This window comes from Sorghum bicolor, chromosome 6 (genome assembly GCF_000003195.3).
Source record: "Sorghum bicolor cultivar BTx623 chromosome 6, Sorghum_bicolor_NCBIv3, whole genome shotgun sequence".
Lineage (NCBI taxonomy): Eukaryota > Viridiplantae > Streptophyta > Magnoliopsida > Poales > Poaceae > Sorghum > Sorghum bicolor.
In genome coordinates this window covers 3072896-3144984 of record NC_012875.2, presented here as the reverse complement: position 1 = coordinate 3144984, position 72089 = coordinate 3072896, and the positions used below count along the sequence as shown (strand labels likewise).

The following is a 72089-nucleotide window of genomic DNA, read 5'->3' as shown; positions in this document are numbered from 1 at the left end:
GTTGCTTCTCATTGCCTTGCCTCTTGAGAGTTGCTTGAGCCTTCTTCTCAAGCTTGGTTGGACACTTCGAGGCAAAGTGTCCATCATTCTTGCACTCAAAGCATTTGATGTGGGAGAGGTCTTTTGATGATCTTGATTGTCTACCTCCCCTTCTTGTCTTCTTCTTCATCATCCCCATGTCACCACCATCTACATGGTAGATCTTGACTTGAGCTTGGGGCTTCTTTTCTTGCTCAACTTGTGGATTTTGTTGAGGCTTTGCTTGTTGCTTCACCAATTGCTTGGTTGGGCACATTGAGGTGAGATGACCCCAAGTGCGGCACTTGAAGCACTTGACATGCTTGAGCCTCTCTTCTTCTTTCATCTTCTTGAGCTTCTCTTTGTTTGGGCAAGCATTAGCAAGATGTCCCACTTCATGGCACCGATAGCACATGAAATGAGAGAGCTTTTCTCTCTCTTGCTTTCTTTTGCCCTTTGTCATCTTCTTCTTGAAGCCAAGGCCACACTTGTCACCATAGTTTCTTTGAGTCTTCAATATATGTTCAAAGGTGTAACACCTCTCTAACTTGTTGCTCAAATTCTTCACTTTATTTTTGAGCTCATTGTTCTCCTTCAAAAGGTTAGTTTCACAAGACATAGAAGTAGAACAAGCATCTATATGTGAAGAACATGGCATAGATAATAAATCATGGCAAGAGGTGGATACATGCTTCTTGCCTACATCACAAGGGTTAGTAATCATATGTGATTGATCATTTGACCCAAATGATGAGCTCTCACTAGTTTTAGTTTCTTCATTAAAAAGCCTCTTAGTGAGAAAAGCATGATGTTTTACCAAGTTATCATGAGCAACACAAAGTTCCTCATGAACCAATTTTAGCTCCTCATGTGAACAAGTAGTAACATAAAGTAGATGCTTTTGTTGTTCACATGTGGTCTTTAGAAATGATTTTTCATTTTTAAATTTATTTGTTTTTGCTAACTCATTTCTTAAAGCTTTTGAGAGTTTGCATACAAGCTCAAATTTTGGACCATCACAATCAATAATCACATCACCAATAGATACCTTAGTGTCACCATGTGGCATGAAGCAATATGGTGATGTAGTAGATGAGCTGGTGGAAGCATCACTCTCATAGCCATCACCTTCATCATCAAGTGTGCATGGAGTAGCATCATCATTTGCATCACTTGTGGCATCATCATCGTCCTTGTCAAGTGATCTTGTAGAATGATCATCATCTTCTTCACTTGACCATGAGGTGGAGCAATCCTCCACAGCCACCATGTTGTGGTCATGCTCAACATCCTCATTTGTGTCCACCTTTGGCACATCATCTTCTTTGGATATTGCCCCATATTTCTCATTGAGAAATACCCAAATCTCATGGGCGGACTTCATATCCATGATCTCACCAAATATATTATCTTTCATAGATGAGTAGAAGATGTTAGTAGCTTGGCAATCAAGATGTAGGCATTTCTTTTGCGCTTGAGTTGCAACCTTTTTATCAATTGCACAAGAAAAGCTCACATCTACGATCCACCACATTTGAGGAGAAATAAACTTAAAATTGCATTGCATCCAATTTCTCCACCGTGCAAAGTGTGTGCCATCAAAAATGTGTGGACACTCAACATCTAGCCCATAAGCCGCCATCCTCTCGGGTCGGTGAAGACCACAAATGAGAGACCTAGCTCCAATACCACTTGAAGGGTCGAGATGGCGGACTAGAGGGGGGGTGAATAGTCCTTTCTAAAATTTACTACGCCGGCTAACCGAAATAAATGCGGAATTAAAACTATCGGTCTAGCCAAGACTACACCCCTCTATCTAAGTTCTCTAGCACCTTGAAAAGATCGTAAACAAGCAAGCAAGGTGCTACCTTAGCAAGAGCTCACCTAAACAATTCTAGGAGCAAGGACACACAAACCTATGCAACTAGTACTTTGCAAACCGGGAGAGCTCCTACACAAACTAGTGAGGCAAAGCGCACAAAGCCTAAGCTCACTAGCAAGCTCAAAAACAAGGCAACCAATGCCAAATTAGAGAGCACAAATTACTTAGCTACACAAACAAAGCAATGTGACTAACAAGGTTACACAAACCAAATTAGTCACGCAAGGGAACTACTTCTAGCTACACAAGCAAGAAGGTAACTAGCAAGCTACACAAGCTAACTAATTACAAGAGCAACTACACAAGCACAAATATAAGAATGTAAATACAAGCTTGTGTTAGGGACTTGCAAACCAACGGGAAGAACAATGTTGACACGATGATTTTCTCCCGAGGTTCACTTGGTTGCCACCAAGCTACGTCCCCGTTGAGACAAGCTCCAAGGTTGCCGCCGGTCCTCTTGCTAGTAGTGACCCGCAAGTCACACTCTCCCACGTGGAGTGCTTACCACAAGCTCTAGCACTTGACCCGGCCGGACCACTTGTCGCTCTTCACGTCTCGCTCAACTAGAGTTGCTCTTCGCGATCCCCGCGGGGTGAGCACCGTACCCCTCACAATCTCTTCTCCGGAGCACCGCACAATCTCCTTGCGTGCTTCGACGGAGTCACAAGCCACCAAGCCGTCTAGGAGGTGGCAACCTCCAAGAGTAACAAGCACCACCGGCTTGCAACACGAACACCTAGTGCCACTCGATGCAATCTCTCGATGCAACGCACTAGAATCGCTCACTCACACAATCGGATGAACACTATCAAGCATATGTGAGTTAGAGGCTTCACTAGCACTCCCCAAGCATGGACACTAAGTCCCAAGGGTGCTCATCACTTGCCAAGGCCGGCCACAACTTCTATTTATAGCCCCAAGGGCTAAACTAGCCGTTACCCTTCACTGCGCAAAAGTCGACCACACTGGACGCGTCCTAGTTCACACTAGACGCGTCCGGTATTAACCAGACCAGCGTCAGGTGCTCTTGACCGTTAGAAAACTAGCCGTTACCTCTGACACTGACAGGGCACCGGACTCTAGCTTTTGAAATACCGGACGCGTCCGGTGTCACACCGGACTCATACCCAGAGAGCTCTGTAGGAGGAGTTTGCACCGGACGCTAACTCGGACGCGTCCTAGTTCACACCGGACGCAAACTCAGAGAGTTTCACCGAGAAAGCGACCTCACCGGACGGAGCACACCGGACTCTACGCGAAAACTGTTTCCGCGTCCGGTGCCTCAACTCGGACGCGTCCGACCTTATACCGGACGCGTCCGGCTTGACAACACTGCGCGAAACGAACTCCAACTCCTTCCCTTGCTTCCATGTGCCAACACCAAAGTGTCACAACACTTGTGTAAGTGTGTTAGCATTTTCACAAACATTTTTACAAGGGAGTTAGCCTCTCAACTTGCCACGCCACTCGATTCTAACACGTATGCAAAGTTAGATCGTTCAAGTGGCACTAGATGACCGATATGCAAACAAGTTTGCCCCTCTTGATAGTACGGCCATCTATCCTAAATCCGGTCATAAACTTCTCTACATACCTATGACCGGTGAAATGGAAATGCCCTAGGTTATACCTTTGCCTTGCGCTTTCCATTTCATCTTCTCCAATGTTGATGCAACACATGCACCAACCAATCACCAAATGATATGATCCACTTCATATCATCACGTGACCGTATTGGTTCATCGATCTTGACCTCACTTGCTCTTCACCGTTGCCTCGGTCCATCGGCGCCAAGTCTTGCTCAAGCTTCACCGTCACACGCGGTCCCTCGCTTCAAAGCCTCCGACTTGCCCTTCACTCTTGCAACCGGTCCATCAAGCCAAGCCTCATCTTGATCTTCTCCACCTTGGTCACATGACTCCATGTCATGTCTCATATGCAATGAGCTCCTTCATCATCACATCATCACCTGTGGACTAATCTCCTATGTATCTCACATAAACACTATTAGTCCACCTAAGTTGTCACTCAATTACCAAAACCAAACAAGGACCTTTCACCCGCGCAGGTGCTGCTGCCATGGCGCCTGCAGCAGCGGAGGCAGAGGCAGAGTCGGCGGCAGATCTTGGTGAGTCCGCTGTGCTCGCTTCTGTTATTCCCTCTGGCTTAATCTGTGGTTGCCCATGCTGCTGCGCTTGCAATCCGCTAATGGCTTCTTAATCTGTGGTTGCCCATGCTCTGCGCTTGCAATCCGCTAATGGCCTCGTTGCTTAGTGAATCTACTAGGTGTCTGGAGTATATATAGTAAAAAAAAGGCCCGCTTTCTCTTTCGAATCCGTTGTTTTTTATGCTCTTGCTCTTTGTCGCTCACTTGGATTCTAGTTTTGGTGCTATGTATTGATAGATATACATAGTAAAAAGCAATGTATGTGCTTACTTATCCATGATTCCTATTTACAGTTCTGTAGCCTCTTCAACAACTATGCTAATGCAGAAGCAGAACAGGTTGACTGAACAGGCATGCCGGTGCCATGGTCACCCTATTCACGTTGTATGTATTTGAAATGATGCATATTGTTTTTTGCTTGGCCTTCCAATCTCTGTAAGAAATACTGAACGGCCTCCTAATGTTTTACTGTTCTTTCCAATTCAGGGTGTTCAACACCTCGGACGTCTCTGTTCTTTGCTTCTGTTTTATAACCATGGAAGCTGTAGGACCTTAGTTTGTCGATTTCTAAGGCTGCAAATAAGCATACTAAATTATTTCTCATGTTAGTTACTACCACGGTCCCATAGATTCAATGTTTGTCGAATAAAAGTGCTATAGATACATTAATTAGATACTCAGATATCTTTCCCAAACAAGCTGACGCATACCAGCTCTTTCTTTGACATTGTCAGACTACAATTTAAAAAATTAGCAATACAGTTTTTGTGCTTTCAATTTAGAGTCTACTAAACCACCAACTAAAATAATAAAAAGCAAAAGCTACAGCTGCATTTCTGTCATATATGGTGTCACTATCTGCAACTTGGATAAGTGCTCCAGCTGCATCAGCTCGAGTGCTTGATAGCATGGTGTGTGCAGAACAGCTGGACCCCCTGGCTTTCTATGTTCATGTCCTACAACACTATCCTAGGTCATGTTAAAATTGAGGTGAGTTTTCACGAGAGTTCACCAATTTATCTGACTGCCACCTATTTGCTATTTGCCTTGCGTGGCAGTAACAGTTGAGTTTTGTGTGAACCTAAATTTGTCAGTCTATACAAAGGTGGGTTAAGCAATGTTGCTCATCTATCTTTTATCTTTTACATTACAATTTCCTTTTATGTAGTAATTTGTCACTTAAATTTGATGCCTCTGTGGTTTCACATATTTAGAGAGGGATGGAGCCATGGGATGAGAGGAGGTAGCTTTGGGGCAGAGCAATAGCAAATGCTTCAGATTTTCAGGCCATGTGATGTACTCTGAATATCTTTTACATTATAGTGTCCTTTAATGTGACAGTCCTTGCTATAGGTTCATGTGATTTTAGTGTGCTGACATTTATATAGTCAAATTGTTGAAAATATAGAGTTTCGTATTTTCTTTACAATACTTCTATTCATAACATCGGTATGTGATGCCTCTCTGTTTGCCTCATGCAGTTAATTGTCTTAGGTAAACTCTTAGAATTTAGTTTACCATTATGTTGTGTGCCACTGCCTGCAATTCTGGGAGTAAATTTGCAATGACCCGTTTATTCTGATAAGTTATATTTGTAGGTTGCAAACATTTTAAAATAGCTCTGTTCATTGAGTTTGCAGCTCTCTACTTCTGTGATTTTAGTGTTTTATTGTCTAGCATTTGTATTTCTATTTTCAGGGATTGAGAGGAGCAACGACGTGTGGAGAGGAGCAGAGCATCTTGGCAAATTCATTTGTTGGGACCTAGAGTAGCTAATGTGATATGAAGTTTAATTTGTATGAAACTCATGACTTTGTGTTTGATGTGATTTTGGATGAAAACATGACTTACTATTTGTATCGGTGTGCTGGAATAAGTGCAGTATAATTTGATGTCTTCTCGTGAGCTAGAATAGTAATTGTTAAAATGAGGATGAAAATTGGTATTTATTTGCTTTATACAAATGCTAGAATTTCATGGCCAGAACCAATGTTGGGCTGGGCTGAAATAACTAGAGCGCCCTTTGCCACCTGCCAGTAAAGGCAGTCGGCAAAGAATTCTTTGCCACCTGCCAATAAAGGCAGTTGGCAAAGAATCCTTTGCCACCTGCCAACAAAGACAGTCGGCAAAGAATCTCATAACGGCGTACGTTCCCTTTGCCGACTGCCATACTGGCAGGTGGCAAAGGCTTTGCCGACTGCTTTCCTCTTGGCAGGTGGCAAAGGTTTCTTTGCCGATGAATTCTTTGCCACGTGTTCTTTGCCGACTGCCACGTGTAAAGCAGTCGGCAAAGCCTTTGCCACCTGTTTTAGAGCCTTTGCCGACTGCTTTTGGCAGTCGGCAAAGAACGAAATTCCAGTAGTGCAGAGACAAAGAACGAACATCATGGAATACATGGCTAAATTTAGAGAGCCATTTGCCTAGTCTCTTGGAGATGGTTTTTTTAATACTAGCTATATTTAGATTTACAAAATGATTTGCATAGTTTCTTGGAGATACTCTTATCTTGTTCATTTTCAACCCAAGTGTAATCTATCTAATCTAGTCTATTCCATTCTAGTCTATCTAGTCTAGTCTAGACTATAAAAGAGCAAACAAAATTGAAAAGTATGTATCCCTCACCTTGAATCCTTTTACCCACTTAAGTTTTTCACCATAGATTTTACATCTAATAATTGATTACTATTCACCTGATGGGTGGACACACACACGGAGAATTACCCGTGTGTGCCAAAAAAAAGCACACCACACGCGGAGAACAAATTCTTCTATCTTACTTTGTATGGTACCCTCACGCACCACTTTTCTCTCTCCTGTCCATGACCAGACTCTGATTTCAAGACGTATTAGTGCAGGTGACACAATCATATTGTATTATATAAATCTTTAAGGCAAAAGTTGCCTAGGTGACCATGCAATCAGTTATACGTTTATTACAAAATATAAGGATTTGTTTGCTAGTTATAATACACTAGCAAGCATGTTCGTGCGTTGCAATAGAACATAAAGTTTGTGTCATATGTTCTAATGTGTCTTAGCATCAAACTCTATATGCTAGCTAAACACATGTTATTCCAAATAGTATGAGTCTGGTCGTGAGTTTGAGTCATGACGGGACGTTAAAATGATCATGATTTATATAGTGGTTGGTTACACCTCCTAAATTTTTATTGTCTCATCGGATGTTGGGACATATGCATGAAGTATTAAATATAAATTATTTATGAAACTAAATACACAAATTGAGACTAATTTATGAGACAAATTTATCAAGTCTAATTTAGTCATGATCCAATAATATGGCACTATAGTAAACATGTGTTGATGATGGATTAATTAGGCTTAATAAATTCGTCTCATGGATTACAAAGAACTTCTGTAATTTATTTTTTACTACTATCCAAATACCTCATGCGACATCATATCCAAACATCTCCTAAACTTTAGTCCATGTATTCAAACACCATATTACTTTTAGTAAAGCCGGTTACAACTTATGCTTGGGGAAGTGGAGGGATAGACAGGCTAAGGGCACGTACAACTGTGTCCAGAAAATTTTATAAAAAAGTTCCTCTCGAGCGGTTGACAGCATAGAGTCGTCGTCTCATGAGACGCCGGCTTCGGCCCGTGCTCCGAGGAATGAACAACGCACTAACGGATCTCATGTGGGTGATATTTGCTAGCATCTTGTCCTCTTCTAAAGAATACATAAATTTACTAAAACTTATAAAATTCATATAAAATCAAATTTAAATCCAAAAATTATGATTCAAATTTTGTTAGATTCCCTCTGGCCAGAACTACAAAACATGTTATATCTTGAAGATTCTCTGTATATCTTATTTTGTGGAATCGTTAAAAAACTATTTTTTCAATAAAAATTTAAAAATTACAGTAACATACTCGTATTAGTATTACGACACTATGGGGAAAAATATTCATGATTAATTATTTTGTCAAAATTACTAGTCTAACAATATTGTATTAAGTATATTCAACTTAATTATGCTTGATATGTTTTGTATTAAGTAGCAATACACTGGTATACAAGGATCATATTCATATTTAATCATGACTACATACAAGCATTAAACAACTTATAGATGGTTAAATAGACAACCCATTGTACAAGCTGTCTATTTAGCTGTCTGTGCGTGAGTTTTAAAAACTTACAGACAACCTGCTGTCTGTGGGTTGTACATGCCCTGAGAGTGAAAGGACGGGAATTTGGAGGAGAAGCTCATGCATTGAACAAGACATACAACTTATGGCGTGACCATTTAGACCTTTCCATACAATTATGAGCTAGCTATACCTTTGTTTGATTTAATCAAACTTAGTCTAACCATATATCAATTATTACGCAATAAATGAATAATTCTCATAAAAAATTGATAGGAGATAACTCATCTTAAATATTTGGCTATTATTTACATCTGTTGTGAGGTTAAAAAAATGAAAAGAGTGCCATTTTTATGCCATTAATAATTTCATGCATAGGCTAAGGATAATTTCTTGCATTTATTGTATAAATCTTAAGGAAGAAGTCATCTAGGTGACCACGCAATAATTAAGTTATATATGTTTATTCCAAATGTATGGATCTGTTTATATAATACACTAGCAAGCATGCTAGTGTGTTGCAATGAAACATAAAGTTTCACTACCGGAGACGGAGTTTTTTTCGATGGCCCTCAAGGTTGCCGATGGCCGAGGAATCTGCCATCGGCAAAAAACAAGGTTTGCCAATGGCAAAGTGGAGCCATCGGAAAAACTATTATTGCCGATGGCCGGGCCATCGGCGAAAAAAGCCCATCGGCAACCGTCCAGTTTGCCGGTGGCCCGGCCATCGGCGACTAAAAGCCATCGGCCAAGAAATTTTTTGCCGATGGCCAGGCCATCGGCAGACCTCCCCCATCGGCAAAACCCTAAACCTCCCCCATCGGCCCAGCGAAAGCGCCCTCCACCACGTACAGCTCTTCGGACGGGCCCGAGAAGTACACCAGCCCGAGAGTGCACGAGAAGCTCACCAAGTACGCCGACGCAGCTCGAGCGGCCCATGGCGACGACTACGACGTCACCACAGAGCCCATAGACCCTAAGCTCGTGATGAGGTTGGGAGGAGGGAAGCAACACGGGCGGTTCTATATGGCCCACAGCGCCATTGATCTGTCCTCTGTCCCGACGCTGACCCAGATCCGCAAGGAAGACCAGCGTAGGGGCGGCGCACCGCGGGTCCCCATAGCGCCTCGGGAGCATAGCAGTGCGCAGCAGATCGCGGGTCTTCCGGTAAGTGGAGTTTCATTCGTCGTTCGACCGTTTCACAAATAATGTACCTTGCCTTCAAATACAATCCACCATGCTCGTGTAATATTGCAGGCCCAGGTCCAGGAGGTGGTAGCCAACCAGAAGATGATGGCGCTTGCCTATCAGCAGCACGCGGCCTCAGTTGCGCAGCATTACGAGCAGGCGTGGTCGCAGATGTCCCAGCACATGCGTGCCATGGGAATGAGTGAGCCTCCAGCCGCTTTCTTCGCTCCACCTCCAGTACCTCTACTGCCACCTTTTCTTGCACCTCGTCCGTGAGTCCCTACATTGCCTACTGCTTTAGCTTGTGATGCCAGTCCGCAGGTACTAATTCCATCACTTGGTCTTTGTGCAGACACACTCGGCGGGTTCGAACCCAACTCCAGGTGCTAGCCCTCCGGCGAGTGCTTCTCCACAGGTTCCTCCTCCACACCCCGGTTTGGGTCCTTACCAGAGCCTCCTCCAGAGCGGGCAGCCGTTCGGCCCGACACCTCCACCGACGCAGGGGTACTCGTGGCCGCCGCAGGGGCAGCCCGGGCCGTCTCAGTTCCCCACGCAGCCGGGGTACTCGTGGCCGCCGCAGCCGCAGCCCGGGCTGTCGCAGTTACCTCAGTAGCTCGGCCACTGGCAGTACTCGTGGCAGCAGCAGCAGATGCAGAATCCGCAGCCGCACGGGGGTTGGCCTCAGTGGGAGGATGCTTCTGGGGGCTCGGGGACCCAAGGGGACGGCGCCACGAGCTAGGTAGCTTCTACTCCTTATTTTGGACCTTGTTGTGCCACATCGGACATGTTTGGCCGACGTTGAACTTGTATGGATGCATTTGGACATGTTGGACTTGTATGGATGCACTTCTGATATGGACTTCTATGCATGGATATGGATTTGATGCTATATTATGTTTGAAATGGCGTATTATTGCGAATATATGTGATGAATGTTGTATATATTGCTTCTGATATCATGCTTGTGTTTAAATGTGCTGAAAATGGAAGAAAACAGAGAAAAAAAGGAAAAAAAAATTCCTCAGGTTTGCCGTTGGTTAACCATCGGCAAACCTGTGGAAATTGGCCCAGCGCGGCCCAGGTATGCCGATGGCCGTGGCCAACGGCAAAAAAATTCGTGAAATGATTTTTAAAAAACAAAATACAAAAAATGCCAACGGCCTTGGCTATCGGAAAACAGGACTATTTGCCGATGGCCACGTGGAGTCAGCCATCGGCAAACCCGCCGTCAGCCTGACGGCGGGCCGGATGACATGGAGGGTTTGCCGATGGGGGTAGCGGCCATCGGCAACCCTTTTGCCGATGGCTTCTGCTTTAGCCATCGGCAAACATGTGTTTTCCGATGAGAATTTTGCCGATGGGAGGTTGCCGATGGCCACGTCACTTTGCCATCGGCAACCTTTTTTCCGTTGGCTAAGTTCTTTTTGCCGATGGCTTTGCATCCGGTAGTGTTTGTGCATATGTTCTAATACGTCTCAACATCAAACTCTATATCGTTGCTAAACTCATGCTATTCTAACGTACTATATGAGCTCGGTCGTGAGTTCGAGTCATGGATGGGACCTTAAATTAATCATGACATGTATATCTACTAATTCATCATGTACTACTTTTATAAAACCGGTCACAGCTCATGTTTGGGAAAGTGGAGGAGTAGATAGGTTGTATGAGAGCGAAGGACGGAAATTTTGAGGAGAAGCTCGTGCATTGTACAAGGCATCAACTTATTTGCGTGATCATAGTCCTTCCCATACCAATTATGAGCTAACTATATCTTGTTTGATTTAATGTCTAACCTTATCTCAATTAAATTAAATAAACTACAAAACCCATAATAAGTGCTAAGCACAATAAATGATTGTTTCCATATGAAAAATTGATCGGAGATAACTCAATTTAAATATGTGGCTATTATTTACATCTATTGCGAGGTTAAGAAAAGTGAAAAGTGTCTCACATACTAAGTGAGCAAAGTTTTTTCTTTTTTTTTTGTGAATACTAAGTGAGCAAAGTTGCGACACGTATTTGCTCAGCTAATCGGACCATGAAATGAACGATGTTAGTGAACGTTTTGCAGCTCCAAATTATAGACAACACAGGATATATATAGTCTACCTCTATGGACCTCAGATGAGTGGGCGTGAGTAACGGATGGACGAGAAAGTGACGAACCAAGATGAATAGAGATGATGTATAGAACAGATGTGAGAGAGTGTGGACCGTGGAACGGGAGGGAGCAATTTTCTTTTCGTAAGGTTAAATATTTAGTAATATAAATATTTTTATTTTTATTAACTAGATTAAAATTTAAGATAATTTGATCGAGAACAACTCTGATGAAAATTAGGCCCATTTGATTGCCCAGCTAGCTGCAGGATCAAAACTACTCTAATAAAATCCCAAGAAGTTAGAACTTAGTAGAGAAAATCTGGTCCAAAGTCTGAATGGATACGAAAGAACACCATTCCAACACCTTTGTGTAGGAGAGGGCTACTGGATTATGGATGGGGTGGGGTTGACTCATGCATCTGAAATTATGCCTGAACTACACTGTCAAAATAATCCCTCATGTTCAGTATGAGATATCCTCATAGCCATGTATAATGTTAAAGTGTAATTCACCTAACCATATAATATAAGTATGAAAAATACATTGCATCTTTTGCATTGTGACAAAGTGGCAAATTATCCGCTAAGAACCAAGACAGATAAATAGACAGCCTTGCTCATACAACAGATGGTTCTAAGTTTGTCAACGTTTCAAATAAAAGAAGATTCACAGTAGCACAACTTTACAAGTAAGAAATTGCAGAGCCAAGTTACTTGAGTGCCCTTCATCAATAGGATTAAACCCTAAACCCTAGACCCTAGCTATTTCCCATTTCTCCTTCCATTGGCTCTCAGCAAGATCAAGGACAAAGAATTCATGGTCACATTTCAGATTTTTCTAGTTTCCTCTGCCCTCTTACTGCACATGATACTTGTCACATCTTGTATTGTGCAGGACGTGCTCTAGCGCATCGTATCAGTGAGCATCTCAATCAGCCTGTTTGATTAAGCTTATCAGCCGAATCTGCTAGTCATTCAGTAATATTTTTCTCTCACAAGTCAATAGTACTTTATGCCATAACTTATCAGCCAAATGAACAAGAGCGCACCTAACATGTAGCCTAGTAAGGATGAATACCCTCATCTACCAACCTCAAAAAGTAGCTGCAGCTTGCAGACCTCCTCTGCTCTACTCAGTGGCGGATCCAGAAACGGACCAAGGGGGGGCTAAAGAACAAGGCGAACAAAAAATTTTGCTCGGTAGACACAGTATACTAGTAGATATAACCTAGATTGATAATGTAATATGGATTCAAAGTAGTTAAAGTCAAAGATACATAGAATTAAGGATAGAAAGTACCAAATACAAGGAGTCTTCCAGCTTAAGAATTGACACCACTTGAACCAATACGACTTGAACTGCCACACTCAATGCTACATAATTTGCAAATGTCATACACTTCTTCAATAATCAAGATAACAAGTAAAAAGAAAAGTATTAAAACAATACGCACCTTTGGACCTTGCGTGGCAAGTTTATCTTACGATTTCTTATGCCCTGAAAGCGCTCTAAAATTTTGTCATCTTCAATAGATACAAACAAATCCCGCTCAATATAACATATCATGCTATCATTCATCCAATCATCATTCATCTTATTCCTCCTATCGGTCTTGATAATATTCATAGCAGAGAAGGCTCTTTCAACAGTTGCTGTTGCCACGGGCAATATCAATGCAAGCTCAAATTGAGAAGCAATAAAAGCAATAGGCTGCATTCTTTGCAGGACTGTACTCTAACCAATCAAATTGAGAAAACCATGATTTAACAAAACCTCTGGTTTGAGTTTTACCCCTGTTCTTTCATACTCACAATTTGGTTGATATGGACCCATCTGTATGTATGCTCTCCTAGCATCATCCCTAATATCTGGATGAAATTCATCAATTGGCTTTCTAAGACCTGGATCAGCAACTATATCATTCATATCAAGCTCAATACGGGGTCTTTTTTGCTCAACTCGACTCTCTTTACTGGAATCATCTTTCTTAGAAAAATATTTTTCCATTCTATAAATTCAAACCAATCAATAAATCAGTAATGGCTTGAATCTAAATCTAGTCAGTACAGTAATGAAAAAAATAGAGGGATCTTCTCACCTTGTTGCACAATCCCTATCCCTAGCCCCTAGGGCTGGCTGCGGTGCGGGCTGCGGCTCTGGCGACTGGCGGCTGGCCGTGCTGCCCGTGCACCGCGCGCCCGCGCAGCCACGCTGGTGGGCGCCCCGCGCCTGGCCTGGCCGCTGGCTGGCCGGCTGCAGCTGGCCGCTGGCCTCCCTCGACCCGGCGGGCGGCGCAGTGGAGAGTGGAGCAGGCGAGCAGCGTCTGGGGTCGGGCGCTCAGCGCTCTGGCGGCGGCGGCCGGTGGAGAGAGGAGGGCCGGAGGGGGCGAGCGTCGCCGCGTCGGGGTCGGGCGCTCTGGCGGTGGCGGCGGCGGCAGAGCGGGTGAGCGTTGCGTGCGGGCGAGTCGCGAGCGTCGCGTCGGGGTCGAGTGAGCGTCGGGCGGCCGTGCGTGTGGAGGCGTCGAGTTTTTTTTTAGTCACCAATTTTTGGGCCGGCTCTGCTCCCAGCGATTTCGGCCCACGAGGGGGGCTGCAGCCCCCCCAGCCCACCCCCCCCCCCCCCGTCCGTCCGCCACTGGCTCTACTCTTGTTGCAAGATAGCCCATGGATCATAAAGCTGCTCCTGAGTGGAAACCACGTTTTTCCATCCCATCCCCAACCTCAACTACTTCCCCGTCAAGGCGTCAACCGTTCCTATAGCGATGAACATGTAACACTCTCGTGTTAAGCGAACTAAAACATGGCATGTCATCATGAGCATGGCATAGTTTATTGCTAAGTAAACCCTGATGCATCAACTTAAAATAAGTTTATTTTGGATGAATGTGTTTAGGAATTTAAAGTGTGTTTATTTTATGTATGGATGCTTGTTTTGGAGTTTAAAAACCTTGGGTGAAAGTTTTTCCGAAAGGCTTAGGGGGGGAACCCTAGTTTTCAAAACCCTAGATTTACCCCCTTTTATGCAATTCAAAAACCAAGCAAAATTTGAAGTTGAGTTCAAAAGAAAAGTTGTAGATCTTGTTAATATGTACAACTTTGGTGTTTTGAGTTTTTGAAGATTTAGTACAAAATCCAAAGTAATTTTGAAAATACAGATTTCCGGAAAGTGTCCCCTTTTCAAACTTAAATCTCCAATTCAAAATCTGTTTGGAATTTTGAAAAATGGTCAACATGAAAGTTGTAGGGCTTGAAAAGTTGAACCACTTTCATGATGGGAGTTTTTCAAGTTGTTATACAAAATCAAAAGTAATTTTGGAAATTCTGTTTTGCCCCGATTCAAAAATTTGGAATTTCTTTGATTTGAGTTTGAATTTCAAAACTGTTTGGCCAATTTAGCTAACTTCCACTCAGATTTGGCTCTGGCCACCAAAAGATGTTTTGTAGCTCACAAAATTTTGTACAACTTTTATTTTGATGAAATTTTGACTTCTATTCAAAGTTTGGTTGCATTTCACAAAAAGACAGAGAGTACTTTGGGAAAAAGGGGGGGATAAGCTTTGGCTCCTGTTCATGGCGGTGGACAGCCGAGAGTTGATCGGTGAATGCCAGCGCATGGCCACCGTTTTACCTCGTCCACGCGCGTGTTCACGTCCGTGACGATGTGGAGCACCTGCTGGCAACCAGGAGCGCGACGTGCCCTTCTCTCCTGCGAGCACCGACCTCTTTTCCGCCACCGGAGCACCGAGGAGCAGCACCTCGTCCCCATCCAAATTGGCCGTGCTCGATCCTCCTCGCATCAAATTGAGCTGTCCACGATGTTCGCCACCTCCTTGCGAACCCAGAGCACCACCAAGTCCACTCCATAAACCTCTCAATCGCCGAGACGTCACCATCTTCTCCATCTCCGGCCAGAACCGCCGCCGAGAAGCTCCCTCCATGGCCACGTGATTCTAGTAAGTGGCACGTGTTCCTCGCGGTTGTTTCCAGTTTCTCTTCCGCTCCTTCAGCTCATGCGTTCACTCTTTCGTCTCGGACGCGGGCAGGATCGCCGGAACGAAGTCGTGGAGCTCAGAGCGTCCGTCGGCAACACCGCCTCCGTCGCCAGCAACTGCAGCTGCTACCCCGAGCCTTGCAGCGTGAGCACCACCCTCCCCAACCCCTGTGGAAGCTCGCTAGGCTGTCAGCTTGCGCTCTATCGGGTCCTGATGGCCGGCCGATGGTCGGTCATGGCGGTCGTCCGCCGGTGACGCGATTGGGATAGACAGAGAGCGGTAGAGCGCGAGCAAGTGGTAGGAATCGATCCGCGGAAGTGAGACGGAGCTGACGCGCACGCGCGCGGAGGCCGAGGACCTCGCTATCGGCCGCCGGAGTCGCGGCCGAGCCGCCGCGCGTGAACGGGACGGAGCTGACAGGTGGGGTCTGCCTGTCAGCGTCCCGCGTGAGGGAGAGGGCGCGGGCGTGCGCAGCACGAGTTCGGGCCGGCCTGTGGGCCTTTTTGGCTGGGCCTCGCCCAGTTTCGAATTGTTTTTCTTTTTCCTTTTTGTTTAAAAATGGTTGATGTTTGAATTTCTGCCATACTTTGTTTGGTGATCCAAAAAAAAATGATGAAAATTTTTGTATAGGCTCCCTGAAATATTTAGAACCCAATAAAAATATTAGATTCCATTTTCTGGTAGTTTGCATGTATATGAAAATTGCCCCTGTTTATTAATGAATAAACCTTCCATGAATTTTAACAATTTATAGATATATCCAAAAATCATGAAATTTAATATGTGAACTTGTGTTAATATTATCTAGCTTCAGAAATTATTTCAGTTATTTTTGATTAAGTATGCTCTGTTTCTTAATAAAGCTATTTAAATGCTTATAAAAGAAATAGAAATAATTAATCCCTTTAGGATTTGGGTGATATTTTAGATTGTTTGACAACCAGTGGTCACTTAGCATAACATGCTCCCTGGTTATGATTTATTTTATATATATGATCTTTATTGTTTGATAGATACCCAATATTGCTTAATGAAAATAATAAAACTTGTTTAGAAATAATCTATGTTTTTGGGTAGCTAAGTTAGTTGTTTCTATACCGTGAAGGTAAATTGTACTCGAGGTAGTCATGTTTATTGTTGTCATCTAAGAACATGTAAACTGTCTTTACCATGCCATGAGTATATCATAATCATGCATATGCACTTTTACGTATAGAATACGCTCCGGAAGAATCTGATCCCCAGTGGGTTTCTTCCGAGTTTGTGGATCCTTCGAGTGTTGTTGAGTTGCCGAACTTCCCTTCCGGTCAAGGCAAGCCCCGGACATTAAACCCTATCCTTGTATTTTCATAAAGTTATTTATATCACTTGAGTTAATATGATGCATTAGGTGAATAGGAATTGAGTGAATCCTATTTGCTGCATTATCTACCTTGATGATTCCATATTAACCTTGATACTTGTTTTATGAAAATGATTAGTATGCTTAGCCCTGCTTATTAGATAAGTTTTCAAATGAGAAAGTTTGAAGGGTTGTTGTGGCATACTTTTGTAGTCGATAATGTTAAACTTGAGACCGGTCGGTGGATTTGCTTTAAGAATGGAGTCTTAAAGTAGTGTCTCCAACTGTGTCGATTAAGGACCGTACCGTTGATTGGCCTGTTGTGATTGAGACCTTTGAGTACAGCCCACATGCGCTGGTAAATCTTACCTATAGCTATTCCGATACTTGAGAACGGCTAACCGCGTACTGGGAGTGGAGAGATGGCGAGAGTAGCGTGTACCCACCTTACGGATCTAAGATGACCGGGAAACATCTAGATTGGCTGTAGGATGGTGGTGTACTATACTCTCGGGTGACGCTGGACCCGTTCTTGTATGGGAGGATCTATAGAAAAGGTTGACATATGCAAGATTAAGTTCTACATATGTCGTGTGGTACTGAATCCCCAGCTGGGTTTAATCGATTCGAATCGCCGTGTTTCCTCGGATATGGAGCCTCAATCCTCGTACCATCATCGTAGTAATAAGTGAATCTTTGGTATAAGAAAGAGGTGATTTGTTTATGAAAGTTGGATAATGATCTTGGCTAGTTATAAGTGTTAATCTTGAGTTAAAACTTGAAAGTAGGCTTTACTCTTAGTAAGCTTTTATGCAAAAGAAATACTTGATCTTGATAAAGCTTTACCTTGAATCCCTTATAGCCTGCATACCTGAGTCTCCACCTCTTTATTAGTCGGTTAAGTCTTGTTGAGTACTTTTGTACTCAGGGTTTATTAACCCCTGTTGCAGGTGAACCCTTTGATAATCCTTTTGATGGTCATGGTTACTTTACTCTTGTGGAGGAGAGTTATGATGATGATGAATCTGATGAGTGACTTTGGGCAAGTAAAATTTGTTGTGTGATCTATGGTTTATGTAATATAAAGTTCCGAAGCTTTTATGTATCGAATACTTATGGTTTGTAAACTATGAACTTAAGTTTCAATCTACGTTATGTAACCTTTCCGCTTTTACTGTGATTTCTCTTATCTATGAAATGTTGTAATACTGTGATGCTTGATGAGGGAATTCCTGAAAAGAATGTTACGTGGATGATTCGGGTTTCCCGAGGACACCCGACAAACTTCTTGAGTCATTTGGAACTCGTGCACGTCGATCAGAAGTCTTTGGGACAATGATGTGTGCATGTGGGCCATTTAATTCAGGAGGTTCTGCCACAGCTGGTATCAGAGCAGGTTTCCCTTAGAAAGTATAGCAGTATTCGATTTTGAAAACTTCAAAAGCTTTTGAGTCAAACTAAATTTCAAATTAGTTTGGGTCCAAATTGCTTCTAAGCTTGTCGTATGCTTCTAACTTGTCTCAATTCATTCTTTAGACTTATCCTTCTCTCTAAATGGATATGTTCTTAGTATAATTATGGTGATATTTATATACAAGGAACGATGCTTATAATATTATAATATTGCCCTAATTTTGAAAAGAAAGTTTATGCACTTTTATGTTAAGTGACTAAATTAAAGCTAATTAATTGTTTGATGTATGCTTTGTTCGTAAGTACGTTTCATGCATCATTATTGAAAACATGTAATTGACTTTCCTCCTTAAAGTTGTTAATAATTAGAGGTAATATGTTTATCTAATTGTAAAACTCTATCCTTTAACCTTGGAACATATATAGTTCTAATATTCAAAATAAAAATATTTTGGCAGATGGCTCGTACCCGCCTAACCGCTCGCAAGTCCACCGGAGGTCGTGTCCCAAGGCACCAGTTGGCATCAAGGGATCCGCCACCCTCCGACAGCAGCACAGCAGCACTGACAACTCCAGCGATGGAAACGGGAGTGACACCAGCGGAGGTCCTCCTTCGCCAAGGACCTACAGGCTTATGAAGAATGATATGCGCCTGATGCTCACTGACAACATCAACATGGAAGTTCAGCTGTACCATATGGCGGGGTATGTGGTCAATCTTGAGGCCTATACCAACATCCTCCATGAGGAAGTGCACCAGCTGCAGGATGCCCTCAATCCACCTGAGGCTCCTGAAGCAGCAGAGGAAGGACCAGTTGTCATCCAAGTGGATAGTGATACTTCTGAGGATGAAGCAGAAGAACCAGGAACCCCCACTCCAGATGAGGATGTTACCACCAGTGAGTCGGATATGGATGACGACTAGGTGTTGAGAAGGCAAGAAGTATGACCTAGTGTGATCTTCTGACTTTGTAACTTAGTTAGTCAGAAAACCTCTAGTATGGGAAGTGTGTAAGATAGTGGTTTCGGTAGTCCTGCCCAGGAGCGGACTTGTATGATAAATAAGATGAACGTGTTTGTGCTATGTAAGTCATGATGTATGATGTTTAAGTAAGTATGTTAATCGAAGTGTGATGTGTTTTTAAACAGATGTCTGCTAACAACCATGGAGCTAGTTCTTCCCAGGGTGGGGATGATTTTCCTAATGCACCACCAGTTCCACCCTCTTTGGCTGATGCAATTGCAGCATTGGTCAATGCAACAACTCTGTTAGCACAAAACCAGAATGTTGGTCAGCGTGGCCGTGGTCGCAATAACCGAGAAGAAACCACATATGTTGACTTCACAGATACTCGTCCCCCAGTTTTCACAAAAGCTGATGAGCCTCTTGAAGCTGAGGATTGGCTTCGCACTATGGAGCAAAAGTTCAGTCTCATCAACTGTACTGAAACCCAGAAGCCAGTTTTCGCCGCTCAGCAGCTGAGAGGAGCAGCAGGAGTTTGGTGGGAAAACTTACTGGCTGTTCAACCAGCCCGCCACCGAATCACTTGGGGAGAATTCAAGGAAGCCTTCAGGGCTCATTACATTCCCAAGGGAGTTATGAAAATAAAGCTCGAAGAGTTCTTAGCTCTCTGTCAGGGGGATGAAACAGTCATGCAGTATATTGGAAAGTTTAATCATCTGTCCCAATATGCAATTGAGCAAGTCAACACTGATGAAAAGAAGAAGGAATGTTTCATGAGAGGCTTGAATACAAAGCTCCAGCTAATGATGGCATCATGTGGCAATATATCTTATCATGAGGCAGTGAACATTGCTATCTCTAGTGAAGAAAAGAACCGCAAACATAAGGAGGCTAAGAAGAAGAAGGGTTTTGTCTCAGGGTCTAGATCATCTGGCGGCAACAAGAAGCGTCAGAGGCTTGTATATCATCCAGCTCAGCAGTTCCGCCCATCTTATCGTCCTTCTTATCAGCCGCCTCAGCAGCAGAATATGCAGAGGAATTTTGCAAGGCCGACAATGCCATTCAATGTTCAGCGTCAGCCGAATGCTCCTGCCATTCGTCCGCCAGTGCCACAAGCTGCCAGCAACCCTTGTTACAATTGTGGGAAGAGTGGACATTTTGCTCGTGAATGTCCATATCCAAGGCAAAATGTTCCAAATGTCAATGCACCAAGACCAGTTGGAAATCAGCAAGCAAATCAAAACAAAGGTAATGCCCAGAATCAGCAGAAGGGTAAGGGTACTCAGAAAACAGGAAGGGTTTTCCATACTCAAGTTGAAGCTATACCTGAGGGAGAACCGGTGATGCTTGGTATGTTCCCTGTTGCCCAACACTCAGCGCTTACACTTTTTGATTCTGGTGCATCACATACTTTCATGAATAGAGCATTTGCGGAAAAGCATAATATACCTATTGGTGCAACCAAAGATGAGTTCTTTATACAGTCACCTGGGGGTCGACTATGCACTAAGGAGATGGTACATCAGGTACCAATAGACTTGGGTGGATATATATTTCCAACATCCATGATAGTGTTAAAAGATCCAAGTATAGATGTGATCTTGGGTATGAACTGGATGAGTCAGAGAGGTGCAGTTATAGACACCTTAAATAGAACCATCTATGTCAACTTACCTAATAGCAAGTCTCAACTTCTTATCCATCTTCCTACCCTTAAGAGAGCAGTTGAGCAAGTATGTGCTATCTCTGTCAAGGAAATCAAGGACATTCCAGTGGTCTGTGAGTTTCCTGATGTGTTCCCAGAGGATTTACCTGGTCTGCCACCTGATCGTGATGTGGAGTTTGAAATAGAGCTCAAGCCAGGGACAGCACCAATATCCAGAAGAGCTTATAGAATGCCACCAAAAGAATTAGCAGAACTAAAAACTCAGTTGCAAGAATTGATGGATAAAGGTTTCATTCGACCTAGTTCATCACCATGGGGTTGTCCGGCAATCTTTGTGAAGAAAAAGGACAATACCTTGAGGTTATGTGTGGACTATCGTCCTTTGAATGAAGTAACAATCAAAAATAAGTATCCTTTGCCCCGTATTGACCTTCTCTTTGATCAACTAACTGGTGCTAAGGTATTTTCAAAGATAGACTTGAGATCTGGGTATCATCAAATTAAGATCAAGCCAAAAGATGTTCCGAAAACAGCATTCACTACCCGATATGGTCTGTATGAATATCTGGTCATGTCTTTTGGTCTGACAAATGCCCCAGCACATTTTATGTACTTGATGAATTCAGTGTTTATGCCAGAGTTAGATAAATTCATGGTGGTATTCATTGATGACATTCTCATCTATTCTAAAACTAAAGAAGAACATGAAGAGCATCTCAGGATAGTGTTGACTCGCCTGAGAGAACATCAGTTATATGCTAAGTTTAGCAAGTGTGAATTCTGGATAGATGAAGTTCAATTTTTGGGTCATGTCCTGTCAGCTGAAGGTGTTGCAGTAGATCCAAGCAAAGTTCAGGAAGTTCTTGACTGGAAGTCACCAACTTCAGAACATCAAGTTCGGAGTTTCTTAGGATTAGCGGGGTATTATCGCAGGTTTATCCCTGACTTCTCCAAGATCTCTAAACCAATGACAACACTGCTGAAGAATGATACCAAGTTTGTGTGGTCATCCGAGTGTGAAGAAGCTTTTCGGACTTTGAAAAAGTTGTTGACCACTGCACCAGTGCTAGCTCAACCTGATATTGAAAAATCTTTTGATGTGTATTGTGATGCTTCAGGCAAAGGCATTGGGTGTGTACTAATGCAAGAAGGCAGAGTCATTGCATATGCTTCACGACAACTTAAGTGTCATGAAGAGCATTATCCAACCCATGATCTAGAGTTGGCAGCTGTAGTCCATGCTCTGAAGATCTGGCGACATTATCTATTGGGCAATACTTGTCACATATATACTGATCATAAGAGTTTGAAATACATCTTTACTCAGTCAGAGTTGAATATGCGCCAGAGAAGATGGTTAGAACTGATAAAAGATTATGATATTGAGGTACATTATCACCCAGGCAAAGCCAATGTGGTGGCAGATGCACTCAGTCGAAAGAGTCATTGCAATTGTCTGGAAGTCAAGCCTATAGACCTTACCTTATGTTATGAATTTGAAAAGTTAGGTCTTGAGATGATTCCACAAGGGAGTTTGACAAATATGACAGTTCAGTCATCTATCAAAGATCAGATTATTACAGCCCAGCAAGAAAATAAGGGTATAATCTTTTTGAAAAGAAAGGTTCAGTCTGAACCAAATTCTAAGTTCAGAATAGATGAAGCTGGAGTGATTTGGTTCAAGGATCGTTTAGTAGTTCCAAAAGTCCCTGAACTCAGAAAACAAATTCTTGATGAAGCTCATGCAACAAGACTTTCAATCCATCCAGGTAGTAATAAGATGTATCATGATCTAAAACAAAGATTCTGGTGGACTAAGATGAAGCTTGAAATTGCTAGTTATGTGGCTAGATGCGATACTTGTCAAAAAGTGAAAGCAGTTCATCTTAGGTCTGCTGGAGAATTGCAACCGTTGCCAATTCCATCTTGGAAATGGAATGACATTAGTATGGACTTCATAGTAGGTTTACCCAGAACATCGAGAGGGTTTGATTCCATATGGGTCATTGTTGATCGCCTAACCAAATCGGCCCATTTCATTCCAGTAAGAAAGGATTATCGAGCTTCTGACTATGCTAAGATATACTTTAACAGAATTGTGAGTCTACATGGTGTTCCAAAGACTATTGTATCTGATAGAGGGACACAATTTGTGAATGCTTTCTGGAAGCATCTGCATAAGTCCTTGGGTACCAAACTTCTGCATAGTACAGCTTATCATCCACAGACTGGAGGTCAGACTGAAAGAGTCAATCAGATCTTAGAAGATATGTTAAGATCTTGTGTGCTTAGTTATTCAGAGAAGTGGCACGAATGTTTGCCTTTAGCAGAATTCTCTTATAATAATAGTTATCAAGAGAGCATTAAGATGGCACCATTTGAAGCTCTATATGGCAGAAGGTGCAGAACACCCTTGAATTGGTCAGAACTTGGAGAACATAGTCTCTTCGGGGTTGACTTAGTCAAAGAAACCAAAGAAAAAGTCAGGCTCATTCGAGAGAACATGAAGATAGCACAGTCCAGGCAAAAGAGTTATGCTGATAAGAGACGTCGATCTCTTACCTTTGAGGCTGGTGATTATGTATACCTCAAAGTGTCACCTATGAAAGGAGTAACTCGTTTTGGAGTAAAAGGAAAGTTGGCACCTCGATATATAGGTCCATATCAAATCCTTGAAAGATGTGGAAAGGTGGCATATCGTCTAGATTTACCACCACAGTTGTTATCAGTACACAATGTGTTCCATGTCTCTCAATTAAAGAAATGTCTTCGAGTGCCTGATCATATCATTCATGTTGAAGAAATTGAGTTAAAGCCTGATCTAACATATTCAGAGTATCCTATCAAGATTTTGGATCAAAAAGATCGAGTCACTCGTAGAAGAACTATCAAATACTACAAGGTGCAATGGAATCAACATACCGAAGATGAAGCCACGTGGGAATCCGAAGAGTTTCTCCTAGAAAGTTTTCCTGAGTTTCTTTCTTCTGTCCTATCCTTGTAATCTGTAGTGTAATGATCTACCCCTGTTTTTTTTATAAATGTTGGTTTTGAAAGTGCTTGGCAAACTTCCTTTTCCAGTAGTTAGACTTTAAGGTAAATCTCGGGACGAGATTTCTTTAAGGGGGAAAGAGCTGTAACACTCTCGTGTTAAGCGAACTAAAACATGGCATGTCATCATGAGCATGGCATAGTTTATTGCTAAGTAAACCCTGATGCATCAACTTAAAATAAGTTTATTTTGGATGAATGTGTTTAGGAATTTAAAGTGTGTTTATTTTATGTATGGATGCTTGTTTTGGAGTTTAAAAACCTTGGGTGAAAGTTTTTCCGAAAGGCTTAGGGGGGGAACCCTAGTTTTCAAAACCCTAGATTTACCCCCTTTTATGCAATTCAAAAACCAAGCAAAATTTGAAGTTGAGTTCAAAACAAAAGTTGTAGATCTTGTTAATATGTACAACTTTGGTGTTTTGAGTTTTTGAAGATTTAGTAAAAAAATCCAAAGTAATTTTGAAAATACAGATTTCCGGAAAGTGTCCCCTTTTCAAACTTAAATCTCCAATTCAAAATCTGTTTGGAATTTTGAAAAATGGTCAACATGAAAGTTGTAGGGATTGAAAAGTTGAACCACTTTCATGATGGGAGTTTTTCAAGTTGTTATACAAAATCAAAAGTAATTTTGGAAATTCTGTTTTGCCCCGATTCAAAAATTTGGAATTTCTTTGATTTGAGTTTGAATTTCAAAACTGTTTGGCCAATTTAGCTAACTTCCACTCAGATTTGGCTCTGGCCACCAAAAGATGTTTTGTAGCTCACAAAATTTTGTACAACTTTTATTTTGATGAAATTTTGACTTCTATTCAAAGTTTGGTTGCATTTCATAAAAAGACAGAGAGTACTTTGGGAAAAAGGGGGGGATAAGCTTTGGCTCCTGTTCATGGCGGTGGACAGCCGAGAGTTGATCGGTGAATGCCAGCGCATGGCCACCGTTTTACCTCGTCCACGCGCGTGTTCACGTCCGTGACGATGTGGAGCACCTGCTGGCAACCAGGAGCGCGACGTGCCCTTCTCTCCTGCGAGCACCGACCTCTTTTCCGCCACCGGAGCACCGAGGAGCAGCACCTCGTCCCCATCCAAATTGGCCGTGCTTGATCCTCCTCGCATCAAATTGAGCTGTCCACGATGTTCGCCACCTCCTTGCGAACCCAGAGCACCACCAAGTCCACTCCATAAACCTCTCAATCGCCGACGTCACCATCTTCTCCATCTCCGGCCAGAACCGCCGCCGAGAAGCTCCCTCCATGGCCACGTGATTCTAGTAAGTGGCACGTGTTCCTCGCGGTTGTTTCCAGTTTCTCTTCCGCTCCTTCAGCTCATGCGTTCACTCTTTCGTCTCGGACGCGGGCAGGATCGCCGGAACGAAGTCGTGGAGCTCAGAGCGTCCGTCGGCAACACCGCCTCCGTCGCCAGCAACTTCAGCTGCTACCCCGAGCCTTGCAGCGTGAGCACCACCCTCCCCAACCCCTGTGGAAGCTCGCTAGGCTGTCAGCTTGCGCTCTATCGGGTCCTGATGGCCGGCCGATGGTCGGTCATGGCGGTCGTCCGCCGGTGACGCGATTGGGATAGACAGAGAGCGGTAGAGCGCGAGCAAGTGGTAGGAATCGATCCGCGGAAGTGAGACGGAGCTGACGCGCACGCGCGCGGAGGCCGAGGACCTCGCTATCGGCCGCCGGAGTCGCGGCCGAGCCGCCGCGCGTGAACGGGACGGAGCTGACAGGTGGGGTCTGCCTGTCAGCGTCCCGCGTGAGGGAGAGGGCGCGGGCGTGCGCAGCACGAGTTCGGGCCGGCCTGTGGGCCTTTTTGGCTGGGCCTCGCCCAGTTTCGAATTGTTTTTCTTTTTCCTTTTTGTTTAAAAATGGTTGATGTTTGAATTTCTGTCATACTTTGTTTGGTGATCCAAAAAAAAATGATGAAAATTTTTGTATAGGCTCCCTGAAATATTTAGAACCCAATAAAAATATTAGATTCCATTTTCTGGTAGTTTGCATGTATATGAAAATTGCCCCTGTTTATTAATGAATAAACCTTCCATGAATTTTAACAATTTATAGATATATCCAAAAATCATGAAATTTAATATGTGAACTTGTGTTAATATTATCTAGCTTCAGAAATTATTTCAGTTATTTTTGATTAAGTATGCTCTGTTTCTTAATAAAGCTATTTAAATGCTTATAAAAGAAATAGAAATAATTAATCCCTTTAGGATTTGGGTGATATTTTAGATTGTTTGACAACCAGTGGTCACTTAGCATAACATGCTCCCTGGTTATGATTTATTTTATATATATGATCTTTATTGTTTGATAGATACCCAATATTGCTTAATGAAAATAATAAAACTTGTTTAGAAATAATCTATGTTTTTGGGTAGCTAAGTTAGTTGTTTCTATACCGTGAAGGTAAATTGTACTCGAGGTAGTCATGTTTATTGTTGTCATCTAAGAACATGTAAACTGTCTTTACCATGCCATGAGTATATCATAATCATGCATATGCACTTTTACGTATAGAATACGCTCCGGAAGAATCTGATCCCCAGTGGGTTTCTTCCGAGTTTGTGGATCCTTCGAGTGTTGTTGAGTTGCCGAACTTCCCTTCCGGTCAAGGCAAGCCCCGGACATTAAACCCTATCCTTGTATTTTCATAAAGTTATTTATATCACTTGAGTTAATATGATGCATTAGGTGAATAGGAATTGAGTGAATCCTATTTGCTGCATTATCTACCTTGATGATTCCATATTAACCTTGATACTTGTTTTATGAAAATGATTAGTATGCTTAGCCCTGCTTATTAGATAAGTTTTCAAATGAGAAAGTTTGAAGGGTTGTTGTGGCATACTTTTGTAGTCGATAATGTTAAACTTGAGACCGGTCGGTGGATTTGCTTTAAGAATGGAGTCTTAAAGTAGTGTCTCCAACTGTGTCGATTAAGGACCGTACCGTTGATTGGCCTGTTGTGATTGAGACCTTTGAGTACAGCCCACATGCGCTGGTAAATCTTACCTATAGCTATTCCGATACTTGAGAACGGCTAACCGCGTACTGGGAGTGGAGAGATGGCGAGAGTAGCGTGTACCCACCTTACGGATCTAAGATGACCGGGAAACATCTAGATTGGCTGTAGGATGGTGGTGTACTGTACTCTCGGGTGACGCTGGACCCGTTCTTGTATGGGAGGATCTATAGAAAAGGTTGACATATGCAAGATTAAGTTCTACATATGTCGTGTGGTACTGAATCCCCAGCTGGGTTTAATCGATTCGAATCGCCGTGTTTCCTCGGATATGGAGCCTCAATCCTCGTACCATCATCGTAGTAATAAGTGAATCTTTGGTATAAGAAAGAGGTGATTTGTTTATGAAAGTTGGATAATGATCTTGGCTAGTTATAAGTGTTAATCTTGAGTTAAAACTTGAAAGTAGGCTTTACTCTTAGTAAGCTTTTATGCAAAAGAAATACTTGATCTTGATAAAGCTTTACCTTGAATCCCTTATAGCCTGCATACTTGAGTCTCCACCTCTTTATTAGTCGGTTAAGTCTTGTTGAGTACTTTTGTACTCAGGGTTTATTAACCTCTGTTGCAGGTGAACCCTTTGATAATCCTTTTGATGGTCATGGTTACTTTACTCTTGTGGAGGAGAGTTATGATGATGATGAATCTGATGAGTGACTTCGGGCAAGTAAAATTTGTTGTGTGATCTATGGTTTATGTAATATAAAGTTCCGAAGCTTTTATGTATCGAATACTTATGGTTTGTAAACTATGAACTTAAGTTTCAATCTACGTTATGTAACCTTTCCGCTTTTACTCTGATTTCTCTTATCTATGAAATGTTGTAATACTGTGATGCTTGATGAGGGAATTCCTGAAAAGAATGTTACGTGGATGATTCGGGTTTCCCGAGGACACCCGACAGACTTCTTGAGTCATTTGGAACTCGTGCACGTCGATCAGAAGTCTTTGGGACAATGATGTGTGCATGTGGGCCATTTAATTCAGGAGGTTCTGCCACAGAACATTTCCAGAATCATGTTGTAGGAGTGCTAATTAGGGCCGTGTTTAGTTTCTGAAGGAAAAAATTTTATGATACTGTAGCACTTTCGTTTGTTTGTGGTAATTATTGTCTAATCATGGACTAACTAGTCTCAAAAGATTCGTCTCGTAAATTTCGACCAAACTGTGCAATTAGTTTTTATTTTCGTCTATATTCAATACTCCATGCATGCGTCTAAAAATTCGATGTGACGGGGAATCTTGAAAAATTTTGTGTTTTTGGGTGGAAGTAAACAAGACCTATGCAAACATGAGCCGTCATCCATCCTTGAAATAAGCTGTAACGTGCTTTGTTCGCCTATTTCAGCTTACAACGTATAAGCAGAGTGCTGTAGCTACACATCAGGGCATCAGGCTTCTTCCCATGGGTTGGCATCACTCAGTCCAGTAGTCAACCTCGATGCAGTTCCTGTCTTCTGGCAGTGATGTATTGAATCACCTGAACAACGTTTGGATTCAAATGCCATACGATCGAGATGTTCTCTTAGACCAGCTCTAGCAGTAGCCCCAAATCAGGGTCCCATTCTTAATTTGGGTGCTTCCCTCTATTTTTATTGGCCCTTTATTTTGTATTTGTTCGAGCAGAAGCCTCTAAATTAAAGGCTCCAAATTTTCTGAAAAGACACTGCCTATTAGGACGCACCTGTCATCTTCAATCTCTCACCATCTGAGCTATCCCAATACGCACACGAGAGCGGCACGCTGGATTCAGGAAAAAGCCGGAGTCCGGGGGCTGGAGTCGGGAAAGGCTGTGGGAGGGAGGGGAAGGAGCCGGTGCTGGAGCGGGGCAGAGCTGATGGCCGTGCGGCTCTACTGCGACACCACCTCCGCTGCGAGGCCGCACGGACTCCCGGCGATGGGGTGGGCGGAGCCGCGCAGGTCTGTTGGCCCGCCGCGTCCTATTCGAACGAGGGAACCACCGGAGCTCGCCGCTAGAGGAGAGAGGCAAGGGTAGGGGGCACGCTGGAGTAGACGGGGGCACACTGCAAGCAGGGGAAAAGGGCGTGCCAGAAGAGAGGGGGCTCGCCGGAGGGGACAGGTCTGAGGCGAAGGCCAAGGCTGCGCGTCGTCCTGTCTCCGCCAGAGATCTCACCGGGAGGGTTCTCGTCAAAGAGCAGCATGCAGGCGGAGAGCGTGTCGTGCAGGGGGAGAGCACCACACAGTTTACGTACGGTCGCAGGGAGGAATCGCTGGATGGGGGTTGAGATGTTGGGCCAACAAGAATTGGGTCTGTGGGGGAGGTTTGGGTGCCCACCCTAATTTGGGGCTCTAGTAGAGGCCTGCTAGAGTAGCAATTTTTTATTTGAGCATCTATATTTAGCTATTGGGGCTCAAATAGGGGCCCTGTTGGAGTTGCTCTTAAGGAATATAAATCGGTAGCACATGTGGAAGGAAAATATTTTAGCACACCTAGAAAGGTACTCCCTTCATAAAAGAACATGTTATTTTTACAAAAAAGTAAATAAAGCATGTTATTAAACTATCTTTAAATTTATCTAAAAAAATCTAGACAGGAGTCGGCAAAGTTGCAATGGTTTTGTTTCCCCCCTCCTTTTTTTTTCAAATGCTATCTTTCTAAGTTGTGGAGTACTAATCACAGGAACACTGATATATATATATATCTAAATATGAAATATGCATGCCTTGCAATCATGCTTCTCGAGATATATAAAAAACCATAACAAGTTGAGAACAAATATTTTATTACTCCTAGAAAGATACAAGAGTTATGGCTTGTTTGGTGCCCTTAGCCGCTAATAGGTCACTAATAGTTAGCTCGCTAATAGGTCACAGCAATATTAGTTGCTATTAATTAACTAATTTGATCTAACTAGTGAAATAGTTATTACTTGGATATTTAGCTAACAGTTAGCTCTTGGATCCAAACTGGGCCTTAAACTAGTCACTCAACCACACCTCAACCAAACATTGCTGAGCTTTGAAATTGTGGGGTTTGGTGGGTGGGGGGTGGGGCTTGGCTTGGGACTAGTTTGTTATAACTCCACACTTGAGGAAGACAGGTACTTAGGCCTTCAACAGCGTAGTCTTGCTTCAATTCAAATTTCAAGAGAGAGTAGAAGCGTCACTTTTCATACTGCAACTATCAGTGCCGAATCTAGGAATTTGAGTACTGCAAGTTGAGGAATCTGTGCCTGCTATGTAATGAGAAATAATTTATTCACTACAAGATGTTTTTCTCGTGGTGGTGCAACTAGGCCACTTAAAGTTAGACCTTTTACAATGGTTGGGATCACTTCCAATCGTCTCCCATCATTTTCGTTAAAAACATGTTTTTCTTGATTTAATTCGTAGAAGGGTAATAACGTTATTGTGCAAGGTTCTCTCAAACCCCAACCCCTATCATCAGCGGCGATGGCTCCTAACACGCACTGGTGGGCACCAGCGGGTGAAACCCTAAGAAGATTTAAAAAAAACTTAAGAAGAAGATTTTTTTCTAACTAACTATAGTACTTGAATCATACATCTGCTACTCAAAATATTATTTTTACAATTATGAATTTACCCTTACCCTTCATTTAAAAAAGAAATAGAAAAAAGAAATTATCACTCCTCTATTTAGGGTCCTAATCCTCATAATTTCGTAGACGATGGGAGGCAAAGTCACGTCTATGGCCCACCGACCATAGACACACCTATCGCCTCTCATTGATTTTTATGTTCTGAGTCCACTGAGCATAGACACACCAATCCTTCTCATCGTCTCTTTTTATTACCTATGGGTCCAGCTAAGGAAGTGTTTGGTTGGGGATATTAAAATTTAACAAGTACTGTAGTATTTTCGTTTTATTTGACAATTAGTATCTAATCATGGACTAGTTAGGTGTTGGCAAATCTTAATGCACACCGGCTAGAGTAAGATGTGACAAGTATCTAGAAATGGTGGCGTCTAACCAGTACTGCTTAAATGCAAGCCTAAGCTGTTACTAAGATAGGGTGTGAGGCTACCCTGAGCAACAGCTCTAGAAATGCTAAGCAACGCTAAACTCTAGCGGCGATGCAAGACGTACCAAGGGTAACTCTACAAGTGCACAGGTACCGTTGCAGCACTTCGACCGTGGTGAGTATCCATGGTGTCGTAATTTATAGTTTGCTCACGGGAAGCTGACTAAGACTCTCTAATAAATATATGGATGGATAATCGTGGTTTGTGTCTACTCAATCTAAGTTCACTAGTGCTAATAGGGGGGTAAGAATAGCAAGATAGAATAATAGATAAGTCGGATAAAGGTAATAGATAAGTCAGAGCTAGGTAAGTAAAGATAACTGGTAGTGAGCTAGCTAGGTGGGAGGACAACGAGTGAGTAAGGACTCCTATGTATCTAACTCTACTTCTGTGTTCTAATCCTGATCAATGTAAATGACTCAACTAGACTAGTATCCAAACAATCTTGTGTGGTGGAAGTCGACTGCAATAGGAGGACGAAACTCCTATCCAAGTGGACCTTTATCTTATGGGCGCCTACAGACCGTACCCGATGTGAATAGAACCTACTGGGAAGCAGAGGCCTGTCACGCTTCGCCGCCGCCCGCTAACACGTTTGATACGGTGGCATCCACTAATAAGCGCTAGCCTAAGCACCTCACTTACACTAGTCTTATAACTTCAACTATCACGTAAATAGCCAAAGCCCCAAATGGTAGTGGAACACACACAAGGTGTTGAAGACACTAATCTAACTAAGGCAGCTACACTAATAAGACTAAGACACAACACACTACAAGTATAGAAATGCACTAAGCAATACTCAAAGTAAAGACTTGAAGTAATACTTAGTAAAGTAAAGAAAGATTGTATTAATATAAAGAATGTAATACAAGAGAAAAGGTACAAGAGCTATACCAGACTCTCCAAAAGAAAGCTCCGGAGACCCGAGCTTCGCTCGACTCGACTCTAACTCCCACTCTAGACTAGACTACACTACACTTGATCTCCAAAGTGGGATTTGGAAATGAAATGATAGATGGAAGATGTCTCATGGGAGATGGAGGACCCCTCCTTATATAGGGGTGAGAGAGGGGGTGCCACGTTAGCGATCCGCGTGCTCCTTCCTTCTCCACCATTGGATGCACCGACCTCCCAACCACCTTAGATGGACGGTTGAAGCATTGCCACACATGAGGAAGGTCGGTGGGAGTGAACCGACTCTAGATGGGGCCCACATGTAGGTCGGTCGACCTGCCCTTTGGCTGACTGTGAGTCCCAGTGACCTTCTGGAAGGTCCTTAGGTCGGTGGGAGGTTGGGCCAGGTGGCATCACCCAATTGGTCGGTCGGCCGATCGACCTTTGGGGCCCCTGGCCCACCTCTGGACTCCTGGTGGTGTCCCCACTTGTCATGTGAAGTGTTGTCCAAAATTGAGTCTAGTTGCACACTTGCTTGCTTCCTTGTGGGCCCAAGGATCCATGTGCTAAGTGTTTGAATCGTTGAGGGCAAGCACACTTGGATCTAAGGGTTGGGATTGACTCCTTGGAGTATGCCATGGCTCATGCCATGGAGGGGAGCCCCTGGTGGGCCCAAACCCCGGTCGGTCGACCTAGGTTATGGGGCCCACAGAGCTCATTTCCTTCTTCCCTGCATTGAACAAGCTAAGAGTACAAGTGGAACTTTATTAGTGATAAATATGTTCATGCGATGCTTATCTTCCTTCAATCGAGGACTGTTGACGGGCTTTTGAGGATATAGAACTTGGTCTTATTTCCTGTCAACATTAGGCTCAAAAGGTTCATCTTGCAAATTATTCTCTAGCTATGTTTTTAGTTTCGTAAATAGTCTATATTTAATTTAATTTAAACATTCAAGCATATGTCCAAATATTTGATGTGATAGACGGTAAAGTTTAGCACCTCCAACTAAACAGGGCCTAAGAGGAGTTAAAGCTACTCACTGCACCTAGAAACTCAACAAAGCATCACTATGAGCCGGCAGGCATGAACATTATCAAGTACCACTCATGGTGTGGGTGGCCTAGCTAAGTTTCAATATGATGACTTGTATAAATTTTGATCTGAGATTTGATATGAAACAGCGGCAAAACAAGCACAGTTGTACACATGAGATCAGTTGATCTAAGGCACCAGATCATATAGAAGGATAGATAAGTAGATGCCATACGAGGACTCAGTCAATTTGTCAAGTGAGCGAGGAACAATAGCTTGGCCAAACTGAGGGTCTCAGTGAACCGGGTCACCTTATAGGTCCGGTGATGATCGGTAACTTGGCCAAGCCAAAGGCTTCGATGAACAGGGTCATCATATTGTGTGTCGACTGAAAGAGGGAGACAACCTATCTTCCTATCATCCAGTGAAGAAAACAAAGACTTGTCTTGCCAAAAAAAGATGAACAAAGACTTACCCAAGTAGCTAGAGGGCCTCAGAGCATCACAAAATTGATTTTGGGAGACTTCTTTCCATTTAGAGATGTGGTTCCAAACCATCAATGTGTGAAAAATGTTGATATATGTATATTGTATAGATAAGGATCGTCTCTAAAAATGATTTTTAGAGACAGACCATGTAACAACACTGGCTGTGTAAATATGGTCAAAGGAACATATAGCCATGACTAACCCTAGGAAACTACCTCTCTACCTTCTCTCTCCAAACCCGCACATATCTATTCCACCCACCTCTCTTCAGCAACAGTGAAGGGACAACAAATCTGATTAAGAGACATCTCCCACCATGCTCCTCAAAATTCACTTCTTTCTCTCTCCCTAGTCACCGATTATCCCAAATGAATCATTCACTCAAACTCCACTAATGCCACCCCAACACTTCTCTCAGCCACCACCCCAATGCTCATCAATCTCCGCCTCACTATTCCCTTTAGCCACCGCCTACTACTCATCTCGATCCCTCCCTCTCCTATATAGTGGAGGCACAGGATCAAGTAGCCATGTCTGAATCCGCCAAAGAGGGCACATGGGGTTCAAGGCTCATTTTGTTGACCTCCCTAACCCTGCTGAGATGCCACTAGCTACATTGGTATGGTGTAGTTGTCCCAATTAGCAACTACGTACTGCCCTAAGACATGGGCCTGTCTACCTCTCTATAGTAGAGGTAACACATCTCGTTCCCTCTACCCCTCACTTTCTCTCATAATTGAGTACCTCATGCTCTTGTAATTTTAGGCCACATCGGCGGATCTATAGAGGGGTGACAACAACAGGATTGCATTGCCGACGGCAAGGAGATGATCTACTACCTCATAATAATTGGCAATGAGCTCCATGGTCATTCATAGAAAGCTCAGTGGTAAGTTGTGCAGCGAGGTCGACAATGTGGATCCATGGCTAGATGGTGAGGATCTATTTTTTATTGATTTGCAGAGGCAGTCAAAAAGTAACCGTCCGAGAAAATTTCCATTAAGAGAAATCTTAGCATAGAGGCACAGTCCTGAGTGGCCGCTAAATGACTTTTGTTAGTCTTTAGAGTTGAAAAAATATAGTATTAGGGCAAATAGGATCATTGTATCATCCATCATTGGGACCTAGCTCGTCCCATGTAGTACAAAAACATGGCATGGTCTGAGATCCTCCGTGAGCAGGATTATTATATATCTGTCAAGTGAAATGAAACAACTAGCAAATCATTCCATGATGACTAGAAACATGGCAAGATTGCCTTGTCCGATTTGTGTTGCATCATGACTCTTGTCTAAGATGAATTTGGGACTTTTTGGTGCATCTTACCCTATAGGAAACTTGACGCAGAAGTACATGCCTCCCTCTAAATAGTAGATGGTGGCGACGATCGATTGACAACACGCACAATCAAACTAAAACACATCTTCCACATCATTTTGCATATAGTTTTTCTTATTTGCCCTAGTTCTTCTGGTTCTTGTTCTATGCTACGCTGCGACCCAATACATTGTTGCAATGATCTACAAGGCTCTAGGGACGACTAGAGGCTGACCTAGGGCAGCCCACAACCACACCACACACCCTGGCGAGGTCGAGCTCTCACTGGTGTGTCCTATGAATCGCACTCCCGATAAGACTTTCCTTGTGACATGTTTTTTTTATCTTACTTGTTGTCGGGTACATGGTTTAATTGAATAGTACCGTTAGTGTTGCCATTAGTGAAGTGTTAAGTCCCTCGCACGTTTTACAGGAGGGGTTTTAGGCCCTCTACTGGAAGTATGAATTAAAAAGGGAAAAATACAGAGTTCAAACAAAGCAATCCGAGACACAAGAGAGTGTCAACAGCCATGGAGGGAAAACATTAAAGGTGAAGGAAAGAAATGCTAGGGAACTAAAAAGGAAAGTCCCTCGCACGTTGGCCTAGCACACCAGGATCGGAGGCCATCTCCTGTTATCCTTTGATGTGTGGTAGGGAGAGCTCATGGTAAAAGGGAAAAAACAACTAGTAACTAACAAGCATAGTTATCAACAAACGAAGGGAAGTGTGTGTGTGGCAACAATTACTTCACCTTTCTATTGGCATCATGCCGTTCCATGCCCAAAATGCCCAATGCTGTTGCATGCCGCCCGCTCGTGAACTAGAGAAGCGAGCAGAACGAGTTGACCCCAACAAATACTATTTTAGCTTGATTAATTTAATATACTAATCTTGGACATGACTGATGATGTGATGTGCTGCAGAGCTGGACATGACACCTTGACCAATCATGGAAGCTAAAGCCCGGATTCGCCCTCTATATATCTGCTGTCCGCAGAAATCAAATTGAAATGCATCTACTGTACCTACTCGTAATGTTGCAGTCATAGTCAAAGTGAGATATATGTAGGGAGCAAGGCCATGGACGCTTTCAGTGCCTCGGTAACACGCCCTAGAGTCTTTTTGCTTCTTTGCGGAAGGGAGCTGGAGTGAGGCAGAAGCAAAAACCCTGGCTGCTGCCTGTGGCTGGTTTTCAGTATTCAACAGTGTGCATCAATGTCCCCTCTCACCCCTACGATTCTCAGATTCACGGTCATCACATGCATCTCTTTGGGCTTCATTCAGGTGTCTTGTCGTGGAGAAAGGTACCTGCACGCCTTGCAAATGGATGTCACTTAGTCTTACCCAGAATGGCTGCCATTGTTCTGACGGTATCTTGGCTGTAGCATCAATTGCTGGCCGTTTCTACACCATCGACCATCGGCATGCAGCTCGCTCATTATCTATCCATCTATCCAACCAAAGAAACGGGCTGCTAGCTGCTTTGATTACATGCATGCTCCTCTCTCTTGTTGTCCTGTTGGTAGCTAGCCAGAGTAGCAGCCTACCAAATAGCCAATGTGCTTTGCAAAAATGAGAGCAAATTAAGGCCTTGTTTAATTAGTTCCCAAAAAATTTTGCAAAATTTTTCAGATTTAAAGTCACATCGAATCTTTAGACACATGCATGGAGTATTAAATATAGACAAAAATAAAAACTAATTGCACAGTTTGGTCGGAATTGACGAGACAAATCTTTTGAGCCTAGTTAGTCTATGATTGAATAATATTTGTCAAATACAAACGAAAGTGCTACAGTGTCGATTTTCCAAAAAAATTTAGAACTAAACAAGCCTAAGGGGGTGTTTAGTTCAAAAAATACACAAAATGCCAACTACTTTAGAATGATATAATAATGTAAAACGCCAAATTTTTAAGGATTATTTTTAGCTCCATCCAAAATGCAGAATTTACTGTCCTCATGAGCTTTTGGTTTTTTTTGTTTTGTTTATTGAGGCCAAAATACAAAATGGAGAATAACCACATTTTTGCTAAAGAATTTTGCATGATATTTAGTTTTATTATGTAAAATGATGAACCAAAACCCATAATTTTTTGAAATAGTAGAAGAACTAAACACCCTCTAAATGAAATGTGCGAAGCTAAGGGAACAGTATTATTATGCTATGTACTCCACCAGCATCACAATCCTGCCGGGTACTAGCTGTTACTACTATATATATACAAGCAAGCAGCTGAGTGCTTGGTGCACCACATGCATGTTTCACTTACTTAGACACAAACACTACTATCTAGTCTAGCTGCCTACACTACAAGACCACACCGCCGGCCACCAACAATGGAGAGCAGTGGAGACCACGGCCGCCGCCGCCTGAAGCCGCTGCAGCCGTGGATGACGACGACGACGACGCCGGCGGGCCACAACAACTTCAGCCTGGCCGCCGGCTGCTTCCCATGGCCGCCGCCGTTGCCGTCGTCCTGCTACACCTGCGGGTACTGCAGGCGGGAGTTCCGGTCGGCGCAGGCGCTGGGCGGCCACATGAACGTCCACCGGAGGGACAGGGCCAGGCTCCGGCAGTGCTGCTCGGCGTCGGCAGCGCACCACCACCACAGCAGAGCTCCGCTTCCCAACCTCAACTTCTCGCCGCCGCACCGCGCCGCCGCCGCCGACCCCGTCATCTACAGCTTCTTCTCGACGACGACGTCGACGACCACGTCGGCCGCCGCTGTGGCCACGAATAAGGTGGCGGCACTTGAGGTGAGCTTGGAGCTCGGGATTGGGGTCTGCGCCGGCGGCGGCAGCGGCCGTGGTGGTGTTGTCGTCGAGGAGGACGGGGTGGATCTTGAGCTCAGGCTGGGGTGCACCTGGGAGTGATGAGCTCGAGGGCGCACACCTAGTGGTGTCGTAAGTGTGAACGTACCATGCATGCAAAATCGGTGTAGGATAAAATGTTCGTCGTCGTAGCTGCCATTATGTGAACGTTAGCTTATTTCCTTTTATTACATGCATGTGTCTTCTTCCTCCTTCGTCCATGTCTGAATATTAAAAATGTGTGAAGAATTAGCATGGGTTTGGTAAATTAATGAAGCCACAAAAGCGTCTATATGTTGCTTTGATCGGTGGTTCTGTGGTTGTGGTTGTGGCTCCATTTTGCTCTTTCATGTTTGTGCTTGTGGTTTTTCTTTTCAAGTTGAAATATATATTATATGCATGTTTGGTTACTATATATAGTATAAGGTTTCTCACACAAGGTATGCCTTCAATGTGCCTTGTGCTATGTGGGAAACACAATGTACAAGTGATGATATAGAAATGCGTCTAGATCAACAGTGACAATACGGAACTTTTTTAAAAAAATTGTAAAAAAAAGGGCGTCACCGTATTTAATCATTTAAATTCATTCAAAATCAAAACCACAAACATATAATCCATGCTTAAGATTTAAATGAACAATATAATTTTCGGTAGGAGAGTTAAACTAGGACTAAAAGAAACACATAGGTAAATCAGAACCAAAATAAATAGCACTTATGCTGCTTAATTAGTTCAGTATAAATATATTTTCCAAGGATTATTGCATACTTTGCATATGATTAGTAAGGAAAAATGCTTCAAGGAGACAACAGTACCTTATAGAGCATATGATGATTATCTACAGCTAAAAATAAAACTGAGTATATATGTTTGTTTTTTAATATAATAAAAGAAAAAATTGCCAAAGCATTTCCTTTTTCAAGACGAAAGATGTTTGAACTAGCCGCAAGTCTGCCTAAGCGTATGGTACTGGAGTAGAGATCAAGGCCCATGGATGGTTATTGGCCCATCTTAGGTTCGGAAAAGGCACTGCGCTCCCTCCTCTTCAGAACCCAACCCAAATACTATACTACTTCAATTTCATTCGCGGATGCAAATGCTAAATCTTGACCTAGGCGGAAAACGCAAAAGAATATTCCTAAAACAATATAATGCCGTTAAAAAACAATATAATGCCCAAAAGGGGTTTCAATTGTCATTTCGATTTTGCTGAAATCTTCTGTTGTCACCCTTTTGTACTAGCTTCGTTGGAAAAAGTTGCAATTTTAGCTTTATCTCTAGTCAACCTGTGGTGACTTGGTGAATCTCCAGCCTGCTCGCTTAATCTTATCATCCGAATCTGTCAGACATTCAATTGAAATCAGCCAACAATATTTTCTGTCATGGTTTATTTGTCGTCTCAGTCCTTCGGAGGTGTTGGATTTACATACATGTGTTCATAGGGCTGAGTGTGCGTGTATTGTGAGTGTCTGCGATGTAGTATGTAATTCTAAAAAAACTTTCTAAAATTTGATCAAGTTTATGTAAAACAATATCAATATTTATAACACAAAATAGATATTACTCCCTTCATCCCAAATTGTAAGTCATTCCAACAATCTTGGAGAGTCAAAGCATTTTCACATTTGACCAAAATTATAGAGTGAAATACTAAGATTTATAAAATAAAGTGAGTATACTATGAAAATATAATTAAGGAAGAATCTAATGATATTTAGTTGGTATCATAATAATAATTATTTTATCATATAAATTTGGTCAAACTTTGAAAAGTTTGACTCTCCAAGATTTTTGGAATGACTTACAATTTGGGATGGAGGGAGTATATTCTATAAAAATATATCTCATGACAAATCTAATGACATTTATTTAGAATCATAAATATTGATACCTTTTTATGTAAATAAACTTCATCAAATTTACAAGGTCCCCTTTGAAATACTGGAAAGTTCCATGAATCTTGCGTTTTTTATGTAAAGTTGGCCTTCCTATAATTTTTTTGCATGGTTGCCGTGAAAATCCTACATTTTGAAAGAGGTCTTGATTATTTTACTTGATACTATCTTAGAATTATATATTTTCCTTGACTAATTGAGTATATATTATTTTTAGATAATAATGGAAAAAGAATTCTAGCTTCATACTTTTTTTAGTGAAGAAGAATCGGTCCACATTTGTTATAAACGCATCCAAAGAAAAAAAAAAGTAGGTTCTAAACCCCCTTTGTGACATATAAATTTTATATGAATCACACTATAAAAGAGAGAGTTTTTTTTAGGAAGCGCTCTCTCTCTAATAACCGTTCGATCTAAACGTTGGCCTATAGAGCCCTCCGTCATCCATGATCTTATATGATGTAAGATGTAAGACTCCTCCTAAATTAAGATTCCTCCTAGACTCCATATGGTCCATACTTGTATAGCTTTTTGATTTTTTTTAGGTCCAATTCGTTAGCACTACAACACGCCTTGTACGAGAATAGTAATAATAAATAAATTAATTGAAAAAGAAGGAAAATATGGATGCACCGACGCTTGTCGCGGATTGTTCGGAAAAAAATAAACATCAAAATGCATGCATGCAACTAATAAATAGATTAATTGGAAAAAGATATAAAAGAGTGGGTTATTTTAGAGAGCTCTTCCAATAACCGTTTGATCTAAACGTCATGCTATATAAATCCTCGGTCACCTATGATCTTATATGAGTAAGATATAAGACTACTCCTAAACTAAGATTCCTCTTAGACTCAAAAACGAAAAATAATAGAGTTACAAAATACTTTATTTTTTGGTCTCTAGATAATCTTGATTTCTTGGAACTGGTCCATACTTGTGTATCAGAGTTCAACCCCAACCCACATGTATAGCTTTTTGATTTTTTAGGTCCAATTCGTTAGCACTACAACACGCCTTGTATGAGAATAGTAATAATAAAAAAATTAATTGAAAAAGAAGAAAAATATGGATGTACCGACGCTTGTCGTGGATTGTTTAGAAAAAAATAAACATCAAGATACATGCATGCAACTAATAAATAGATTAATTGGAAAAACAAAAATATGGATGCATGCATGCAACTATAATAAATAAATTATTTGAGAAAAGTAGAATAATATGAAGGCACATCAATATAAATGCATGCAAGTGTATGTATTAGCAATTAAAAAGAAAAAAAATAAAATTTGAACAAACATGATTTAATTTATTATGACAGAAGACGAACAAAAAAACTAGCAAATATCTTACATTACTTATAGTACCACATTTTAAATGAACAACAACTGTAATGTAAAGTGGAAATAAAATCAAGGAACGTCCAACAGTATAAACACGTGCGTGTCGCACGTGCATATTTGCTAGTCATACATAAATTTTGTAGAAATCAGTTTATTTTGATATGAAAAACACAGAAAATAATAAGAACATTTCAGCATTCGAAAGGAAACCTAATAAATCAACTACCAATCCAAAAGCAAGATGGAGTATATTATGGGAACAAGAGTCTGATACTGCCTGGCTGGTGTGGTTGGGCCCTTGCTGTGAGGATTTGCTAGCGTTGGGCCCAACTTACTTATATAATTTTCAAAAGTTGCTCATTTTTTTTCAAAAGACTAAGGTCTTGTTTAGTTCGCATGTGAAAAGTTTTGGGGTATCACGTCTAATGTTTCATGATAGGTTGAAAGGAGTGTTCGGATACTAATTAAAAAACTAATTATATAACTCGTCTATAAACCGCGAGACAAATTTATTAAGCCTAATTAATCTGTCATTAACACATATATATTACTATAGCAATCATGGCTAATTATAGACTAATTGAGCTTAAAAGATTCGTTTCACAGTTTTTATATAAACTGCGTAATTAGTTTTTTATTTATATTTAATACGCTATGTATATGTCTGGAAATTCCATGAGCCAGGGTAAATTTTTTTTTTATGTACCAACTAAACACGGCCTAAATAGAAAGAAAGAAAACAATGAGGCCCACGAGGAGGAAGACCTAGCATGCATGGACCAGCTGACCAAACATCAGTCGGGTCCAAGTCGACTCACGCTTTTTGACGTGTTTTTTTGGTTGCCATGATCGCCGAGTGAAACGCAGAAAACGAGTTTGGTTCACTTACAAGAACTGTACATTTCGGATCCGTTGGAGAATGGTATGCGGATGTTATGTACTCCCTGTAATCCAAATTATACAAGATTTTGATTTTTTAAAAAATTTTAAATGCAGTTTTATTATATACTTAAATATCAGATACATAGTTAAACTAATATATATAGAAAAAACTAAAATATTTTATATAATTTGAAAGAGAGAGAGAGAGAGTATATTAGGTCCTAAACTAGATAACCAAATATCGTCTTATTAGAGCCTATTTGGATATGATTAAAATACATCGAATAGAGTTGGTAAAAATAGATAGCTAAACTCATGATTTAGCTAACCTTTAAAATAAAAACTCCAAATAAACACAAAACTCCAACCGTCTTTCCATTAGGGTAAAGTGAATGAATAGCGGCACATGTGCTATATTTAGCATGTTAGAATTTTGAGATACATAACTTGCTATTTATAATAGCTGCTGAATTCTCTCTTTTTTTCTCAAAATAGTCAAATATAAATTACACAACATTAATAACTCTTCTGTTGAAGCTGCTCTTACAATTCATTCGTGTTGGCCGACCGCACGCTGCTCGCCAAAAGCATCGTGGTGGCTGCTCGCTCCGACGGCCAGTGGAACACGAAACTGCTAGACGATTTTGCCTGATGGTCGCTGTGAGTGAGCCTATTTTTGACACTGCATCACGCGGTGTGGATGCTCGTATGTAAGGATGAAAATGTTACGTATATTTTCCGATGGTATTTGTGACCGAATTCGTTTAGAAGGGTTTAGATCTTTTTGTACCCGAGTCTGAACGTTCAATATCCGATACCATATCTATATTCGAATACTTAAATTGTATATTTATGATGTCGACATCCAATCGTATCTTATTCGACATTGTTGACACTATCCGTATTCGAATCCGACCAAAACATGAAAACAAATATGATATCGGTGATATCCGTCCGTATCCGATCCGTTTTCATCCTACTCGTATCCAAATAGGGCTTTAGACCCTGTTTAGATTGGAGATGAAAATTTTTTGGATATCACATCGGATATGTCGGAAGGATGTCGGGAGAGGTTTTTAGAAACTAATAAAAAAACAAATTACATAGCTCGTCAGGAAACTGCAAGACAAATCTATTAAGTATAATTAATCTATCATTAGCACATGTGGGTTACTGTAGCACTTAAGGCTAATCATAGAGTAACTAGGCTTAAAAGATTCGTCTCCCGATTTTCAACCAAACTGTGTAATTAGTTTATTTTTTTATGTACATTTAATGTTCCATGCATGTGTCCAAAGATTCGATGTGATTGATGAAAAAATTTTGGGTGGAAAACTAAACAGGGCCTTAGTATACTGCATCCATTTAGACCATATTTAGTTTTTACCCAAAAATTTTTCATCCTATCACATCAAATATTTTAAAACATGTATAGAATATTAAATTTAAATTTAAAAATAATTAATTGTACCGTTTACATATATTTTATAAGACGAATCTTTAAAACTTAATTAGTTCATAATTAAACGATAATCGGTATAGTTATAAATATGCTAGATACTTAAGAACTTTTCTTTTTCGCGAACTGAACAAGGCCTTAATTAAGGACTCAACTCAGTTTGCGTGCACAATTATAACAAACAAACACTTATTTTCCTTTCATGATGCGTTTTCACTCGTCACCCACGCAGTATTTCTCATCCAGTGTATACAACCAAACTAAGGTCTTGTTTAGATGCACTCAAAATTCCAAAAGTTTATAAGATTTCCTATCAAATTGAATCTTTAGACGAATGTATGAAGTATTAAATATAAATAAAAAGAATAACTAATTGCATAGTTTACCGATAAATCGCGATACGAATCTTTTAAGCCTATAATTAGACAATGTTTATCATATAAAAACGAAAGTGCTATAGTGTCAAAAACCCAAAACTTTTTGGATCTAAACAAGGCCTAAGTATTAGTAGTTGCTTTGTGATGATCCGGCAATCCACAATCCGCAGCAGAAACACCCCTGCTTTTCACGAGTGAGTGTATCGTACAGTACACATAAGTTACCAGCTCTTTGATCTCATTAACCTCAACAAAATAAATAAATAATTAATTAAAAAGTGCGTGAACTCCTGTTCCAGGAGTGGCCCACATGTCAGATGGATAAGGTATATCAGGCAGCATATAGTGCCCCGTCGTCCATCGCCCCAGATTCCGACCATGATACGTGGCGGGCTGCCGCAGGCGAACAACACCTAAGTCATGTGTGTCTCCTGACAGCGACACGTCGGACAGCACCGTGGGTCCCACATCCCGGATGCGTGGCATTCCCGGACTTCTACGGCTTGTCTGATACAGGCCTTGTTTAGTTGCTAAAAAAACTTTGGTTTTCGTGACTGTAGTATTTTTATTTTTATTTGACAAATATTGTCCAATTATAAAGTAATTAGGTTTAAAAGATTCATCTCACGATTTACGGATAAACTGTACAATTAACTTTTATTTTCGTATATATTTAGTGTCTCATGTATATGCCGCAAGATTCGATATGACGAAAAATTTTGAAATTCTTTTGATTTTTGGATGAACTACAAGGCCACGGTTCTAATATCCCCTCTCAACCAAAAAAACAAAAAACAAAAAAAAAAAACAAAAGCGACTTTACAGGTACATACATTCCCTGGCCGGGGCAGTTTCCCCTTTTCAGTGGAAGCAAAGTTGTTTTTATTTTAAAGTTATGCGTGTAGTATTCTCGATCTAATCCTGGTTTGTGATCCCGGTTTTGCAAGTTTGTAACTCCACTGATCTCCCGGAATTTGCTTTTGTATATAAAATTCTAACCCAATGTCACCGCTTTTGAGTGGTCAATTCTTTGTCTACTCTCTCATCAAACTCAAACTATTTATGTTTGACTAAATTTTTATAATTTTTTTTTCAAAAGTTTCTGGACGGCAAAGAGTACTCTCTTACCACACTGGTGATTTATCTAGAAACCAATTTCAGTTCAGCACACAATGTAGATCTTGTTTAGTTTATCCTAAAAATAAAAAATATTAAGATTCTGTCATATCGAACCTTACGGCACATCCATGAAACATTAAATATAGACGAAAACAAAATTAATTATACAGTTTTTCTATAAATCGTGAGACTTTTGAGCTTAGTTAGTCTATGATTGGAAAATATTTGGTACATAAAAACAAAAATGCTACATTACCTGGAAATAAAAAAATTGAAAACTGAACAAGGCCGTAGTTGATGCTAGATAATGTATATAATCTACAAATAGAGCACAACGCATGTTGCTTTCGTGTTTATTTGCGTGAAAGCACGACGTGGTACTACAGCAACTGGCGAGGAAAGTTATGGTATATGGCGACCTTGAATGTGAGATTGTTTATCATCACTTTGTCTATCTTTTCTTTTATTCAATCACTTTGTCTATCTTGCCATCATCATAGCTACTTTCTACTACGTTTTCCTTCATGTATCTTTATACTTCTGTTTTTGCGTTTTGCACGTTATACCAAAGAACTGGTTCAGATTTTGAAATTATTACAGAAACGCTAAACAACAACTAAGTGTTGTACCCAGCTGCGACATGAGATTTTTAGCGATAGGCAATGGCCGTCTGATTTGTGCAGAGGAAGAAGAAGGTCGTCTGATTTAGAGTGCCTGCGATGCCCGTACCTGTGTCCTCCCTCTCTCCACTCTAGCGTTGGTGGTGGGGTTTCGGTGGCACCAGCACAAACAAGGTAGGCGGGCTCCTCCTCCTCCTCCTAGATTTGTACCTACCGAAGACGAAGATGCGGCGACGATGGCCAAGGTTGTAGCTAGCCTCTCCCTATCTTTCTTCTCCAAATCCAACGGCTATAGAAGGGTGAAAGCCCAAGTTTGGTTTTGGTAATTAATGACACCAAGTTGCTAATGCTTTGTGTTTAAGTGGTTTGAGTTAGGCATAGCAACACATGTGATGAAGGTGCATGGTGGCATGGAAAGGTGGCCACATGATCACAAAGGGATGAAGCATAAAGTGAAGATCATGGTGATAAACAAGGAGCAAAGTTATCAAGGCAAAGGTATAAACATAGGGTTTTACTTTTGCCGGTCTAAGATGAGTAGAGAAGTGATTGACCGGGTTTAGGATAGATAGCCGACTATCAAGAGGAGAAATCACGGTCATCTCTCGAATCAAGTGCTACTAGGTCTACATCTTGAGCATATGCATTAGGATCTAGTAAAGTGCTAACTTAACTCCTTTGGTGAAAATGTTTGTGAAAAGCTAACACACGTGCACTTTGGTGGTGGACACTTGTTGGTGTTAGCACATTTACAAAGGAGGTGGTTTTCCTAGGGTTGAGAGGGGTGTGGGTTTCTCTCTCCCTCCCGCCGAGCTTGCGAGGCGGGATTCGGCGCTTTTGAGAAAAATAAGAGTATATTTTCTATTGCGCCGGTGGGAAATTTGGAGAAGTCGCGGGAGTGTTTTCTCACTGAGAAACACTCACCGGACGCTGAGTGCGGAGGCACCGGACGCTGGCCTCAGCGTCCGGTGTGCTTGACCCTACTAGGGTTGAGCACCGGACGCACTCTGGTAGCGTCCGGTGGTAAGCGTCCGGTGTGGGGGGTTTTTGCAACCCTCTCTGCGCACGAGTCCGGTGAGCACCGGACCGTCCGGTGCCCAGCGTCCGGTGAGGTCGCGAGTTTGACACCCTCTCTGCGCACGAGTCCGGTGAGCACCGGACCGTCCGGTGTGGACCTGCAGAGCGTCCGGTGTGTTGCAGGTAGCCGTTAGAAACTGACACGCGAAATCGAGGAAGGACACGTGGCCAACTCCAGTGCACCGGACGCAGGGAGTCGAGCGTCCGGTGCTCACTTAGTAGCGTCCGGTGCCCCCCGTTTTCAGCCCAGTGAAAACAGCCAACGGCTAGTTTCTTTGAAGGGCTTATAAATAGAAGGTGGCCGGCTTTGGGAGTCTCTCTCTTGCACATTTTAATACTTGAGGCATACATTGAGCTAGAGAACACTCCCTCCACTCATCTCCTTGCTTGGTTGTTAATCCTAGTGAGATTGAGTGAGATTCAAGTGCATTGCTTTGAGAGTTGCATTTAGTGGCACTTGATTCTTGAGTTTGCTGCGGATTTCTTGTTACTCTTGGGTGTTTCCCGACGCCCTAGACGGCTTGGAGCAGCGGTGGTGTTGAGCTCGTGATTGGAGATTGTTTCGAGCCTCACCAAGTGATTTGTGAGGGGTTCTTGAGCCTTCCCCGCGGGAGATCGCAATTGGCTACTCTAGTGGATTGCTCGTGGCTTGGAGGATCCCCATCTTGTGAGTGGATGTGCGGCACCCGCTGAGGGTTTGGCTTTGGATTGCCAATTAGCTCGTGATCCATCAAGTGGGTGTATCGCCACAACGAGGACTAGCTTGCCGGGAAGCAAGTGAACCTCGGTAAAAATCTTGTGTCATTCCTTGCCGAGGATTCTCCTATTGTTGTGATTGATTGATTGGATATATTTCTACTCTACAACGTCGGTAAAACAATCACTCATCTCTCCTTTAATTTTGTGCATACCTTGCTAGTTGTGTAGCTTGTTTAGCTTAGTTCTCTTGTTGTTGTGCTTTAGTGTTTAGCCTTGTACTAGTTTGTATAGGTGGCTTGCTTAGCTTAGTTGAGCTAGTGCTAGAATTGCTTCGCCATTTGTTTTACTAATCAACTTGTCTAGTTGAGGTTTGTAGATTTTTAAATAGCCTATTCACCCCCCCCTCTAGCCATTTGGACCTTACAAAGGGGCTGACTAGGGGGAGACAAACATGCCAGACGACGGGGATGATGGTCGGACGGTTTAGGGGCCTTGACGGTGGTAGTGGCGACTGGGCCAAGTCGGGGAGAGGGGGACTATGTCTGGTCAGAGCTCAAGAAGATGGTGGTGGCTGAGCTTGCTGGAGTTGGGAAAGAAAGCGGCCACAGAAGGAGGGTAGAGAGAGTGGAAGAGGGTGGCTACCGTGAGAGCAGTTGGCGTTGGGCGACGACGGGGCGGTGTGAGGAAAGAGAAAATTTGAGTGCTAGCTTGGTGTCAAACACACAGATGATGTAGTATAGACAGATTCACATTTGTGCAAAGTTAAATTATAGAAACAACAACCATAAAATAGAAATTAGAAGAAAACCCCCAAATGTCTTCTAAACATAAGCCAACGAAAACGCAAAGTCCTTTTTGTCCCCATTTTCACGAGTGTGCATCATACCATAGACATCAGCTCTTGATTTGATTAAGACCGTGTTTAGTTCTCAATCTTTAGACACATATATAGAGCATTAAATATAGATAAAAAATAAATAGTTATATAATTTGCCTATAATTTACGAGACTATATTTAGTTTGTCTAGTTAGTCTATGATTAATAATAATTATTAAATACAAATAAAAGTACTTACAGTAGCAAACTAAACAAGGCTAACCATGTGGAGCTCAAGAAAATATAAAAAAAGGTGCGTGAATTCCTGTTCTTGGGGTGAGCCACATGTCAGATGGATAAGGTATATCAGATTATCAGGGCAAAAAGAAAATGGCATTGTGCTTGATCTTGACTCCTATCGCGCTCCAGATTCCGACCAGGATACGTGGCGGGTAGTCGCAGGCGAACAACAACATCCGTGAGACCCTTGGGGGAGTCATGTATGTGTCCTGACAGAGACACGTCGGACCCCATGTAGGGCCCCACATCCCCGATGGCGTGGCATTCTGGGATTCTACGTCTTGTCTGATACGGTTCTAAATCCCCTGTCAACCGAAAGTGACTTTATGGCTTTGTTTACTTCAATCTAAAGATTCAAAAATTTTCAAGATTCTCTGTCATATCAAATCTTTAGACTCATGCATGAAGTATTAAATATAGACCAAAATAAAAACTAATTGTATGATTTGGTCGAAATTTACGAGACGAATCTTTTGAGCCTAGTTAATCTATAGTTAGACAATAATTATCACAAACAAACGAAAATACTACAGTGTCACGAAATTTTCCCACAAGGAACTAAGGCCTTGTTTAGTTCCCAAAAAATTTTGCAAAATTTTTCAGATTCCCCGTCACATCGAATCTTTAGACGCATGCATGGAGTATTAAATATAGACGAAAATAAAAACTAATTGCATAGTTTGGTCGGAATTGATGGGACGGATCTTTTGAGCCTAGTTAATCCATAATTGGACAATATTTTTCACAAACAAATGAAAGTGCTACAGTACCTGTTTTGTAAAATTTTTTGGAACTAAACACGGCCTAAATCACAGGTACGTACATATAGAGTTCCTGAGTCAGCTGGCCTAGCGCGGTTTCCTCTTTTCAGTGGAAGCAAAGCTGTTTTTATTTTGGTTTACATGTAATTTGTATGAATCAGAAGATACCTCACCATGTTGCTATTAAGACTTTAAGAGATTAGAAGTTAGTAGAATGATATGGTTATTAATGAGAGATGATGTGGATGACTTATATATTAAGATAGACTTGTAATGTGGGTTAGCTTTATAAGAGATATAGATGGATGTGGTGAGCGGAGACAAGCGATGGATAGTCCATGGGCCTTGTTTAGTTCCTCCCAAAAGCCAAAAAACTTTTTAAGATTTTTCTGTCACATTGAATCTTTCAGCATATGCATAAAACATTAAATATAGATAAAAAAATAATTAATTACACAGTTTATCTATAATTTGTAAAACGAATCTTTTGAGCTTAATTAGTTTATAATTGGACAATAATTGTCAAATACAAATGAAAGTGCTATAGTAGTCCGAAAAGTTTTTTTGCAAGGGAACTAAACAAGACCTACTGAGGATATATAAGGATTTGTGCTGCAATCTGTCGTGGAGTGCTTCCCTAGAAAACCAAGAATACACATGTGGAAAGTGCAGAATCGTTGAAAGTGCATGAACGACTTTTGTCTCGAAGCATATGTGAATTTTAAACCTATATGCTAATCAATATTTTGAAAATAATCTATCAAAATTATTTCAGCCATGACTGATTATTGGTCATACTAGGTTAATTGGTTCATTTTGCTAAATTTTAGCCAGCTAAACTTTAGTTATTTTAGTAGCTAAACTTTCAAACGCACTGACTAAAAGAAAAATAATTTTAGTTGGCTAAAATTTAGCAAGAGAAATCAAACAGGGCCTAAGGTTGCCACCTTGACATTATTGGTTGAGTTTTGTAGCGTCACCAGGAGTGGCGACATAGGTTGTCACTCAACCAAAACTTGTTTTCCAATTATATTTTCTTGTAGCAAATAATTTATTATTTTATCTCACAAAACTTATATTATGAGTTATATATATATATGGTGTAATAGTTTTGGGAGAAATAATTCCACTTTCTCTCTTTTTCCACTCAAATTAATTTAATTAGTCAATACGCTCCAAATCTCTATGTCCTATAAAGCTAATCTCCACTATAAGTCTATCTTAATATGCAAGTCATCCACATCATCCCTAATAGCCATGTTATGACACTTACTTTCAATCTCTTAATCTACATCGTCTATATCTCTTATAAAGCTCCACTACAATTCTATCTCAGTATGAAGCCATGTCATGCCACTTACTTCCAATCTCTTAATCTATATCTTGTATATCTTTTCTAAAGCTAATTTCCACTACAAGTCTATCTGAATATACAAGTCATCCACATCATCCCCACTAACTATTCGTATCATCTCACACTAATAGCCATGTCATATCACTAACTTTCAATCTCTTAATTGCAAGTTGTCCACATTATCTTTGCTTAATTTTGTTTTAAATTCTTCACAATTTCCGCAATAACGTGTGAGATATCTTCTAGCTTTTACAAACATTGATAGGATGCAGGACAAAGATTTTTATAACTTTATGAATCGTATGTTCCAAAGGGAGCCTAGTAGTTACACCAGACACTAATAGTCTTGAAAATTGCACATATAGTAGTATTATAGAGCTTGCTTAGATCATTTGTTCTACTAGTGAAACAAACTAATGTTGAATCGTGCTAAGAGCAGTAGTAATCCTGATCGTCTATGGATGCGGCTGCAACAGCTGCAAGACACTGTGTCTTGGGGCTGCTGTGACCGTAGCCGCAGCCAGCAGAAGTGAGCATGTCAAGTATCACTCATGGCTGCTATTGAATTGTGGGCTCTTTGGAAGTATATACATAAATCCTAAAGTAACAAAATCAATTTTCTTATATTTGACTATATTCAATCTAATAAAAATCATGAGTCATCAAAAATGTTTAGTCTAATTAAGTCTATCTAATATGTCATTTAATTTATTTAGGATTTCCCGTATTTGTAAAATTATGAAAAGTTTTGTAGATGTTAGTCTTGAATACATGTATGTTGAGAAAAGGTTGTACCCCTAACTGAAGTAAATTTTATTTATCATAGAGTTAATTCTATTTCTCGGCTGATATTACGATCAAAAAGTTAATAGATTCATATAATTTGGCAAAAAAATTATTGTTTGGCAAAAACGTGATTTAGTTCATGTTATGTGTAAAATTAGTCATTAGAGAAATAGTAAGCTATCACCTCTATATGTTGAATTGTATTAAAGCTTTTCCATACACATCTTTATTGGGGTTATTCATATTTGTCAAGCTTAGCATAATCTGTTCAAACATGGACTTTGAGTTGGGAATCTAGTGTAGCAGTATTGGTATTGTTATGCTTGCACATTTTTGCAATTGGAATAATTCTTATTTGCCTATGCTTGGTTCATTCATCTCATATCATTCATGTAAGAGTTGAAAATGTGGAGCCAAAAGTGCTGCACACAGATGAGGTGACCATCGAACGACCCCCAAAAGTTGAGGAGGAACTCAATCATAACAGCATGAAGGGAAACTCTAAAGCATCTAACCGTACTCCTTATTTATATTTAAATATCAGAACACATGCATTCGGTGTTATCTTTTGTGCATTAAGTACTCAGGTGTTGCTTGAAACCTAGTTGTTGCATGATATACCTTGATAACTTGTTTTACCGATCCTTGTACCCAACTATTATGTGTAGGTTGATATTAGTTATGCTTAGCTATGTTTAAACTTCATTGGAAGTCAAATGTTGTCATTGTTCATGAGAAATAGGCCTACTTTATTTACTTTTGGAGTAGCCATTGATATCATGAACCATGACCTAGGTTGATACTAGGTGATTATTAATTAAGCCAGTAGGCTTGCCCTGCCACATGGATAAGATCACATGAACCCGTCAATTTTGGATCCAATTCAGGATTTCGAAGAGCCCTTGCCTTTTGTTTATCTTGAGATCATGCTCACTTGAGGACTGTTCATTGTTGCACCATCAATCAAGTATTGAATGTACTAATGACATGTTCACAGATGGGATCAGTAAATTTATGTACCTACTTGCTGCAAACTTTTGAATTTATAACCTCACTCTGGGCATGGTATATTAGAAAGTGTTGCATGCCCCCTGATGTTATGTTGAGCTTGTGATATCATGTGGGGACTAGATCTTGGGTGTAGTAGACCAATTCATGCTCTGGTTGTGTCGGTGTGGGAAAGCTTGCCAGATGTGGTATTTGGACATGCATATGTCTTGTGATTAGCGCCTTGTTTAGTTCTGAAAAAATTTTGGATTTCGCTACTGTAGCACTTTCGTTTTTATTTGACAAATATTATCCAATCATGAACTAACTAGGATCAAAAGATTCGTCTTGCGATTTACAGACAAACTGTGTAATTAGTTTTTGTTTTTGTCTATATTTAATGCTTCATGCATGTGCCGCAAGATTCGATGTGATGGGGAATCTTGAAAAGTTTTTGGATTTCGAGGTGAACTAAACAAGGCCTAGGTTTACCTAGCTGGATGTAAATGATTTCGAATCATTGCACCTACCTCTTAGTTATGAGTATTGCTTGGTCACTATCTTTCATCATAGTAACAAGAGGAACATGATGTATATATGAATGATGTACTAGTGATGATCATTCAATTGTGCGATTTAGGATAGTCCTTCGAACATGGATCCTTATGGTGTATAGTAATTTTGGAATAATACTTGAAAGTGTTGATCAAGTTTAGTAAACTTTTGTGCAAGTTTTTATCCAATTGTTGTTGTTACCTTGAACCCAATTTAGCCTTCATAAGCATGGAGTCTTTACATATGTGTCATTTTTTAGCTAATTTAAGCCCTAATGAGTATAACAGAGTACTCTGGGTTTGTTAATATCCTATTATAGGCAAGCATATATGCAATATGTTGAGTTTTGCTTGTACTGCATGTGTGCCCATGAGAAGTAGCACCCTAGATGTGTTGTTATGTTTAGGATCGTGTTTGTAGGCATGATATGGTCCTGAATTTGTTGTTCTTACTTGTTTAATTATTATTGTGCTATCCCTACTTGATAAACTCATGAGCTTGAGAGTTAAGATTGAAACACCTTTAACAATGATATGTAACTTAAGTTTGTAATACTTATGCACTTCTATTGTAATATATAATATTTTGTAGCAAATGTTTTAATGCTTGAGCTGGGATGTCCTTGGTCTGGTCCTATATGCGTGAATGATGGTATGGGTTATAAAAACTAGATGATTTGGGCTCCCCTAAGGACACCCAATGGACTATCAGAGTTATCTAGTTTATGTGCATATCAGTCAGAAGTCTAGAAGACAATGATACTACATGAAAATGCATAGGACCACATTAATTATTACTTCATAATAAAGGTGCAAAAACTATTGTAAATTTGTAATATGTTGTTCATAAGAACATTACTCTAACTAGACTAACCTTTGTTCTTTTCTTTGTTTGAGAAGGATGCATCGTTGTGTTCATATTAGGAAGAGTAAAGATTGCAACATCCTTTTTCTTGTTACAGTCTTTCTAATCCCTACTCCTCATACTCATTAATGGGTGCATCCCTGTTATATATATCCTCTCGCGCTTTAGATTTTATCCTAAAAAAGTATAGAGAAACTAGTAATATTTCCTTATTCAAACTCATGGGAAAATATTTTATGGGTAAACAATAAAAAAATATAGCACACTTGCACAAAGAAACTTATCTAGAATTTTATTTTGATTTTATAGCTCAACAATTATATCATCTATTTCTATTCTAATAGCAGGGACAAGCCCATTAATAACATCCATAACACATTGCTAGGCATCAACACAATTCCATTGCCATTATCTAGGTGTCCACTCTCCATATTATCCATGTCATCAAAGTCTCTTGGTTTTATCCAAGAACATCAACCCAATCAGTATCAATTTGGTAATGAGAATAGAAGACTTGAACTACTTTTCATGCTAGAACTAGAATGAAAGGATCATCTAATACTATTTCATGCATACTGAATAAATGTTTAAAGTTGATAGTGGTGACCGCATATTGATTAGTTTTTAGTAGTTTGTCCTATAGATGGTTGTCAACCCAATCACACTTGGAAACATCAACATTTCCTTTGTGGTTATTCTTCAATTGAAAAACATCTTTTACAACACCATAACAAGTCTTATTTTCTGCAATGATGTTATCATTGGTTTCCATTTTGGAAACATGATGACTTTGTAACTAGAGCAACCCAAGTATTCTAGACATACCTATCCACATAATAAGATTTAGTGTGGAAATCAAATCCATTTATTGTGTACCTACTATGTTCTTGTTCAATCATCACTTGTAGCTAAGCTAAAATTTATATCTCATCTGGTGCTTCCTCACACATTTCTTTTGCCTATGGTTACTATGAAATGTTACTGTTGTAGGAAATGTGAAGTTCATCTTAAATAACATGTGTGAACTTATCTTCCTACTTACAAGCGACCAAAGCCACTCATGGAAGGATTCATGCTGCATTTGTTTGATATCACATTTGTCTTGAAGACCAATTGAGGATAGGTAGTGAGCATGCTTTGTTACAAAAGTAAATTTACCATGTAAGGGAATGTAAATTTGTGATTTGAAACAAAATAGATAATTTGCTCCCCATGAGGTCCTATGTTGGCATATTTGAAAACAACACATCTATGTGCTTGCAGCCAAGTCTTGTTGTCTAAAGTCACTATTCTCTTCTTGGCCAAACCCTAACCAATGTTGTGAAAAGAAAGGACTTTGTTTCAATGTTCTTCTAGCAGCCCTTCAACATTTTTGGTAGCCAGTTAGATAGACCCTCATTGTGCAAATAACGACCACATAGCATAAGTCTCTCATAAGCCGGCATTGCATTTCAACCCCTTTGCCTTAGGATTTGTTAATTCTCTTTCTCGATGGGACAGAGAGGGGATATAACTCAGCGGTATATCAAAAATTAAGATGAATATAAATCCCATCTTATATTTAGATCCTCATTGTGCAAATAATGACCACATAGCATAAGTCTCTCATAAAACATAGAACCCTCTATACTTGATCCCTTCGAGTGGCTTTTTTAGGAACATCACCCTTACACCTTGTTGTGTGTGTGTGTATATATATACACACACACACACACACACACACACGCACACACACACACACTAGGCTCATAATGTTGTAAACTAGTACACATATATTTTTATTTTTCCATATGCTGCAATATGCCTTCAGAAATTACCTGTCCACATGTTTTGTATTAAGTTAGGAATACATGTAATAGGCATAGTTTATAAAACCACATAACTTAGGTATAGACAGGCACAATTTGCATCATGTAACTTAGGCAAATATCACATGTAAATATGAATAGACACACATTTTGCATCACATAATAACATAAAAATAAAGATACAATATGTGTCATATAACTTATGTAATAACATTACTAGACTAATACACTACTTGCCCATTCTTTTTTGATTGTTTCATGGACTCTACTGACCTTTCCAGGTGTTGACACTTGCTAACACCACTTGAATACTAGGTTGTCATCCCCAGCATAGCACTAGAGTGTACTATGGTAATTATACGCACACAGATAATCCGCAAGCGCACGGATACCATTGAAGCTTTTACCCGGTTAAAGGTTTTATCGTATCCACAGGGAAACGGGAGAAATGATCTACGCTCTAACTTAACCAAGATAAGTAAATAGGTGTAAATAGGAAAGATGGTAGAATCGAATAAGAACAATATTAAAGGTAAGATAACAGTGAGTGATAATATGGGAATAGAGAGTAGAGCAATCTAGTATATGGGCGATGGTAGCAGAATAGAGAGAATAACTATGGTTTCTCTACTTCAAAGGGGTATGTCTATGTCTGGGACGAACCACGTGATAAGAGTACACCACAAAGGATGCTTATCCTTAGGCCGATAAACCCTACCCGTCCTGCTAACGAGAGGTGGACTACAGAGGACCAATGTAACTGTCACCTACGCAGCCTACCACGCGATCCAGCTAGACAGGGGATATCCACAAGTAATCTAGGTCTAAGCACCACGCTTACACCTATACTACAACTCTCACCTATAGCATCCTATAGATTAGAATACTCAAAAGAGTTGTGAACCAGAACATACATAATTAGTAATTGCATAATGAATTAGAAGTAGATTACCAGAGTCATCCCATGAGCAAGCTTGATTAGAGCTTGATCATGACGAAGTACAACCGGAGGAAGAACCGACAGGCCGACCTCTCCTCTAATCCTCCTTCGCTCTCCATCTCGCTACTATCTAGATCTACTCTAGTTTAGAGAAGAGAGGAGAGCTCTCATCTCTAAACCCTAGCTTTTGCTCTGTCTATGAATAATGAATAATGATCAAGGGGTGCCTCCTCTAGGGGCCAGGGGGTCTGGTTATATAGTCTTTTCAGATGAATCTGGGCCGTCGGATCAAACCGACATTGATCGTGTGGTTTTCCTTGAAGTATTAGGTCGGTGGAGCATGATCCGCGAAGTTGAAGCTGATTGGTTACTGTAGCTGGGCGGGCACCCAAGGGACTTGGGCGGGCGCCCTGCCCCCGGGCCCGATCGGCCTCCAGTTCGTTCCCATGGCTTCTGGAGTCTTCTAGATGGTAGAAAATTGTGGGGCACGTTAATATCTCTATGTAAACCCGACGTGTGGGCCTTTCTTTCATATTTCCTGATAACCCCCTGCAGAAATAGACAAACACCAAAACTCATGGAATTCTATCAGATAAAACCCTAAGTCTAGATGTTGATTTCATTTAGATCCTTTTCTTTGTTTATTTGATAATTAAATTTGATACTTAAGGACCGTCAACACCAGGCTTTCCTTTCACGTGCTCACGTCTCCACTATTTAACTTTTTTACTTATTTATAGAAAACTTGATTGTTAGAAAAAATCTTTATGGAGAATTTATTTGTAATATTTTTTGAAAAGATTCTTCAAATAGTTTTAGAAGGTTTTATAAGATCACTACTAAAAAAATTTGATGATGGTTTTTTTAAAAAAAAACATTAAATCAAAAACTCCAGAAAAGATAAGTGGAAAAGTTGACCTATGAACACTTTCTATATGAAGGAACAATTTGTGATGTTTGCAATATGGGAAAGTCATCAAGTTTCAAGAGTGCATAAAAATAGAATATGTCACAAGGCTAGCGGCATGCGAGTTTTTTGACGTCTCTTGTGTGCAAGTGAGCTATCATACAATCTTGATATTTTGTCAACTTGTTGTCAAAATTAGTGCATGCCTTTTTTCATGTTACTATTAAAATTTGTGCTCTTTTATATTTGAAGAATTTTCTAACAAAGTTAAAAATATTTTATGAAAATACTATCTTTGAACTCTCTTGAAAAAAATCACATAGAAGGTTTTCCTTAAACATTTCCAGTTTTCTACAAAATATTTTATAAAGTATTTTATAAAATATTTTTTGTGGAGTCTATTGGACATTTCATCAATAGTTTAAATTATAAAAGATTTAGTGAAAAAATTCTTTAAATGTATTACTAAAAAAATATGTGAATAAGTTTTTTTAAAAAAAACAGGTTGACAATGTTCTTTGAGAAAGAAGCTATGAAGGAGCAGGGCTTGGTGGATCTTTTGGTCACTTGAACCAAGTTGGCTGTGCGGATCTTTTGTTTGTTTGTTGTCAAAGTGAACCTTAAGTGTCTATGGTAGGTTTTTGTCACTCGTTAATGGAGGGAGCGATCGTGGTCCTTTTCTCTTGATGTCTAGTAGTTTTAGGGTTTGTGTTTTTTGTTGCTTGTTGTCGAAGCGAGAACACACAATCCTTTATTGTTTATTGTTCAGGTGAGATGTTAGTGGCGGTGTACGGGCTAGAGAGATGGCGCATTAGCGACAAGTTGAATGCTTATATTTTTGTTGCTAGAGTTTTTGTTGCTTGTTGTCAGAAGAGCATTATTAGTTGTAGCATTTTTGTGCCTTGATTTTGAAGGGGCATTAGTAGTTATAGGGGTTTTTGTCGCTTGTCGTCGAAGGGACATTAGTTGTTTTAGGGTTTTTTATCGCTTGCTGTCAGAGGGACCTCAGTAGTATAAGGTTTTTGTCTTTTCACTTGACCTAGTGATATTTTTTCATAAAACACAAGAAAGTTACGTTAGTTTGTACTAAGAACAGAAAATTTTTGCAATGATTTGCCGGAGTTCCTTCATCAACAAAGCCCTTGTAGTATATTTTTGCTTGCCATGGTCTTTTTTCTTCTTCTATTGATGTCTCATTAGTTTAGCATTTATGGGAGTATTTTTATCATGTTTTTATCTTTTGTTGCATCATCAGTGTTTTTTGATTGCTTATTGTCGGAAGAGTGTTAGTAGTCGTAGGGTTCTTTGTCGCCTGATTTCGAAGAAGTGGTAGTAGCCATAGAAGTGGTAGTAACCATAGGGCTTTTTTGCCACTTGATTTCAAAGACGTGTTGTTAGCCATAGGGCTTCTTATCTTTTGCTATCAGAAGGACATTAGTAGCCGTGGGACTTTTTTGCCGCTTGATTTTGATGTTATTAGTCGTAGGATTTTTTGTCGTTTGCTGTCGGAAGGGCATTAATAGTCATAGGATTTTTTCGCTTGATTTCTAAGAGACGTTAATAGCTATGGAGGTTTTCATCATTTGCCGTCAGAAGGGCATTAGTAGTTGTGGGGCTTTTTATCGTTTATTGTTAGGGGCTTGGTAGGGTTAGGTGTGTGTGATTTGTCACGATCTAGTGGTCTTCTATTCACAAAACATAGAAAAGCTACAATTTTGTATTAAGAAAGATAGGTTTTGCAAATTTAATGATGATTTGCTCAAGCGCCTTGTATTTGTGTGGCATTGTAATTAGAGTTGGTGGTGAGGGTAATTCTAGGAGTAGTCACACCGATTTAATTACCATGGACGCTAACTACAAGGCTGCACTATACACGGAAGAGGAGGATGGATGCTGAGAGCAGTGAAACAATAAATTACAAAGCAGATGATGGAAGCCTCTTCAAATAATTTTAAGAGATTTTATAGATTAGTGCTCAAACAAAATTTGATGATATTTTTTTGGAAGACATTAATTTTAAAACTATATCAAATTACTGAGAAAGTTGATCTAAAACATTTTCTATAAAGAAACAATTTATATAAAGGAACATATTTTATATTTGCAATACGGCAAAGTTTCAAGAGTGTATGAAAATAGAACATGTCATATAGGCTAGGGGGACGGGGACCTTTTGTGGTTTCTTGTGTGTGAGCAAACCATCGGGAAATCTTGATGTTCTGTCAACTTGTTATTGAAATTAGTGCATGTCTATTTTGTGTCATATTAAAATTGATGCTCTTTCGTATATGAAGTTTTTAACAAACCTAAAATATTTTTATGAAAATACTATATTTGAAGTCTCTTGAAACAATCACATGAAACATTTCCCCAAAAAGTTTTCTACAAGTTATTTTTATAACATCTTTTAGCACTGTATTGAAAATTTAATCAATGGTTTTACAAATAAAAGATTTAGTGAAAAAGTTTCTTAAAAGGTCTTACTAAAAATTATGTGAATTAGTTTTTCTAAAACATGTTGAAAATGTTCCTTGAAAAAAGAAAAGGTACAAAGGAGCCAGGCTTGGCAGGGCTTTTGATCGTTTGCCACTGATTGGCTATACATGTATTTTGTCGTTTGCTGTCAGAGCGGACATTAACTATCAGGCGTTTATTTATGGTATGGTTGGTTTTCATCACTTGTTGATGGAGGGAGCATTAGAGGGCTGGTCTTAGTAACTTTCTCTCTCTCTCTCTCTCTCGATATTTGTAGGTTTAGTGTTTGTAGAGGTTTTTTTGCTTGTTGTTGGAGTGAGGACACACATTCCTTTATCATCTGTTTTCAAGTAGTGAAATGTTAGTGGTGGTGGTAGGCATTAGCGGCATGTCAACTTTTTTTTTAATCTTTTGTTGCTTTTTGTCGGAAGAGCGCTAGTAGCCTTATGGTTTATTGTCGCTTGATTTTGAAGAGGTATTAGTAACTGTAGGGGTTTTGTCGTCTGTTGTTGGAGGGGCATTAGTAACCTTAGGGATGTTGGTGGGTATTAGCAGAATGTTAAATTTTTATATTTGTTGTCAGAGTTAGTAGCCGTAGGGGTTTTGTCGACTGTTGTTGGAGAGGCATTAGTAACCTTAGGGATGTTGGTGGGCATTAGCAGAATGTTGAATTTTTATATTTGTTGTCAGAGTTAGTAGCCGTAGGGTTCTTTTTCGCTTGATTTCGAAGAGGCACCTGATTTTGTCGCTTGTTGTCGGAGTAGTATTCATAATTGTAGGATTTTTGTTAGTTGATTTTGGAAAGTCGTTATTAGCCATAGGGCTTTTTGTCGTTTGCTATGAGAAGGGCATTAATAGCCGCAGGGCTTTTTTGCCGCTTGATTTGAATAGATATTATTAGACGTAGCGGTTTTTGTCGTTTGTTGTTGGAAAGCCACTAGTAACCTTTAGGTTTTTGTAGGTTTTTCTGTCACTTGATTTTAATGTAGCGTCAGTAGCCTTAGAGGTTTTGTCGCTTGTTATCGAAGGAGCACCAGTAACTATAAGAAAATTTTGCCGCTTGATTCTAAAGTGGCCTTAGTAGCTGTAGGAGTTTTGTCGCTTGCTGTCGGAAGGACACTAATAACTATAAAAGCCGTTTGATTTTAAAGTGACGTTAGTAGGTGTAGAGGTTTTTGTCGCTTGCTGTCGGAGGGACACTAGTAACCGTAAAAGCCGCTTGATTTTGAAGTGACGTTAGTAGTCATAGAGGTTTTTGTCGCTTGCGTTAGAGGGACACTAGTAACCGTAAAAGCCGCTTGATTTTGAAGTGACGTTAGTAGTCATAGAGGTTTTTGTCGCTTGCGTTAGAGGGACACTAGTAACCGTAAAAGCCGTTTGATTTTGAAGTGATGTTAGTAGCCATAGAGGTTTTTGTCGCTTGTTGTCGGAGAGACACTAGTAACCGTAAAAGCCGCTTGATTTTGAAGTGACGTTAGTAGCCATAGAGGTTTTTGTCGCTTGCTGTCGGAGGGGCAGTAGTAACTATAAAAACCGTTTGATTTTGAAGTGACATTAGTAGCCGTAGAGATTTTTGTTGCTTGCTATCGGAGGAGCACTAGTAACCATAAAAGCCGCTTGATTTTAAAGTGACGTTAGTAGCCGTAGAGATTTTTGTCGCTTGCTGTCGGAGGGGCACTAGTAACCGTAAAAGCTGCTTGATTTTGAAGTGACGTTAGTAGCCGTAGAGATTTTTGTCGCTTGCTGTCGGAGGGGCACTAGTAACCATAAAAGCCGCTTGATTTTGAAGTGAGCGTTAGTAGCCGTAGAGATTTTTGTCGTTTGTTGTTGGAGGGACACTAGTAATCATAAAAGCCGCTTGATTTTAAAGTGACATTAGTAGCCGTTGTCGAAGGGGCACTAGTAACCGTAAGAAAATTTTGTGGCTTAATAATTTAAAAATAGCGTTAGTAGCCGTAGAGACGGCTTTTGCCGTCTCTTGCCGTCGGAAGAGCACTCGTAACCGTTAGGTTTTTTTTCCCTGCCGCTAGATTTGTCGTTTGTTGTCGGATAACGCGTTATAGTCTTAGGGTTTATTTGTCGCTTATTGTCGGAGGGCCTTTCATAACCTAAGGTGTGTGTGTGATTTACCACTCATCTAGTATTTTTCTCTTTACAAAACACATGAAAAGGCAGCTACATGATTTTTTTATTATAAGAATTATTACAAAATCCTTTTAACATGACATTTTGTTGTTGAAGCACCCCCCCCCCCTGGTATTTGCTGTAGCCGGAGTTTGGGCGGTAGCTGTGGGCGTGCGTGCGTGTAGTAGTCCATCTGACTCCGGTTTACCCACCACCGCACAACGCTTGTCCTACACTACACTACACTGCACCACACTACGCACGCCAGTCCGGTGCGTATTAGAGCGGCGCCTGCAACGCCAAAGTATACGTACAACAACGCAGACGATGTAATGCAAAGACGCCACGCCATCCCCCGCAACGCCGGCGGGCCGTCGGAAGAAAAAATAGCGGCGGCACGCATCCTTGTACCAAAACCGCGCACGCACACCACGCCGGCGCCGCGCCCGCGGTGGAAAAGAGATGAGGTGGTGGTGATATACATGCCGCCTGCGGCATTCCGGGGTGGGGTGGCCTTTGCCTTTGCGCGGGCGGGCGCGCGGCGTCTGCACTGGCTGTGCGGGGACCACCACGCGCCCCCCCCCCCCCTCTTCACCACCCCGGCCACGTGTCGCCCGCAGTCCACGTCGCGGTTGCGTGGGTCCCCGCCTCGGCCTCGCCGCACAGAAACAGAAACCCGCAGGCTCTCTCTTCCGTCCACGCGACCCACCCCCGTCCCCCCCGACCACCCACACCCACGCCGGCAGAAAAAGGCTCAAAGAGAAGCCGCCCCAGCGAGCGACTGCTCCTATAGTCCTATAAGACCTCGCCTTCGCCTTCGCCTTCACCACCCGACCCGATCCCCACCTCCATCTCTTCAGATGACCTAGCTAGGCTAGCGTCCGCTCGCATGGATTCATCACCAGCGGCTGCGCCGTCGTCGTCGTCGTCGTCGTCGATGCTGCTCCGGGACAACTCCTAGAACGTGCTGCCGCTTTTAGCCTTCCTCCGCTTGACCGACCGCCCGCGCGCGCGCTAGCTTATGGTGATGGCCAGCAGCACGGGCCTGAACGTGCCCGCCGGAGCCGGTGGGGACGGGGTCGGGAACCCGACTGCGGCGGCAGCGGCAACGGAAGAATGCCGGCTGCGGAGGCGGCGGCGCCTAGAGACGCAAGGATCCGGCGAGGCGGGACCGAGCTGGGTGCGGCGGCTCCGGCCGGCGGCGGGCTCCCGGTTCTCGCCGTCGTCATCGTCTTCGTCGTCGGCGCAGGAGGAGGAGGCGGACCCGGACGTCCAGGAGATGGAGCTCGCGCCGCTCCCGCCGCCGGCGGCGGCGGGGGTGGGGGTGGGGGTGGTACTGCAGCCGCAGCCTGAGCCTGAGCCTGAGCCTGAGCCTGAGGCGCCGCCTGTCGCCGCCGCCGTCGCCGCGCAGCGGGTGTGGCCCCTCGCGTTCGGCTCCGTCACCATGGCTGGCCGGATGCGTATCATGGAGGACACCGTCTCGCTTCACCCCAACTTGTGCTACTGGCCCGCCGACGGCTCCCCGATCCACTTCTTTGCCGTCTTCGACGGCCATGGCGGCCCCCATGTACGTGTGTGCTCGCCTGCGCGGCCAAATCGTTGTTTATAATCTCTCGTCTTATCACTGCCATCATCGATCCCATGATCCCTAGTGTTAATTTCATGTCCATCTCATCATCATCTCACTTGCAAGCACAAATGTTTTTACCTAATTAATTACTACTCGTCATACTTTTACCAACTGTTATTCATCTGCTTTTTACTCTGCTACCCTTTTACTGGTACTGTCATTTGTCTGTTTGCATGCATGCATCATCATCTAGCAAGAAAGGTGAAGCAAGGAGAGAGCAATAAGGCCATGAATATATGGATGCACTACTGCACCACATTTGGGATTTTGGGTACTAGCAGCACTAGTCCTCGATCAGTCACTCCTTTTCTGCTGTTGCTAGCTAGTACCATGTCTCCAGCTGGCCACATTCTAGCTCGTTCCAAATTCGACATGGATCCACGTTTCTCTACCTCGTTTACTTGCTTGTCTTTTTTACTACTCTAATGCTACTTATTTGCTTCTCTATCATCATTATATCCCTGTTAGTTGTTAATACTCCATTAGTACTGACTGCAACTGATCGAACAATGCATCCATGCATGAACGCACGCAGGTGTCAGCGCTGTGCCGCGAGCGGATGCACGAGTTCGTGGCCGAGGAGCTAGCCAAGGAAGGAGCGGCGTTCCTGCGTCGCCGGCAGGCGGCGGCGGCGGCGTCGTCGTCGAGCGTCGCCGCCGCGGCGCCATGGTCGGACCAGGCGGAGGAGGAGCGCGCGTGGCGGGCCGCGCTGATGCGAAGCTTCCGCCGCGTCGACGCCATGGCGCCGCTGGCGTGCGCGTGCGGCCGCGTCACCGTCACCCGCCCCACCCCCTGCGGATGCCCGCTCTCCGTCTCGGCCGCCTCCGCCTCCGCCGCCGCTGCAGCTGCCCGCCGCAACAACGGCATCGTCGGCTCCACCGCCGTCGTCGCCATCCTCGTCCGTGGCCGTCTCGTCGTCGCCAACTGCGGCGACTCCCGCGCCGTCCTCTGCCGCGGTCCCCAAGGGACGCCGCCCGTCCCGCTCTCCTTCGACCACAAGGTACATACTACGCGTTGACCGTCAGTCGGTCCCGGCGACGTTGACCGTTGACCCCTGCGCCGGGTGTCGTGGGGCCCACGTGGGTCCCTGGTGGGGGTGACCGTCCCGGTGAGGTGTCGCGCGTCCAGAAGTTTCCGTCGCAGCCGCCAACTCGTGGTTGGTTGGCTGGCCCTGGCCGCCGCCGCCGGCGCCCGGCGGTGTGGTTCGTGGTCGCCGACGTGTACAGCGGTGACGTCAGCGGGGGCTGGTTGGATCTCGACACGACAGGGAGGAGGGGCGCTGGTGCAGCACGGATATCAAAGCGGGCCATGCAGGGGGCAGGTGGCGGTGCGCCGTCGCTGTCGCCGGGAGGGACACGTGGCGGCGGCGGCGGCGGGGGGGGGGGGGATTCCGAGGGTGGAGGGGGCACGTGTCGGTGGACGCGGGGGCACGTGTGGATACCCTAGTGGTCGCCGGCAGGTGGGGCCCTGGTAGTAGTAGTAGTACCTCAAAGCCGTCGCTGTCGCCTGTGCGGCGGGGTCCGCCGGAGAAGGGGGTGGTGGCCGGAGCCGCCACCTGGCGTGCTGCCGCCTGCTCCGGCAGGAGAGAGAATCGTTGGAGAAAAGTAGATGGGTGGTCACACACATACACACACAAAAAAAAGCAAGTTTTTAGTGGCCGGAAAAAAGACCCAGCCATGTATAGGGCTTTCTTTTTTTTTTCCCTCCCTGAAAAACATCACTACACTACTGTCAGAGTGTCTTGTGATTCGTAACTTGGTTCTTTAATCCGGGGATTTCATTGTTAGGTACTTTTGAGTTTAGGCCTTGTTTAGTTCCAAAAATTTTTGCAAAATTGACACTGTAGCACTTTCGTTTGTATTTGACAAATATTGTCCAATCATGGACTAATTAGATTCAAAAGATTCGTCTCGTCAATTTCGACCAAACTGTGTAATTAGTTTTTGTTTTCGTCTATATTTAATACTCCATGCATGCGTCTAAAGATTCGATGTGACGGGGAATCTGAAAAATTTTGCAAAATTTTTTGGGAACTAAACAAGGCCTTACTACTTTTGCTGCAAATTAATTGCCGCCGTTTGATGAACTGACTACTGTTTTTTTTTTGTGGTTGGGAATGAATTCAAATTAAACTTTGTGCAGCCAAATCGGCCGGACGAGAGGGCGCGGATCGAGGCGGCCGGCGGCCAGGTGGTGTTCATCAATGGTTACCGTGTGCGTGGAATCCTCGCCATGTCGCGCGCAATAGGTATCAATGTCTGCACTTTTACATCGTTTAATTACTCCATGCGCTTGCTTGCTTCTGGTAATTCCTTCAGTATATAATTTATCCATCGTCTAGTAGTAATGCATTTGTGTGCTGGGGTTCTCTGTTTCTTGGAATCAAGTGTGGTCGCACTCGTACTTGCTGATATGTATGAACTCATTTGGACTGTCATCTACTTGCTGTTTGTTGGAACCATGCATGTGATCTGGGTTCAGATGTCTGAATCTCATCACTAGTACTGTTGTTTGTTCTCATTAAAATCACAAAAATGATACTGTACGTTTTGCTTTGAGCACGTGTTTGGTTTCCCGCGTTTGATTTGATTTGATACCGATGGCGCTTTGGATAGATCATCCTTATCTTTAACTGCATTTTATTAGTTTCTTATTGTTCACATAGTTCATGGGGTCATTGATGTGCTTGGGGGAGGGAATTTTCCAAAGAAGCCAGCGTTATAGAAAAATTTTCCATGGACATATGCCTGTCACTGACTTCTTGGTTTCAGTTTGGTCATATATAATATTATGTTCCCATTTTGCACACATTGCATGTTTTGCTCTTCTTGCCAGGCCACACAGCTTTTGTGTGGCCAATCACGTTAATGGATGCAGCTTGAGTTCAGATAATTTTCTCTTCTTCTGTTTGGCTCGCGCCTTATACGTAAGCATCATCCTGACGATGATGAGAAATATGCAGGTGGCATTAAGCTATGACACTTTTTGTTATAAGAATTGCATGCATTTACGTGCAGGTTCGCTTTGTTGTTTGCCTTTTGGATTGCATTTCAATAATGGACTGAAGCTCCCTTGTATGTTTAGTTGTTGTAAGACGTGTCCCTTGGTTGTTAAACTATAGTTTTGTTCCCAGCAATGTGGGGGAATATATATATATATATATATATATATATATATATATATATATATATATATAACTAATTAACTATAGAGGTAAGCTAAGGTTTGAAGGGGAATACTATATCTGAAGGGGGATTTGATTGTCGCTTTGCATCTTTTGTGAGTCCGAAAGAGAATCTATTCCTTTGCACCTTTTCATGGATCCACCACTTAAAAACCACCGAGTGTACTTGAGGAATCGAACTGGTAAACATTGGCTTATTACTAAAACTGTTCCTTTCAAGCTCTCTGATAATTTATAAATAAAATAAAAAGTGTGTGGCATGTAAGTTTCGTGTCAGCGAGGTATGACTATGACAAGCTATAGCTTTTGTTCTATGAAATTAATTAAGGTTATTGTTGCTTTTGTAACATGGGATCGAGCTTTGCATGTTCACCACCACTGTTATCCTGTATTAGTTCATTGTACAATATTATTAGCCACATATACTATTATAGTGTCTTTTAAGGAATTGAACAAGGTGTGCAGCTTCAGATGAGCTCCACGTAGGTACATGTTATTACTTGGCAGTTTTTGAGTAGATAAACAGTCACATCAATGATATCCAATGAGTTGTGGCATGCTAATTGGGCTAGGAAGAGGATGGCCACATGTTCTCTGCCCATCTCGCCTGACCATTTTAAGGTTTACCTTTCAGCTATTCGTTGACAGCGACGATTCAGTTACTTAAGCTATTGGACATTGACAAGGAGGAAACATGTATGTAGCGGGTGTCCTTGCGCCACGAGTTTGCCTCCGATTCATCGATCGTGGAAGTGCCATTTGGCTAAGACTACTTCCTGTGATGCTAACCCAACCTGGATAAAGAAGTGACCCGGCCCTTTATAAATTAGTGGGGATAGATAGATAGGTTTGATTACCCTATGGCCTATACTAGTGAAGGATGTAGTTTTCTTGTGTTTGTGCCCTGAGTGAGGTCATGATAGTGATGCATATCTTTACCTTAATCAAGCAATCTTGAGTAAGTAAATGATTAGTTAATGATCTGACAGGTATATTACACAATCTTTGCAATTGCATTGAGAGTTGACTTGTGTAGACTAAGTAGATGATTGTTTCTGTTGCTGATGATTTCCATTTAATTCTTTTAATCATCAGCAATCTGATTTTTTTTTGGTGAGAGTAATAATGTAATATAATGCTTTGGGTGTGCAGGGGACAGGTTGCTGAGGCGTGAAGGAGTGATCGCTGAGCCGGAGATCACCATCACTGAGCGGACGGTGGAGGACCAGTGCCTGATCCTGGCGAGCGATGGGCTATGGGACGTGATGGACAATTTCATCGCCTGCTATGTCGCCCGCCAGTGCCTGGAGGACGGGAACCCGCCTCCCGCCGCAGCTGCAGGAGGAGGAGGAGGAGGAGCTCCTCCGGCCGCCGGCGGAGTCGTCGGCCCCCAGGAGGATCCCCGGTGCGTCGGAGCCGCCTCGCTCCTGGGCAGGCTCGCCCTTGGCAGGGAGACGGAGGACAACATCAGTGTCATCGTGGTTGACCTGAAGCACAGGCAGTGAGTGGTGCGCTGTTGCCATTTCTGATCCTGATGAAGCAGTCCGAGTCCGTTTCTGATCCTGCTTTCCTGCAGTGCATCAGTTTAATTAATCGTCTAGACCTGACATTTCCTTCGTTCTTTCGATTCTAAGACAAGAAGATTCTAGTTGGTTTTTTTTCTCTCTTTCTTTCTTTCGGTTAAACATGTGTGGAGAGAAAGAAAGTGGATGGAAGATTGCCGTCCTTAAGTTAAATTAAAAGGACAAAAAAAGAGGAAAAAGAAACATGGAAAAGAGAGCAATTGTACATAGTAAGTATGGCATGATGCTGGCATTTATGTGCATTATTCATAGTACTTCTTCCGTTTCAAATTATAAGATATTATAGCTTTTTCTAGATACATTGAGTTTGTTATGCATCTAGACATATACTTATATCTAGATACATAACTTTTCTATGTATTTAGAAAGCTAGGATGACTTATAATTTTGAATGGAAGGAGTAACTTGTTTACATTTGCTCTATTCTAAATTATAAGTTATTCTAGTTTTCTAGATACACAGAGTTTGCTATGCATCTAGAAAAAGTTAGGGTAACTTATAATTTGGAATGGAGGGAGAAACTTGTTTCCATTTTGGAGCCGAGGCTAAGCTAGCTGCAGTCTCTAGGTAGTTCTGCAGTCTGCAACCTGATCGGAATCGAATGCAGTAGTTCGATATGTGGCTTCATTGATTTGATTTGGCTGGTGTCTCTGCTTGGCTACAGTCTGTTCTCTATTATCTGCTGGGGTTGTGTGATGCATTTTTATTGCAGGAACTTTGAGAGAGCACTGCATGCAGGATGCTGTAGCTTTTTCGTAGTAGTAATATTCAGCATTTTCGATCTTCAGCTCTCAATGCAGCAGATGGTAAAGCTGTCAGATGCCATAGTAATATTCTTGCAGTTTTCTTTTTAGGTTCCCAATTTTTTTTTTTTTTGCTTTGGGTTACTATAGCATTTTCGTTTTTATTTAACAAATATTGTCCAATCATAAACTAACTAGGTTTAAAATATTTATCTCAGACAAACTGTACAATTAATTTTTGTTCGTCTATATTTAATGCTCTGCATGTGGTGTAAGATTTAATATGATGAAAAATCTTGAAAAGTTTTTAGTTTTTTTAGGTGAACTAAACAAGACCCTTATTTCTCAAGTGCATTGGAATCATTCAGCGAAAGAACGAACGATTCTTCTGGTCTCAATGCAGAGGATTCAGAAGTCTCTCTTTACCTATCGCATCTAAAGGTTCTGTATTGTGATTGACTTTACGTGTGGTCATTATCTTTGCTAGATTAACATAGAATTGACTCCAGATTGTAAAACTCTCGGTGAATTACTAGAGAGGTAGAGAATTCTTGCATTGCTAGCTCTTCTTCAGATTGTCAGCAGCTCCAGGGTCAATGGACTCCGGTTATATATTTGTAGTCCTCGCTACTTCCCCTATAACTGTGTGTTATAATAATAACCCTGTCTTGTAGTTGCCATGCATTCAATTGACCTATAAGTTCGTCAACCTCAAATCTCTTTGAATGATCTATAATTTTTTTTGTTAATTTCGTTTGAATTTTAAAATGTGAACATGAGCTTTTAATTACGGAGTTTGGTTTTTATTGTGAGCTCATGCAAATTTTGTCACGCTAATTGGTATAAAGTAGACCTGAGCATTTCTCGAATTAGACCAAAATTTTTTAGAAAATCGTGCCCTCAAATATTATTACATTAGCCGCATCGGGCCAGCTCTTTTGCCATGGGCTTGAGCTTGGGCCTAGGACACACCCACTGTTTCTTAGTGCGAAAATAATTCAATTAGGCAAGTTGAATTTTCATCTTTTGTTGCCAGAGGATTTTGATTGCTAGTTGTCGGAAAAGTGCTAGTAGCCGTAGGGTTTTTTTTTTGCTTGATTTAGTTGTAGAGGTTTTTATCAGCTTACTGATGGAGGCATTAGTAAACGTAAAGGTTTTTTGTCACTTGATTTTGAAGAGGTTAATTAGTCGTAGGGTTTTTTGTCGTTTGCTGTTAGAAGGACATTAACCGTAGAGTTTTTTCGCCGCTTGATTTCAAAGAGGCATGGAGTTTTTGTCGTTTGATGTCGGAAAGGCAATAGTAGCTGTAGGTTTTTCTTGCCACTTGATTTCCATGAGACGTTATTAGCTGTGCATGGATGGAAGATTGCCTTCCTTAAATTAAAGTAAAGGGAAAACCAGAGGAAACATAAACAAGGAAAAGATAGCAATTGTACAGAGTAAGTATGATATGATGATGCGGCATTTATGTGCATTATTAGTAGTAACTTATTTCCATTTTTTGTTAAGGACAAGGAGCAAGGCTAAGCTAGCTGCAGTCTCTAGGTTTGTTCTGCAGTCCGCAGTCTGATCGGAATCGAATGCAGCAGTAGTTCTATCATGTGGCTTCATTGATTTGATTTGGCTGGTGTCTCTGCTTGGCTACGTTCTGATCGATCTCTATTGTCTGCTGTGGGGGTGTGATGCATTTTTATTGCAGGAACTTTGAGAGAGCAGTAGCGCTGCCTGCAGGGTGCTTACTCGATCTTCAGCTCTCAAGTCTCAATGCAGCTGATCAGGCGACGCCGTCAGATGCCATATTAGCATTCTTGCAGTTTCTTTTTATTTTATTTTATTTTATTTTATTTTAGAAGTACATTGAAATCATTCAGCGGAGGAACGAACGAGCTTCTGGTGTCAACGCTCCCTCTGTCCCTTGAAAGCTTTAAATTCTTAAAGTTGTCTCAAATCTTTTAAACTTTGACCGAATTTTTAGAAAAAAACACTAAGATTTATAGTACCAAATTAGTGCAATTAGATTTATCATAGAATATATTTTCATAATATATTTATTCTATGTTATATATATTGATGCTCTTTTGTATAAGGTTGGTTAAATTTAAAAAAAATTCGACCACCTCCTTGTTTCCTATGTCTTTGGTTGGGAGCTCTGGTACCGCTTCCTGCAGCAGCAGGAGGCAGCAATCTTTGCTCGGTGGATGGACATGAAATGTCTTGTGCCTAGAGCTATGCACAGGAGGTTTGATGTGGCGGTACTCCTTTCCTGGTGTCTATGGAAGGAGCGTAACTCCCGCATCTTCGACAACACGTACTGCTCGGTGTCTCGAGGAGGGTGACCAGTGGGTCACGACGGGCTTCATGGCGTTCTCGGTGTTCGTGGTGGCTGCGATGTCGCTGTAGTGTCCCTCCTTCCTGTGTTGCAAAATTGTTCCCCACGTGGTCCTTTAAGTGCAGGTGGGTTGCTTGTTGCTAGTCCAGGCATCTCGCCTTCGGACATCTTTGTACTACTTTTCGAATTCTCTTCCTTAAAGAAATACATGTGAAGTCGTGTTCTACAAAAAAAACTTTATGCTCATTATCTTTTGCTAGATTAACATTTAGTAGCTCTTCTTGGTTCTCAGCTCCCGGTCCCGGCATGGTGGCCGACAATTAGAGCGCGTCACCTCTCCTTCATCCTTGGTGCTCCATGGGGCTAGATGTGGGTTGGGACTCGCTGTGATCTCCAGACGATATGAGCCTAGATCGCCAGCTCCAGTGCAGTCGCTTCGCTTGGTGGAGCCTAATATCGTCTGCGACCTTGTCGCGGGATCTCGGTAGCACCTCATACCGGAGAATGGATGAAGGGCTCCATCAGTGTGGCGAAAGGCCAGGCCTTTAGCAATGTACTAGGTGAGTGTCTGTGTGTTGCGACACGACAAAAGAATATAGAATGATATTCCTACATCGTACATGTCAAAATTCCTTTTATTTGTGAACAAAAGTACTATATAATTCCTTTGACATATACTACCTAATTTACTAAAACCAAAAGTTTAGTATTCATTCACTAAATTTTTGTACCATAACCTAAATGACAATTCGAACCTCAACAAAAAGAAAACTCAGCTCGCAAATCAGGAATCTCCAATAACAAAACATATTGGTGTTGGCAGATTGAATGATCAAAGACAACAGTAGCTGCTTCGCCTTGGGCTCGTGGCATAGGATCTGCACTTGAAATCCGCTTGCCTGGATGAGCATGTGTCCAGAGCACCCACAGGAATAAGATCACTGGCTCCCATAAGTACCAACACAAGCT

The 72089-nt window shown here is 41.7% G+C and overlaps 3 protein-coding genes across 3 annotated transcripts; all 3 read left to right on the top strand.

The window, feature by feature from the left end:
* Positions 8777 to 9993, top strand: LOC110436304 (translation initiation factor IF-2-like). Its single transcript, XM_021462997.1, has 4 exons — positions 8777 to 8810; positions 9022 to 9359; positions 9450 to 9617; positions 9733 to 9993. Exons 1-4 carry the CDS (start codon positions 8777 to 8779, stop codon positions 9991 to 9993), a joined length of 801 nt encoding a protein of 266 aa, XP_021318672.1.
* Positions 37167 to 37562, top strand: LOC8083405 (zinc finger protein 11). The gene has a single exon (XM_021462809.1). It carries the CDS (start codon positions 37227 to 37229, stop codon positions 37560 to 37562), a length of 336 nt encoding a protein of 111 aa, XP_021318484.1. The 5' UTR covers positions 37167 to 37226.
* Positions 62370 to 68302, top strand: LOC8083404 (probable protein phosphatase 2C 37). Its single transcript, XM_021462632.1, has 4 exons — positions 62370 to 63218; positions 63817 to 64281; positions 65424 to 65529; positions 67618 to 68302. The coding sequence occupies exons 1-4, from the start codon at positions 62673 to 62675 to the stop codon at positions 67968 to 67970; spliced, it is 1470 nt and encodes a 489-aa protein (XP_021318307.1). The 5' UTR covers positions 62370 to 62672; the 3' UTR covers positions 67971 to 68302.

What these genes read in the sequence shown, in the direction of transcription:
- LOC110436304 (XM_021462997.1), top strand. Translation starts at nt 8,777, where the DNA reads ATGGCCGAGGAATCTGCCATCGGCAAAAAACAAG. An exon ending in TGCCATCGGCAAAAAACAAG is followed by an intron (nt 8,811 to 9,021) that starts GTTTGCCAATGG and finishes CCATCGGCCCAG; the next exon opens with CGAAAGCGCCCTCCACCACG. An exon ending in CTTTCTTCGCTCCACCTCCA is followed by an intron (nt 9,618 to 9,732) that starts GTACCTCTACTG and finishes GTCTTTGTGCAG; the next exon opens with ACACACTCGGCGGGTTCGAA.
- LOC8083405 (XM_021462809.1), top strand. Translation starts at nt 37,227, where the DNA reads ATGAACGTCCACCGGAGGGACAGGGCCAGGCTCCGGCAGTGCTGCTCG.
- LOC8083404 (XM_021462632.1), top strand. Translation starts at nt 62,673, where the DNA reads ATGGTGATGGCCAGCAGCACGGGCCTGAACGTGCCCGCCGGAGCCGGT. An exon ending in CGCTCTCCTTCGACCACAAG is followed by an intron (nt 64,282 to 65,423) that starts GTACATACTACG and finishes AACTTTGTGCAG; the next exon opens with CCAAATCGGCCGGACGAGAG. An exon ending in CGCCATGTCGCGCGCAATAG is followed by an intron (nt 65,530 to 67,617) that starts GTATCAATGTCT and finishes TTGGGTGTGCAG; the next exon opens with GGGACAGGTTGCTGAGGCGT.